A 72089-nucleotide genomic window follows, 5' to 3' on the forward strand; every position below is an offset into this window, starting at 1 on the left:
TAGACTCTCATCCTAAGCTACAAACCTCAGGTGGAAAGGGATTAATTAGAGGTAAGTAGAGTTATTTTTCACAACATGAATCACTCAAAGATAGCAAGTAAATTGAGAGGAACTTGTACATAATATTGTCAATTGTGTTTAGCATTGAAATCGATACCATTATCAAGGAACTGTATCTGCAACATAGGGCAGCCAAAATAATTGAGGTCTAGTCAATTAGGCTACATATGCACTCTTATGAATTGTATAGGCTTGGTGAAGGAATTCATCCAAATAGAGAGAAAAGACAACGTTATAATTTATCCCAACCTTAAACGTAAGCAAGAGCACAAAACCCGACACACACACACACACCTATGATCTAAGGATTGGAGAGCCATAACTTTGCTTATCATGAATATCACGAGTGGTCTTAAAGGCCGAGGGTCTAAAGGTGAGATGGTGGTAGCCAACATGTTCTCTTCCATGTCGAGTCCCACTAATAGGTTGAGATGGTGGTGGTCAACATATTCTTTTCCTTGTAAAGTCCCACTAATGGGTCTAGATGTTGATAGTCGACATGCTTTCTTTCTATGTCGAGTCTCACTTATGAGATGAGATAGTGGTTGTCGGCATGTTCTAGTCTTTGTCTAGTCTCACTAATGGGTTGAAGTTTTGTCCACCTATTTGAGGTCCTCCCAAAAGAAGAGGGGACGGGTGAGAATGGTAAAATGACTCTTTGAGATCTTAACCTTCGTACTTTTCTGGCCCTCGATTGAACAGGCACATATGGCCAAGCATATAATTGTCATGCCTTTGGAGTGAGTTGGTGTCAAGTGGAGGAGAGGAATCAAGTTGAGAATATAAATGTTTGGACTCGATGAAGAAACAATCCTCAACTCGATCAAGTGAGGGCATGTGTGTCACCCTCAAGGGAAAAGATGGGGTTCCGTCCTAACCAAGAAATCTCTATTTAGAACAAAGATTAAGAGCAAGTGGGAAAATCAATCACTTTTTTGAAGGAATGGCCATCGGCAGATTTCAAATCACATGAACGGCTCATTCATTAGTTAAATATGGTATCAACCATCTTGACTTTTTGCATGGCGCATAAAATATATTGTATAGTTGAGCACAAGAATTCATTATCTCCACTTAGAATTCAATGACCACCAAACCTAAATCCAAGACCAATGACATAGTTCGAGCATAAAAAGTTTTGTGAATACAAATACAAGAGGCTCAGAAATGGAAATAATACTTGTTGGGGAAGAAATTGCCATCCATAGCAATCTAAAATATCTAAAGACATGAATGAATCACAACAATCCAGGCACTTTAATGGATTTTTTTTCTCATCAACTTGGCACTGAAATCAAGGTTTAGATAGGCCTGCCAAGCAAGTTGGCATGAATGGTCTGTTGAAATCGAGACAACAATGAGCATGGACCCATTCACACATGAGCTGTATTGATAAGTTGTGTCAAAGATATGTTAGGGAAAGGCATCAATATTGGTGTGGGGTTTAATAATCATATAATTTTTTGTTCTATGGACAATTAGATACTATATCAAAATTTTCAAATAAATATCTGTTTGATTCTTAATACATGTTTATTGGTGAAGTATAATTGATTTTTAAAATAATTATTATTAGTATTAGTATAAAATAAAGTTAATTAAGCATTCTTGTTAATTAGGTATTCTTATAATAAAATAATGATACATGGTATTATATCATTTTTCGAAGAACTAAAATTTGTTGATTACAAATGAGTTTTGAATAAGAATATTAGTTTATATGAAGGCATGGGAAAGTATGAAGCAAGGTTGGCTATGAAAGACTACTCAAGTTGAGAGTTGATTATGGTATGATATTTTCATCTGTTACAAAAATGACATCTATTAGAATTTTTCTTTCTACTATTGTTTCTTATAATTTAGGTATTGAGAAAATGTATGTAAAAATTGATCTCCTTTATAGCTTTTTGAAGGAGGATATGTAAATGGCAAAGACATAACACTACATGGAAAAAGCTAAAATTAATTTGGCTTGCAAATTGTAAAAATATTTGTATGGCCTCAAGAAGATTCCTAGGATTTGATACAATAAATTTGATACATATATTTAGAGTTTGGAATTTGAACATTCTAAATTAGATCATTGTGTTTATTATAAATCTAATGGTAGTCATTTCCTATAAATTATATTATATGTTGATGGTATGTTATTCATTAGAAAAGAGAAAGGTATTATTGTAGAGCTAAAGTCCCATCTTGTGACAAAATTTGAAATGAAATATCTTGGTGCAACTAAACATATTCTTAGGATGTAAATTAGAAGAGGTAAGGGGGACAAAAGGTTTTAGGAACTGCTCTTGACTATTTGGGGTAAAGTCCAAACCTGAGGGTTGTAGGGGGTTCCACCGTATCAACCTCGATCCCATGAATGGGCTTTTTTTGTTTGTTTGTTTTTATTATTTTTTATTTGGGGTGGTGTGGGGGCAAGGTCTCTAAACCAAACTTCAAATGAAATTTTTAATTGTGAATCCTAATAATTTATCACTAGGTTAGATGTCCAACATTAAATTTATTTTTGGGTAATAATGTAGACCAAAGAAATAATCAATATTAAATATAATATACAATAAGAGAGGCTAAAATTAAACAATAAAATAACATAAAGATTTAACGAGGTTCACCCAATGTAGGTTGCATCCACTAGAGAAATAGTCATCCACTTCTTTCTATTATCCAACAAAGAGAAAATCGCAATATAAAATGACATATATTCCACAACCACTTATTTGTGGGTCTTTAAGGTTGTTTACAAATTTTGGTTTTACCAAAGCCCTAGTTGACTCCTTTATTAAGTAATAGGCACTATAGGAGGAACTCTACCCTATGCACTCCTTGGTAAAATGATTTGGGTAGAACATGCATTTGACAAAGTCATCAAATTTATTTTGCCTATCAATATACATTGTATTATTCTCCCACCACTTTCACAATTCATCCATTAACCTTTGTAACCAAATCATCTCTTTACTAGACTTGGTAGTAGCAACATACTCTACTTTTGTGGTAGATAGGTTAATGTAACCTTGTAATATCCCCTCTAACAACAAAATATAATGTCAAACCATAATTAATATTCTTAATTTTAATTGAGATCAAAAATATTACATTAACTAAAAAATAATTTGCACATTGAACAATATAATGTAATATCAAAAAATAAGCCTAATATAAAATATCAGCAAAGGAATATTGTATAATTTATATAAGTAATCATTAATTAATAAAAGATCCATCAAAAAATTAGTAATAATAACAAGAGCTTCGTAGAGCTATAGTCTCGCCTTATGTAACAACAGAGAGGAATGATACGTTACAATAATTGTTTGAAGTAAAGAAAATCTGATTAAAAAAGAAGTGAAAATCACAATTTCATTTACAACTATGATTGACAAGGTTGAAAATATGTAACCACATAGCAACAGTACATAAACTATAATATCCAAGACTATTCTCTTGTAATTTTGGCATGAGATCATTATACATGTAGTAGAATAAATTATATGATTTATTGTTGGAAAAGCATAACTACTAAACATTTGTAAGTTCACTATGTTGTAGCCGATGAGAACATTTGGAAAATAATTAGTAACACATTATTAGCATATGAGTATATGCTGCCATTATAAACACAAAAGACTCTAGATAACAATTCTAGGTCCACCCACTACTATTATTTGATGTTTTAGGATTAAATGACACACCAACTCTTTAAGGGCTATGATTCAAATATATTGTTAGTTACTAAACAATCTTATGGGATATGATTCAAATATATTGTTAATTACTAAACAATCTTATGGGCTACGATTCAAATATATTGTAATTACTAAACAATGCTGAGATTTTGTACTAAGATTAAGCAAAAGAACTGTTGGAGTGTACAAACTACTGAGCAACAAAATGCTCAATACCAAAATGATATCACTCACACAACCTAAGGATTAGCCAATTCCTATTAACAATTATATGTGCAAACCTTTTGGATCCAACTTCAATAAAACCAAGAATGGTTTTCTTCTCTCTAGGCTCTGCAAAACCAAGGTGGATGTACCTAAGGGATGACTCAATCTAACTTTTGTTGTATGAAAACTATCTTAGTTTCATTCTTATTCTCATCCTCAATCCATAAACACATAGCTAATTGTGACATTTTAAACAGCATATATCCCATTTAACAAATTTGGTCATAAACTCTTCTGTAGATTTGCAAGTATTCTTTGCAACAGTGGCTACCTATGGCTAGAATATTTCATGCAAACAAGTATTGACCAACTTTGAAGATCTTCAGGAAATAAAAGTAAAATTGATTGAAATTTTACATTTGATACCCATCTATGATCTATTTCTCTTCCACCTGAATTAATTTGATCAGTGCCTAATCCATTGGGGTTCAAAGTCTACTACAAATCTCTAGATCTGATTTGTTGCCTTACAACAAATATCATCAGCAATTCTTCCTGGAATCCATCATTCACAACATCCTTCTCATTACTTCAGCAACCTTATCAAATTCATCAAAGCATTTACTCAATTCATTGAACTAATAGCAGTGATGAAAAGATATACAACCTAAAGGATTGCATTCAACTGCACAAGTTTTACTCATACAACATCAAGATGACTAAGTAAACAAAAGGAGAAAAAAATTAGAAAGAATTGGTATGGGGATAGTTCATAATTTGTATTCATTTTCCTTGAAAATTGTATACACTTTGTAGTAAACTCATAATGACTTTTGGAAAAAACACAGATATCATTCTGTATTAATGTATTCCCATAAACTTATAGAGAAAATACATCATAAAGCTTGTTCAAATTACTTGGACCGAAAACTGACTAAGTATGACTAAAAGCATTAGAAATCAGACCATCACATTGCCTTGAAAACTCATTTATATAGGCATGAGTTGCAACAAGCAAAGGGCAAATGTGATTGACAGGTGTCCTTCAAAAATATTCTTACATACACCTATCACAAGAAGACAAAATTGTGAATAACAGAAAGACTGGTACATTGAAAATCCTTTTGTGGGTCTACTTCTGTTATTCCTCTTGGAAAGACAAAAACAATATGATAGGATTATTTTATCATTCTGGTTCCTCAGGGTAGGTGGCCATCAAATGTGAAAGTGCTGAGTCATCTCCTGCTACTTGAGGATTCTCTTTGTCTTTATCATCAACGGCAGAGGTGCCTTCTATTTTTGTACCTTCTTCTTCCTCATCATCCTCCATCGTCTACTCTATAGACATAAATTTTTCTTTGCACTCATTGTAGGCAATGTCATCCGGCCAATCAAAACTCAGGACCTCTCTTTGTACAGTTATTAAGGAATTTACAATTGCCTCCATATCCACAAGATATTTTCTGATAGTGTTGTAGAACAATTGCACCTTTACGAGCTCTTCATTTGTCATTTCCCATAATAGATGGCCTGGTTCATTTATAAATTTATTCATTCTTTCACAAAACATTTCATCCATCTCCTTCCATTCTTCCTTTTCCTTCACTTTCTCAACTGTCTTTAGAGCACAAGGGAATAAATCAAATTTCTCTATAAAATACTTGGAAAAACAAATAGTTAATCTTTTTTGGAAGGAAACTTTTTTATCATCAAAACCTTGTAATTTATTTAATAGATCAAAAATCTTTTCTATTTGATGAAAAGTTAGCTGGATAACAGATATACACATAGTAGTGATAGCTTCATTTCTTTTTGTCCATTTTTGTATAATGGGTTTGAATGCAGCTTTATTTCCTTTTAACTCATCCCTGATAGCTACAATCCTTGCTACTAAATCAAAAAATTATGGCCATTCAATTCTATCCATTAAATACATGATAACCTACCTCAATTTTTCTTCATATTGATTATTAAGTTCTACATGCAATGCATATAACTTATTTTTCTCTTCTTCAAAATCCTCTGCAGTATAGAACTGAGGCCTTTCTGGAGTATCTGGTATCTCAATAATTGGTGTTGATTAAAAGGATCAATAAGTGGCCATGGGGGTATGAAATCTTGGGTTTACTAGACTCTCCTAATTTTCTTTTCCTAAGAATCTTCTCCATTTGAGTCACTTTATTTTGTAATGATTGTATTTGCACACCCCCCTCCTCATATGCTTTCAGAACTTCTTCAAACCTAGCATTGAGTTGGGAAAATCTATCTTCCTCTTGGCAAAACACCATGCTACCAAATTTTAGCATTTATGATGCCATTCCCATTATTTGTTTACTACCTACTTCACCAGCCCTGAAAACTGTCAATGCACCAGTATGCTCTGCAGTGGAAATTTCCTACATCCTAGTCTTATCCCTTTTTTGAATAGACCAAATGACAAGGACCTGATGATCGTCACTAAATTTGACTCCTCTATGAGCCTATAATACCTCTTCTTCAATTTTAAATTGGACATCCTTTTGCTTCCTTACTGAATCAAAAACCATGGCATTCACTATATCCCATTCTGGCAAAATGAGGACTCCTGACTGTCTAATTATTTGCCTTCTGGCCTCAGGGGTAAATTGAGCAAAATCATTCAAAAATTTAGACTTTACTTCCTCCTTAATAGAAAAATCTGATTTATCAAGTTGTTCTGCTTTTATTTTTTCACAAGTTTTCTCAAAATTTCTTGTGTTTAGCCTCCAAAAAAAAATTTCAAATGCCCTAGACTTCAAAAAAATTTAATTATTAATAAACCTCTCAAAGGCTTGGGCAACTATTGGATCAATTTCCTTACCTTGGTAATCAGCAAAAGTTAAGTCCAAGGAAGGTATCGGAAGTTCTTGTGGTTCTCCAATCTCTAAATTTGTGGAGGTAACAATTACATCCCCTTCTCCACCAATTTGTCTAAGTTGCTCCCTTAAAGATACTTCATCATCTATCTAGATTGGGGACGGGCTTGGGGAGTATTGTTCTACTTGAGAAGAAGAAGACCCCTGCTCTAATTTTTTTCCTTTTTGGAGTGTTGGCTGCAGATGACTTTCTAGCCTTGGCCTCTGATGAAGGGGTGTCTGTTGCACACTTTGAACTATCACATAACCTGCCCTTCTCTACAAGGTATATTGGCCAAGAGCCACTATAATTTTGCTGCTTATCTTCCTTTGCATTTCTGCAACCTTGTCTAGATATGTCTCAACATATGTGGCTTTCTTCTCATTCATAGTTTGGATTATTACAAAAAAATTATTCATTAATGCTTGCATCTTGGCTCCCCAATATTTCTTATCTTTGAATGGGTCATAACTGGAGTCAAAAGCATTAATGAATTCTAAAGTCTTACTGAATACTATTCATTTTTCTTTTCTCAATTCCTGCTCTTGTAAAGAAAAAACATTCCTAATGACATCCTCAAGATAGTATACCTGGTGCACCATACGAGTAGCCTTTGTCCTCTCTCTTAAGAGATCATAGAAACCCTCAAGATCAATAAATCTAGCATGAGGCTCAGCCATGTTGTATCTATCCAGGAACAAGTTGAGATGTTTCCATCCTTTCTTCACAAAAAAGAAAGCATGCACTACAGTAACAATTGGGAAGAATGTACCCTTCTTTGTTAAATCTCTTTCATCAATAGTGTTTATCTGCCATAACAATTCTGCTATCCCTATTTTCAGAGGCACATGGAAAGGTAGCACATGTGGCTTCCCCAAAAAACCTTATACTGTTATTACAGTTGAAACATTATAAGGGATTATATCCCCCCAATTATGACTAACTACTAGCCCTTTTGCATGGTCCTTGGGTCTGACCAATTCTAGTAGTGCTTGTGGAATCCTAGGGTTGCTTCCTCTCAAGAGAAACCTAAGCTTTGATGCAAAATATCTGTCAAACCTCAGATAACTGGCATCTATAGCTTCTGAGGTCATATCCACACTCCATAATTGAACTAGATTCCTCTCTCCACCCCTATTTGTTTCCAGCTCCATGCCCTTGGAGAAAAAGGTAAATCCCTTGTAGAAACATATATTCATAAGCAATGAATACCAACAAAATGGTTTTTCCACTTTTCCCCATGCTATCCCCACCAAACCATTGTGAATTTCTTTCGTGAGGAAAGTAGAAAAATCCAAAATAGTGCTCATCCCAAATTGAAGAGTTTGAGCCATAACAAGGACAATTGAGCCTGGGATTTGATCAGCTTCATCCATCCCAAAAATCTTGCAAAGAGAAAAATATAATGCTTGAGCCCTAAAATTAAAATGCCTTCTTAATAATGGCTCGGGGGTGCTGGTTGTAATCACAGGCAAAGTACCAATTTTAGCAGCATGCTCCTCCAGTGGCCCTATTCTTAGGTAAATCCTTTGTGCATTGTACCTTTCTTGAAAGTCATCCATATCAATAGTTTCATGGACAGCATGGTTAGGATTGAGATTGAAAACCTCTCTAATTAATTCAGGGAAAACACTAAAAAGATTTACTCCAGAATGGTTCTTTACCCACCAAGTAATTGGATCATGTTTCTTGGCCAAATCCATCAAAAAATCACTATCAAAGAAAACTGTGCCGACTGTTAATTTACCAATGTCAAACTCCCATACATTGCTCATAGGAGTGTCCAATTTTTGCTCTGAAAACCATTTTCTAAATAACTCTAGACCTCCCGTAGAAACTTGGGCATCTCGTACCTAGTTAGCCTTGTCATAGAAACCCTCTGCTACGGCTACCCTAGGGTATTTAGGAATCAACTCCCTCCCCTTAGTTATTTCATGTACAGATAAAGGAAATTGTTCCAAAAAGTCATCATGCACAGAGCGCTTCAGATAATCAGTCTATCTAGTAAACTCTTTTCATGGAGGCATTTTGAGATTTTAAAATTTTAAAATTTCTATCTAACCAAATTCTTACTACTCAAAAGTTTGACAGCACTTACCAGCAAAACTCTGCTACACTCTATGAAATTCTTCGTTGCAACTCGCTGGATTTCTCTGTGAAATTTTGTGCCCTAGCTCCGAATTTTTTTTGTGTTTTGATAACCTTTTGCAATTCTGTGGTTTAATAAATGGCAAGATTATGAATTATATTCGAGCATTGAAATCACACGAATGAGCTCTAAACCATTTTAACTTCCAATAGCCATTTTTTCTTAAGTTGCATCATAATTTCAAATCTTATCCGTCGATTTCACCGGATCAAACAACTTTAATTCAAAAAAGTAACAAGCTTTATATCCTTAAGAGTAGGGCCAAGTGTCGCATTACCACTTACCTATATTCCTTAAATTTCTTGCATTATAAAATTACGGGTAAGCACCAACCATTGATCAAGACAAGATCAACGACTACACAAATTTACAGTTGAATAAGGCTGAGTCATCCATTTTAACCAATAGAATTTCTCCATATGAGTATGTGCCTTCTGACAACCTCCATGCAAGTGGGTCCCATATCACCTTCTGAGCGAATGAATACTTGACCTCATTCTTTCCACGTGTCAAGCTGGCGCATTCTCGCTTTCCTTATTGTGGGCTTACACTAGCCGTTGATCTTGGAAAATCAATGGTGACACTGATTATATCTTGTAGACCTTCTAAGTTAAGAATTTAGACATCACCATGGACACGTGTCCACATCGCACATTCCCACTTTCCTTAAACTTCACTCAAGTTCTTAATGTGAGCAAGTGCCTTTCGTTGATCAAGACAAGATCAACAGTGTAAGAAAAACTTTGCACTTTATGGTTGCTTCATCTACTTGGGCCAATGAAATATTGACTACTTTCAACCCTCATGCTCTGACCAATCTGACTACTACATTAATTTCTGAAACTTTATGTGCCCATAACATAAGTACTTCCAGCCAAGCAGATGTGGCATATAGCATGGCACGACTCAGTTCTCTCTCCTTAGTTGGCCCCCACTATGACACGTGGCATAAAGGTGCATACCCGCATTCCTTATTTATCGAGCAGTTCCTTAATGCAGGCCTGCGCCAGTCGTTGATCTCTGAAGAATCTAGGGTAGACAAAACTTTGACCATAACTAGCAGACAAACCTCTTCAATGGCACAACTGGCAACACATGTCAGCAATTGCTTTACAGCTTGGCATATTGCAACACACACTAAGTATTCCCGACCCCACCTTGCTACGTGTCCAAAAACCACTTTCTTTCTTTATTTAAAAACCTTGCATCTCAACATTGTAGGAATGCAATACTCATTGATCTGAACAAGACCAACAGTCACACAAAATTCATAGCACATTGGGCATTTCTCAATAAAATAATCAAGTCAAACAAAACATTGTCAACAAGTTTTTAACGAGCTTTTAATAAAATCATGCTCGCGTAAGCCCAACCTTAGGATAAACCGATATGCCTTAAAAATCATTTTTCTGAAAATTTATTTTCGAAGGTTTTCAAAACTAGGGTAAAATAAAACAGGGCACTAGGGTTTCTAAAGATTTCTATGAAGACAAACCTTGAAATTTAATAGAATTTCAATGACACAAAGACCAGTCTATGAACTAGGGTGATTTAAGGATTTGAAAAATACAAGGAACAAAACCCTAATTTGCAAGATACAAAGACTCAAATGATTTTTCACTAAATTTTTCCAAAATTTATGCATTGTGAAAAATCAGACCAACAAGAACAATCATGAATTTTAAATTTAAACATCATATTGTATATATAAAATATAAATGACACAATTTAAATATTTTTTATTTTTATAAGCTTTCATTTTAAACGTAATATAATTCCAAAGACATGTAAGACACCTTTTTACATGTTTTATTTATGGTACATAAAACATCTAATCATAACCTACTATGATTCAAATATATTGTTAGTTACTAACAATGCTGAAATTTTGTACTAAGATTAAGCAAAAGAACAATCATGAATTTTAAATTTAAACGTCAATATATTATATATAAAAAAATATAAATGACACATTTTAAATATAAGGCATGTAAGACACCTTTTTACATGTTTTGTTTATAGTACATAAAACATCTAATTATAACCTACTATAATATTATATATTAATGAAAGTAAATGATATATATATTTCAATATTAATTAAGTAAGAAATATATTTAATGTATAAAAGGATTAATAATTTTTAAAAGAGCACTCAGTGAAAAAGTTATATGAAACAAAGACAACAACCAATAAATTAATAAACATAGAACTACTAAAGAGAATATTAAAATTCCTAGAAGCATGCATAGGATGCACATTTGGAGCTAAATGAGAAGGTTGTCAAATGCTTAAGTTACTTTAAAGTAGGCAACAAAAATAATATCTATATGTAAAGTGTTGATATTATGTTGTATTTGTCATTAGTAACAACACTTTCAATTCTGAATGGTTACCGAGCTCATCACTCAGTCTATAGTTTATACCGAGCATTCAGTGGTTGCCAAGTAAGTTCATCACTTAAATAGTTCACACTGAGTATTCCTAAAGCTACTGAGTGAGTGTGTAGTGCATTAGTGTTTACCGAGCTTATAGTTTTCATCGAATAGATAATGGTCATCGAGCTTCACAGTGTCTACCAAGTTATCAATTTGTGTGATGTGAAGCCAGTGTCTACCCAGTGATGGATGTGTAGTGTTTACCGAATGATAGCAAGGTAAACAAAGGATTCTATATCTACTGAGTGACACTATATCTACTGAGTCTCCAATGGTTACTAAGTTCGAAGCTACATTGTATGATTAGCATGGACCAAGCTTCTACTTCTACCAAGTGCATGACGATGCTGAGTAATGTAGTGGACGCCGAGTATCAGAAGTTCACCGAGTTAGTTTCAGAACTTGAGTTCTCTACTGTTTGGCCGACTTCATAATATTTTGTTTACTTTTGTTTTAGCTAACCTTGTAATTGTAATTATTAGAATGGTATATATGTAATGTATTGTATCATTTGCAAAGTATCATGAGAATGTCAATGGAATAGACATGTAATGTTTTGAGAAGAGTGAATGTGAATCAGCAGCAGAGCAAAGTATTCAACAAGGTCATTAAGGAGTAGCAAAGACATATCAATCACAAGAGGTGATCTGTACTTCAAAGATCTATTCAACAATCAAGTTGTAAGTCAGATCTACTATTTCATCCTAACAGGTGAATTAGTTTTCCAAATCCTTTAATAGGGTAGATCATCAGAAGTGGTCAATGTAAGCCCTAACAGGCCAAATTTATACTGCAGTAGTGAAGTTTTGTGGGTATCATCCCCACCCCAATTTTACTTTCTATTTGGAAGGTTTCTGGATCACCAAAATACTGTGTTCATGTGTTATGAATGTTTATCCTTTTTATGCTTGCAGTAGATTAGATGAATGAATGGTGAATGACTTATATTGTTAAGTGATGAATTGATTTAAAGTTTTGAGGTTACTGATTCACCTCTCCCCTCTCAGTAACCTAGCTAGTCTTGATTATTTCCAACAATGGGTATCAAAGCTTTGTGGTTCTCAAGATAAAGTTTGATAGTTTGAGCAAAGATCAAGGGCAATAGAGATATTTAGAATTGATGAAGCTATTGAGAATGAGAAGCTAGATCTGGAAATGGCCATAGCTCAACTCAAGGAAGAAAAAGAGCATCTTTCACAATCCTTGAAAAGAAGGAAGGATCTTGCAAGACAGATGAATGACCATCAGTATGTTGAAGAAAATATTGAAGAGTTTTTTCCTTCAAGCAGTTCAGATGAAGCTAATGAGGCAATCAAAGAACTCCTAGAAAAGAATGGCTCTTTGCAAGAAGAGGTAAGAAAATTGAAAAGAGAACAGGAAATTCAATCAATAAGAATGTGTGAAATTTTGGAAAAAAGGAATAAGGCAAGTGAAGAGTTGGAGACAATAAACAATCAATCCATTTAGCAAAAAGTCTTACCAATCAGCTGTGTAATGCAATTGAAGAAATCATGAATCTAAGATCTGAAAATGAAAGTTTAAGGAATGATTTAATCACTGAAAGACAAATCAATGAAAGATTGAAAGCTGATCTAATTTCTAAAAAGAAACTCAATGAAAGGATGATGAAATCTCAAACATACATGGATCAATTGAATCAGTAAAGTGAGAAAAATCTTCATAGGCAAAAATGTAAAGCAGGACTTGGATACAAAGAAGAAGGTGAATCTTCCAAACAAGGTGCCTAAAGGAATCAAAGACCTACTTGCAATCACTGTGGTAAGTTAGGTCATACATCAAATAAATGTTGGAGCAATGGAAAGGCAAAATTCAATGGAAAATGCTACAATTGCAATAGACATGGTCATAAAGCTAATGAATGCAATGAGAACCCAAAATTTGAAGGTAAATATCACAAATGTAAGAAACAAGGTCACAAGGCATCTGAATGCAGATCCAAATCATTCAATCCAGCTAAACAAATTGTCAAAGCAATATTTGGATGGGACTACAACACTTGGTGTAGGTGTCACTATTGTGGAGAATACGAACACATTGGCATAGACTGTACAAGGCATCATTTAAGAAATAGAGATTCAACAATAAGATGTTATACATGCACTGAAATTGGTCATATAGCCAAAACTTGCATGAATATAGGAAGAGTTGAAGATGAGAAGAAAGCTAAAGTTGATAACATCAGGAAGCAGATGAGACAACAGTGGATTCCCAAATCTACCGAGCAGAATAGTTCAAATGATGGCCATGTCACTCAAGAAGTGGGTGACTCCACCATTTTCAATTAGATTCATGAAGGAGGAACTGGAACTATATCTTCAAGTCAAATCTCAAGCAGTTCCAAATGAATAAAAGAAGAAGATCCAAATTAGTATTTTAGATGTAGAGGGATCACATGAAATTAGTTCATATCGAGTAAGGTTGGTCACAGACTCAAACTGAGCTAGGTCGGGAGAAGTAAAGTTTTGTTTGATCACCGAGTCACAAGTTTCTACCGAGGTAGTGAGTGCATGACAATTTGTCATGCACTATGTCATTATGGTACCTAGCATTAATGGTGAATTTTCCTCAAAAAGGGTAGAATTTGACTTCATTTTTCACCGTGACTTCAGAATACACAGAGCTAAGTGATTCCAAGTGCATCTAGGCAATTTCAAGTGAATTTCTAGCAAAGAATTTGTTTGAAAAATTTATATCATTCATCGAGCAGCCATGGCATACGGGAGTAGTAGTAGTAGCAAGGTGAAAAGAGGATCTGAAATCTTGGTTAAAGGTGTAGAGTGGAAAGTGACAAATTTCAAGCTAGTTCTAGCAGTTACGAAGTCACTGGACCCTAATGGTGCACAATCTCAAAATTTCACCCAAAGTAATTCTAATTAATGAAATTTGTACTCATTTTATGTGTTCTATTTAGGAAATTGGAACCCTAGAGATGGATAGAACCTTAGAAGAAATGCGTGTTGATGGTTCATTAAAACCCAAGCATAAGCACCAAGAAACAAAAGGGTTGACCCATATCACACACATGCCAAGAAGCTTTCAGATTAAGTGGATTAGGTACATTCTTAGTCATGTACATAATGGACAGCTATGGTTAGAGCAGCCAGTGTTAATCACCAATAAGATGATACATAAAATTACGAGTATGCCCATGCTAAACAAAGAAAAATCTACCAAAACCCTAGGTTGGGATGAACTCCAAAAGAAAATCCTAGCCAAGTGGGACGGTAGAGGTTCGAAAATTAGCACTATTTCTAATGTGGAATTAAGATTTGGTATTCATGTAATTTCTCATAAAATTTATAGCTCTAGTCATTTGAACAACGTGCCATGTGAGGCAGTGGATTTAGCATTTAAGGTTGTGAAGAAAAATATGGAATTTGACTTGTCAGAATTACTGTTGAAGCAATTGAAGAAGAATATGGATAGTATTAGGACATCAAAGAACAACCCTTGCAAATTTGGTTCTTTGTTGACATGTCTTTTCTTTTATGTGCAAAAGTTTTTCCCGTCAAAAGGTTATGTTGTATGGAGAAAAGATGTTCCTATCTTATATCAGATAAATGAATTTATTGCAGAAATGGGTATAAATTAGCATTATGGACAATTACTTTGAAGATTTCAAGGAAAGGATGAACAACGGGTTTAGGATTCCTCCCAAACTTGTTGAGGATTACAAAGATGATGTGTGTTTCATGGTTGAGTGTGATAGAGTGTATATTCAGGAAATCAGGCCTCGAGTTGCATGGGTAAAACCTCTCCCATATGAGGTAAACATTGATGAAACCAAAAATATTATTGAAGCATTGGTGAATGAACCTATAGACCCTAAGCTACCATTTTTTGGTACCTATGATGAAGCCAAAGCCATAATTGAGCTTGAAATCAAGCTACCCCAAGCAATCAGCAAAGGAAAGAGGAAAATAGTTGAGATGAAAACTGCCACTGGCCCTCTTATGCTTATTGAGGGTAAAGGAGAGGATGAAGAAGAAGAAGAAGGAGAAGGAGAAGGAGAAGAACAGGAAGCAAAGAAGGAGGCAGAGCCAGCAAAGAAGAAAGGAAGGGTAATCATTATCAAACCTCCAAAGGCCTCCACAACTGTTTTCACTAGAAGATCAAAAGGAAAAGGAAAAGGAGATAGTGAAGTTGTGCTTGTAAAGCCCCCACTTACCTTCTAGGAAAGGTTAAAATAGATGCAAGAAGGAGCAGGCATCAAAAAGTTCAAGGCCCTAAAGTTTGAAACTAGAACTGATGCTGAGAAGATGCAGATTGAGGAGTTGGTACTCACCAAAATGAGAAAATGGAAATATTCCCCAGATCAAATTGCTCCTCAGATGTCAAAAGAATTGTTGGCAAGATTGCAACCAAGGTGGGAATCAGTTGTACAAACAACTAAAGATATATATGAACAATCTTTGACAAAGTTATTGCCCAATCTTACAGATGCAGAAGTGAAGGCAGCAATGAAGGAAAATGATGATTAGATTCCATACATGTTTGATTTTAATCAAAGATATTGAGCATGTTGTTAGAGATGCAACAAACATGTGGAAGAACATCTATCATCTACACAAGCCCAGTGATGACCTAGTGGAAATTAAGGATGATGATGGTGACAGTGATGATGAAGAAGAAGATAACACTCCATGTGTTACTTTTGATGTTGAAGACTATCAGGCATTAAAGGTTGATGATGAAGAGAAAGAGGAAGAAGCTAAAGAGGAAGACAAGGAAGAAGATGAAGAAGATGATCCAATGAAAATAGCAGCAGAAGTCATTGCTTCCCTTCCTCATTCTCCACCTAAAACTACTACATCATCAGGGTTGGAGATAGCTTCAGCAAGTATGATTGCAACCACCTCAGATATATCATCTATACAATCATTAGTTGCTACCTCACAGCTCCAGGTATCTACAATGGAAGTTTCTACCACTTCATCTACTGATCTACAGCCCTCTTGATCAGCTCCTGAGCAATCTACTTCAGCAGTATGCACAGCTGCCAGTTCTTCAATTGTGTCAACTTCTACAGTAGCATGTATAGTAAGTTTTCCATCATGTTCTATAGTTTTTTCCACTACAGCTTTAATTGCACCAGCTTTTGTTCCTGTCAGTTCTTCAGCTGTAAGTACTCTAGTTTGTGCTCCACCTATTGGTACTTCATTTTTGGGAAGCACATCAATTTTGGATATAGTTAGTACTTCTTTCAGTTTTCCTTTAGTTGGACCAATTCAAGTTTTCACTGTAAGTCTAGCTACTTCTACTATTGTTTCATTTCTGAGTCCAAAGAAGTAAGCTTAGAAGTAAAACCAAAGACTCCTCTAAAACTTCTACTTACTGGCAAAGAAATTGATGAAGACATTGATTTGGACAAAGAACTTGTCATTTCTAAGTTGGATCAGGACACTGCCACAACTGATGAAATGATACTAGTCAGTTAGCTTTTGGAGCAAAAGGCAAGGCAGAAGCATCTTAGAGATGAAAGAGATAGAGAGTTTACTATAATTGAGAATGCTAAAAATATAATAACTGAGGCTATAGGTGTTGATGTGGACTCATCTCAACACATTTTGTTACAATTGGAAGAAGCTATAAATAAGTTCAATGAGGATACCTCTGGCCAAGAAAAGTTAATTAAGAAGGCAAAAAAGAAGTTTGATAATAAGGTACTTGAGCACATTGCCATTAACCAGGTAGAGCTATCTACAATTTTGAGCAATCTTGAACAATTCTTAACCAATGTAACATCACTTTTTGGCAAGCTTTGTGATGTTACCAAGTTCACCAAGGATATAAAGGAGAAATTGAGTAAGATTGATGTTGATATGAAGTCAAGCACTCAAAGGCTACAACTTGACCCTAGTTCAAGCTCAGCGCATCACATCAAGATGAAATTTTTGTCAAAAATGTAGGCAGAATTGCTAAGAGAGGAAGCCAGGATCAAGTCTAGACTGATTGATATACAAAATATGATCTTTCCAGTTATGGACTCAATGCAAAAACATATTGCATATTCAAAGTCATTAATCTAGGATAACAATTCTTCCATAGTAGATCATATGATTGAACTCTCTGCAAAAGTTCAAGTGGCACTCTCCACCTGCAAAATTTTGCAAGACAACTGGGATAAGACATTGGCTCTTATTCTCAAGGTACACTCTAAATTTCTCTCACATTTTGGTTTCTCTATTTGAATATTTTGCATATCTCTTTGGCATTATTGTCAAAAAGGGGGAGTAAGAGATAGTAAGAGACATGGGAGTAAGAAATGATAAGAGAGTTGTGAGAAAATAAGGGAGAAAATAGATTGATATATGTACAAATAAAGGCTATGTATAAATATTATGCCATATGTATGGGGGAGATATGTGAAAATGTATATACAACAACTTTACAAAGATCAATTTTGAAAAAACAAAATTTTATATCTTAGTGTACATAAGTTTTGGCTCATAAGTGTTTTTGTCACTAATGCCAAAGGGGGAGATTGTTGGCATTATGTTGTATATGTCATTAGTAACAACACTTATTCAATTCTGAATGGTTACCAAGCTCATCACTCAGTCTATAATTTATATCGAGCATTTAGTGGTTGCCAAGTAAGTTCATCACTTAAATAGTTTACATTGAGTATTCTTGAAGCTACCGAGTGAGTGTGTAGTTCAGCAATGTTTACCGAGCTTACAATGTTCACCAAATAGATAGTGGTCACTGTGCTTCACAGTGTCTACCGAGTTATCAGTTTGTGTGATGTGAAGCGAGTCTCTACCAAGTGATGGATGTGTAGTGTTTACCAAGTGACAGCAAGGTAAATGAAGGATTATGTATCTACCGAGTGACACTATATCTACTAAGTCTCCAATGGTTACTGAGTTAGAAGCTACATTGTGTGATTAGTATGGACCAAGCTTCTACTTCTACTAAGTGCATGACGATGTCGAGTAATGCAGTGGAGACCGAGTATCAGAAGTTCACCGAGTCAATTTCAGAACTTGAGTTCTCTACTGTTTGGCCGACTTGGTAATATTTTGTTTACTTGTGTTTTAGCCGACCTTGTAATTGAAATTATTAGAATGGTATATATGTGATGTATTGTATCATTTGCAAAGTATCATGAGAATGTCAATGGAATAGACATGTAATGTTTTGAGAAGAGTGAATGTGAATTAGCAACAGAGCAGAGTATTCAGCAAGGTCATTAAGGAGTAGCAAAGACATATCAATCACAAGAGGTGATATGTACTTCAAAGATCTATTCAAAAATCAACTTGTAAGTCAAATCTATTGTTTCATCCTAATAGGTGAATCAATGTTCCAAATCCTTTAACAGGGTAGACTTAACAGTCTTTGTAAAACCTCTAACAAGGTGGATCTAGTAGTCCAAATTGCTCTTAACAGGGCAGATCATCATAAGTGGTCAATGTAAGCCCTAACAGGTCAACTTTATACTACAGTAGTGAAGTTTTGTGGGTATCATCCCTACCCCAATTTTACTTTCTATTTGGAAGGTTTTTAGGTCACCAAAATATTGTGTTCATGTGTTATGAATGTTTATCCTTTTTATGCATGCAGTAGATTAGATGAATGAATGGTGAATGATTTATATTGTTAAGTGCTAAATTGATTTAAAGTTTTGAGGTTATTGATTTACCCCTCCCCTCTCAGTAACCTAGCTAGTCTTGATTATCTCCAACAATAAAGACCCAGAAAAGGGTTGTCCAACGCTTAAGTTGCTTTAAAGTGGGTAAAAAATAATAATATGTATATGTAAAGACCCAAAAAAATTGGACAAAGAACTAAACGAAGATATACAAATACCATAGACAAGTGAAATGAATAAAAAGGAAATGTAATATAAAATATGAAAGGCCTCAAAGGCAATTTCTCATAGGGTGATTATTAATCCACTGCTTTTTACAATTACTATCACTAATCTCTACCTACTATGGGACAAAACAAAGTTTTATTACATGGGAAGGAGGCAGAGATTTAGTGGAGCGGGAGCTCTTGTTTTAAAAGAAAAAAAGAAAAATTTTGATGAGAATAATCTATCGTGGCCTAAAGGAATGATTATCCGTGTAATGGCATATATAGTTTCTTGAGATTTAAACTTCACAGTACAGTAAAATAAATTCTCAAGTGCTAATTTATATCTGTTACTTTATTCAAAGGATTTTTCAGCCATATGTTTCATTGCTATAATTCTCATTGTAATGTAGTAAGAAAGAATGAATATAAAATGAAAGACATGATTAAATTAACAAAGGATCACTTGATCAAAAATAGAAAACGCATTACCAAACTATTAAGCATTGATGAAATTGTTTTCTAAGGTTGGTAGTGATATTTTAAAGTGAAGGATAAGACAGTTAGGAAACTTATATTATGAGGCTAAAAGACAGTGGTAAAATCATACCTTACTACAATATTGCAAAATAGTATGACCTTACAATTATTCTTCAATTCCATAAATTGTACATTTTGTTGAGATCTCTGAAAAATATTTATTTGAGTATGGATTTAATTTTGCCACTGCTCTCCACAATGTTGTTGGTAGATATTGATTTATTGGAAGGCTGGTATAAAGTCCATTTGGCACTGAATTCATTTGAGTATGCAACAATTATATAATGTCTCGATATCCACATTACTTATGTGAAAATGTTATATGCTGACAACCATAATATAGTATGGAATTGTAGAGAAGGTTTTGTTGATTTAAATTCTAATGTGGCACTGTAATAGACACTTAAGTTTGTCTTGGCACTAAATATTGAGGTTATAGTTCCATATTCTATTTGATCCAGTTCAAACAAATTGACATTAAGTGAGATTGTAGAGTCCATAATATGAAAGAAAGAGAGTTGTTTCGAAACATTTATGGATAGTTTTCTTACGAAATGAGTTTAGTCATACAACAAAATAACCCCATAAATAAGCATATATGATAGTTGATTGATATGATTTTGTTATAGTGCTCAAAACATAAGAAAGCAATTTTATAAGGTATGAAATTATTATTATTTGTTGAATATGTTAAGTGATATAATCCCTTACCCTTATCTAGTTATATGATGTAAGTCAAATACAGTTATACAATAAATTATTTATTTTTGAATGTATGATGAATATGATCTAGCTTAGTGGTGAATTATGTACAGTTTAAAGTAAGGATATCTTGGAAATCTTAGAGAAAGTTAGATGTATTGAAGTAATCTTATTTAATGTTTCATGTTTCATCATGATCTTAGGAAGTTATAATTTATGTCTTTTGTGCATACATGTTATACTAAATTTGTCTAATGGTTTAAAAATTAAAAAATTAAAAAATTGGATTTTTGTCAAGAGTATTACATCGAGCATATTCAAGTTTAGAACTAAAAATTCAATGATTATTTTTATCTATGTAATGTCTCTCCTTAAGCAAGGTCTAGTTTCATATATATACCTTTAGTTTCTTGTGATAAGATATTTTATTTTTGGTTTGTAGAGGATGCTTTTTATTTTTATTTTTAATGTCGATAGGCGTTCTACAATGGCAGAAAGGGTGGAGTGGGATGGTGTGAGTGTGTTAATGTTAACTTTTATCTTTCTAAGTAAATTTGACAACCATCTACATGTCAAAATTTTAAATTTTAATTTTAATTTTAATTATAAACATAGTACATTTTAAAATATTTGTTAAAATCATAATGTTTGGAGACATATATCATCAGTTTATTTTAGAAATTAAAATAAAAAGTTAAGTTAGTGAAAAAGATAATAGTTTTGAGCATAGTAAATTAAATTTTAATCATTTTGTAGTGGATATCTATCGGCATTTATTTAGATAGATTTATTTAAGATATCTATACTAGTTTATTTATTGAGGTAGCAAAAATGTTGAACTATTAAAAAAAACATTATAATTAATTAGAATGGTATATATACATTTACATATACTAGCTACTACATTTACAAATTAGTATATGTATAATTGTTTTGGTTGTTACCAAGTGCATGATCATATGATAATCTAATCATTGCATAGTAACCATTTTATAGGAAATATGCATTTCAACATATTTATGTATTGTTACGAAGAGCATATGGTAATGTAATCAATCTTTTTAATGTTTCTTTAGAAAGTTGAAGCATTTCCATACTAAAAATATGGAATGAAGAAATTGCATTCCTTCTTTGAAACAAAGACACTAGTGCAAAGGAAAACAACAAAAATATTTAAAGAATGGATTTTGTTTTGGATGCAAGGGGCTTCATTTTTGTGTTCCTACCTCCTTTTTGGATAGCTAGTAACATTTATGTTATATTTTGGCAAACTTATCTCTCTGTATTCTCAAAAATTTAATTGTCCATCCTGATCATATTTGAGGAATCATATACTATGTTTATTGTCTAAGTTTTGATCCACCTTGGATTTTCTTCAATCTATGGTAATTCCTAACAATCTTGCTAAATCTCTTCATTGTGTTTGTGGTCATTTCTTTTTGGTATTGTTGAGTCTTTTGTATCGAATTGATAGACAAGGGAGTATTTATTGTGTTTTTCATACGGGAATGTCTTGTGAATCGAATTGATAGATAAGGGAGTATTGATTGTGTTTTTCATATGGGACCCTGGAAGAATTTTAATTAAAACTTTCTCTTACAATCATAATCCTTATGCAATTTTTCTTTTGTTAAAGCTTCTAGTATAAATGCCAATATACTCCATCCTATGGTCATGAATTCGGTGTTGCTCAATCCTATTCTAATCATATTTTCTCTTCAAGATAATCATAGTAGTTGAAAATACCTTTCAAAGGAATATCTTCTCTAATCGTCTCTTTAAAGGGTCCTACTTCCTTCTCATTAATGGGTGCATTTGTTGATTTTTCTGATTGAACATTGGAAGACTTAATTTTTACATTCATTTTATTGCAACCTATTGTGTATCCTTTGTCCTTAATCTACAATAGGCATCCCATATATTATGTCTCTTATTTAGCATCACATCTTGTTGGTACAATCAAGAGTTCATGTGTTTGGGATTGGGTTTTAACCTCAATCTTCTTTGGGTTGTTCGTTATCTTAATAAGTGAGGCTTTAGATCTCTCTTATTTATGTATTTTAGAGATCATGGTTTGATTTAGAAATGTGAGTTTCCTATGCATAAATTGACATTCAAAGCTAGTTGGAAATTGTGATTCGTGTATGCTACTTCCATGTTCATGCTTTGTTCTTCTTTCCATTAGAGTGGATTCTCCCATTCATTGTGTATCATATCTCTACAATTTATTTTCAGCTCTTGTTATAGCAGCAATGTTGATTAGCTATATTATTTTAGGAAACATGGGGCTCTAGTTTTCAATTAAACTATAAATATTTCTGATATGACACTAATAACTAACTGATCTGAAAAGTGGAGATGAGAATTTAGTACAATCGCATTAATAAATATAAATCTTTGACATAGAAAGATAGAAGATAAAAAGAGGGAAAGGATATCATGCACATTAATGAAAACGCTTGGAGATCAAACAATCTACTTTTATCCTTGGCAATAAACTTTTAATTCTCTCCAATATATGTTATCCTTAGCAATAAACTTTTATTTCTCATGCAAAGAGGAAGAGATTACATAAATTTTCAATAACAGTAACATTGACAATGGTGTTGATAAGTATAATGACCATGTTGTGTCGATACATCTAGGGCCTTGGCTCCCACTTCATCATTTTCTCTCTTTGCATCTTTCATTCTTTGTTTTACTCTACACTATCCATGCACCTATGGAGATTGAGATATTAGATCATTTTTAAATTTCCATTGATCTGTCTTGATATCATAATTTCTTAATGTTATTTATGAGTCTTTTTTTTTTACTGTAATGATAAAAAAAAATACCTTTATTATAAATGAAAATATATCTTACAACTTTTAATGCTATTTGACTTGGTATATTCTTAGAGGTCAATGTCCTATAAAAACAAAGCGAGTTATAAAGGAAAGAACAATAAATATAAGACAAGAATAATGTCTTCCAAATAGTTCAAGGATCTTTAAGGGAAATATAGTAGGAGATATAAAATGCATAGTTCTATTTGTGAAAGCTAGAGAAATGAACGGTTTGGTTGAGTTATGACAGCAGATTGAAGAAATAATAGTGAAATGATCATTATAGATAATATAAATCTAAGAATGTGTTTAGTCTATGAGAAATAGAAAAAGAATGGTTTGAAGAAATATGTCCTCTATACATGACATGCACTATCCCCATTATCTACTTGGAAATGTCAAAATGTTGAAGTAGATGATTACACCAGCCACCATTATTGTTTGGGAGCACATAGTGAGAAGGACACAAGTTGGTGGCATTTGCAATAGAATATATTATTCCACACTGATGTTATCCCACTTTGAAAATGCAAATACTCGATGTTTCATATTGCTTAATGTTCTAGGTAGCCATGTCTCCCAGTCTTACACAACTCTCATTGTATGGCAGAAGAAAAATAGTATACTAAAATCAAAAATAGAAATAGAGAAAAATAAAAAAATATCACTCCATAGTCTTTAAGAAAGAGTCTAAGAATTTGTTTGAAACAAAACAACAATTCTATCCTCAAATTTACAGACAAGAATTGCGAAAAGGAGGTAGATTTTCTGACATTTTTGGACAAATAACAAAACAACGTGAAATGTAAAATGCAACTATAACTTTATAAACAAGGTTGTAAATTAGATGTTTATCATCAGTGACAAAGAGCAACCCCTAAAACACTAGTCTTAGTATTAGAGAAGCAAACAAAATCCACTCAAAGCACCCAAATGCATTCTTTTTATCATGTCAAAACTAAATCCCCTCTTATTTACTTATCGATTGCAAAAGTCCTAGGGAAACCAAGATGGGGAAAACAAAAACAAAAATATGATAAATTTTCAATTAAGGATGAATATGCTAAATTTATGATAGATGACACCACAAAAAAAAATTAGATTCTAAAATCTTGATAGATGTAGAAGAGAGAATTGACTTGAATATCAATGTGGAGGCAAGTTGTAAGAAACAAACCTAATCATTAGCAAGAGTACTAACTAAAATTTGAGAATGGCCATTGATAATCTAAAAGCTAAAAAACCACTTCAAATCTCTTGTCAGTTCCAAATAAACTTACTCTAAAAACTAATCAATTATTAGTTAACCATTTGCACATTCATTGTTCATCCCTAAAACGTTTTTTGTCTTATAAGAAATGAGACATAATTAGATAGAAACGATATCAAGGAAATAAGAAAATTCATTGAGGCTTTAATTGACACTCTCAATAGAAAACTATACAAAGAAAAGAAGTGTTTTCCATAATTGAGAGCTAGCAAAGGTAATGTACATAAAGAAGATTTGAAGGGGCATATTTTGATGGAAAGAAAAGAAATGTTAGCAATAGGAATAAACTATATAAACATCTAAAACCACCAAAAACTAGGAAAACCCTAAATATCAAAGCATGGATGCTAGTTAAGTTAAACATTCCTACACAAGGTAAGTTAAACAATATCTCCAAATGACGCAAACCCTTTGCACAAATTCCATCGTGAAGTAAGATGATGATGAAGAGGAAAATGGGTGTAGTTTGCAAGTAAAAATTACAAAACTCAACCACGGTAATGAAACCATTTGATCTTGCATATTTTTCTTAGCAAAAAGGGGGGAAATTGTGAGGGAAGGAGGAGAATGTTGACTAAATACTGGAACTAGAATAGGTATGCAGTTGCAATATGGAAACACATTTCTCTGAGAGAGAGGTTAGGGAAAATAATGACTTCCAACTATTGCAGATAGAGGAAAGAAAATGAAATCAAGTTGTGTTAAAAGATAATAAGCCAGTAGGCCATATCTGTTGATCTGAAGCTGAAAATCAAACTAATGAAAGTGGAGAGCCTACTGGGTTTTGTCACAAATCTGAAATATAGCATAAGCTTCAAAGAAAAAAATGGTTTTCCCTACAATATTTATGTGTCTAGTAACATCTCATTATGATCTCTACTTTAGGCAGCAACATTGAAATGTCAATTTACATGTACTAAAGTGTCTTGCATGTAGAATGACAGATGTGACTAGAAAGGTCGCCTATGTAATTACCATAATAGTTGAAAGTGGAAAATAATAAAATTGCCAAAAAATCCCAAACAACCAATTAGGGAAAAGATATAAATGTGAAAAAATAAAGTTTAATAGAAAAAATTTCATTGAGCATAGGATAAAAGAGTTGTGGGCAAATTTCAAGGAGTGAATAAATAGGAGAATTTTGATTGAAAATTATAGGCAAGTGAGACTAATAACCAAATATTACTAATTTAGTAATTAATTATGCTAATGTGGGGTTCATGTGTATTACACCCTCACGTATTTAGTTTGCAACTTTCCAAATAGGTGTGTGGGGTGGTATATAACTTATGCCACCCCAACTAGGAAAAGCACTGAAAAAGTTGAAAAGGAAGTATAAGAAAGAGTAAGGGGGAGGGTAGAAAAACAATATATTTCTAATTTAAAAATATATCTCACCACTCACTTCAAGCAAGGTTTAATTGCAAAACAAGACAAAGCCACTATTTATAAGGAGTGACTAAAATATTGTGGACCAAAATGCATAAGCTAAGAAAGGAATTCATTTAATAGTTAAAGTCCATAAATATTAATATTGCAGCAAAATGAATAGTTCCAACAAAAAAACATCTTGGAATTGAAAAAATAAAGGTAAAGACAATTCAATTAGAAAATTAAAAGGCAAGAAATTTGGCAAGTATTGTTCTCATTACTATTAAAGGTATATATATATATATATATATATATATATATATATATATATATATATATATATATATAAAAGTTATGTTGTAATGTTTCCTTATTGAATTCTTTTTATGTAAAGAAATTTGAAATAAAATATTAGAATTGTATAATACATGTGATTAAAATATTGAATATTATGTTTAAGGAAGGTATGAATACTATATTTAAGATATGAATGTTTTCATAAGGAAGGTATGAAGGATATTTTATAAGGAACATATGGATATTTATTTTGTGAATGACCTTTACTTATATGCAAAGTAAATGTATAAAAATGGTGTACTAGGAAATGATTAATTGTCAAGATCAAGAGGGTCCTTTTGGGAAGAGAGTGGTCTTAATAACTTAAGTTCAAGAGTCACATTAGGAAGAAGTGATCTTAATATGGTTTTATGACCAGAATATTCTATAGATGTTAACATGTGCATATGTGACAAGGGCCCTGGATGGAGAATCTCTCTTCTAGGAAGGAACTTAGAGGGAGCACTTCATATAAGACAGAGAAGTAATCGGGGACCTAAGTGCCCTCAAGAGGGTTATCAATCCTGATATGAAAATTTCTTTAAGGTTGAGGTTAAATTAGAGAGTAGAATAGTATAGTTAGTTTGATTATTGTTTAATTTATAACATTTATTTTGCTGGAGTTCTTTGTCCCCAAACTAACCCTAATAGCATGGGGACATTACAAACCTTTTACAACCATGAAATCCAACTAATTGTAGTTCTTCCTATGATAAACACATACCTTGTTGTACTCATCATACTATTATTAACTCTTTCTATATTTGAATCAACTCATCATTGAATAGTGGAATGAAAACCTCCAAAATATAATGATTTTGTAATAGTATTTCTCAAATACCTGAGAAACCACTTTATTTCATTCCAATGCTCTTTTCCATTATTTTTTATATACCTTCTCACAAGTCCCAATGCACATGCAATGTTTCTAGCTTTGTACATGCCATGAAATAAATCAAATCGATAATTACTAAAAATTATAGAACCTTGGACATGTAGTACATATCCTCTTTTATCTTGGGACACATCTCTTAGTCAAATTAAAATGACTATACAAAGGTGTACTAACTATGTATTATCTCATACTAATATAATTTTCATGAGACAATATTGATGTGTGATTTTACCCGTCTCGAGTTATTTGCATACCAGGATTTTTTTGGTTGCACCCAGATCCTCCATCTTTTTCAATTTATGCTTAAGGTCATTTATATGTTCCATTTTACATCCAACAACAAGCATGTCATCAACATATGATAACAAGATAATATAGATATCATTGTGTAGTCTTGTAAAAATAAACACAATGACATATGTTGTAACCTTGTTCAGCCACAAAATTCTCAAATTTTGAATACCATTTCCAAGGTGCTTGTTTTAGGCCATACAAGTGTTTATTTAACCAACACATTAATGTTTCCTTAACTTTGAACTTGTATCCCAATGGTTTCTACATATAAATATCTCTTCTTCCAAATATCCATGGAAGCAAGTATGTTGTAGTCACAATGCTAAAGTAGTTTGAATTGAAGTCATCTTAATTAGAAGATAATATATTTCAACAAAATCAATACATTTTCTTTGTCTAAATTTTTTTACCACAAGTTGGGTCTTATATCATATATTGCCTTCATGTTCTTCCTTGAACTTGTAAATTGACTTGTACAGTGGTTCTCTTTTACCATCAAGAGATTCAACTAAGTGTTAACTTTGATCTTGTATCTAGATATTCCATTCCATCTTTTAATACTTTCTCCCTCTTCTTTCAAGTTTCAACATGCATTGCTTATGCATAAGTTTCTAGTATACCAAAATTAATTAATAATACATAATATAATGAGGGATAAAACTTTCAAGGAATTTACTTATCCCAGTAGATCTTCTTCCAACAGTTTGAGGTATATGTATTTATTTTAGTTGCTCAATATTTTGTGATGTTGATTGTAGTATATTTTCAAGTATCTCATGAAGCAATGTGTATTCTCTACTTTTTCTTTCCAATTTCTTTTCTTGCAACTAGATTTTGTGTGTGACCTTATAATTGAGTGTGACATCTCTAGTCCTAATGATTTTGTGATTTTCATAATTCCATAAACAATAACCAAAATCACCAACTCCATAACCAATAAAAGTACACTTCTTATATCTTTACTCAATCAAGGATGCATTATATCCCTGCATGGCTAATCAGGGATGTAGTATGCCTCTACTTGGGTCACCTTCTCAGGCTCTGTTCTAGGGTCAATATGAGGTGTTAATTTTGATGCCCAATCAGTTGGTGGGAGAAAGTTAATTACAAACCCTATATAAACACCCTTAATTGCTTCATTTCCAATGATAAGATGACAAGAAAGATCAAGAAAACACTCACATATTTCATGTGGACATTGCAATTTTTCATAGTACATTTGCAAGGTGGAAATAAAGAGGCTTGGAGACATCCTTTGAAGAAAAAGAGTTCTTCATCTGTCCTTCTATTCTATCATTCAAGTAGTCAAGATTTAATTATGGAGTAGCAACATGGATTATGAGTATGGCTTAAGAGTACTTTAGCCTTGGGGGCTTGGCATGTTTTCTCGGTTATCCTTAAATCTATGCATAGTTGCTTCATCATCATTCCATATCAATCTTCATGTTAGCATTTGGATCTAGATCTTGGCATTGCACACTTGAATCTCATACATGTGCATCACGCACTTTACTATTGATTTGACAACTATCTGTGGAGGTGGGAATCACCAAAATGGGGATTTAACTAATGCAAACCCCTACATAGAAACCCAAAACACCCCATTTTTTAATATCAATAGATCTCAGAAGATGGAACCAATTGCAGATTAAAATACCCTTTTCATAGATCTTTCAAGGCTCATGAATAGTTTTGTGTTTGGACATTATTGAGTAGGGATGCACTATGTCCCTGTCCAAGTCAACTATGTTTCCTTAAGTCGACCCTACAGCCTTAGGTTGACCATGCTCGAAGATGATGAGACTTCTATGTTTTATAGATTTTACAGTTTTAGGCCTATATCTAGAGTTCATCGATTGGAGTAGCACAATTAGTAGAAATTCTAATGCACTCCTTGATCATCCTTTTGAGGTAAGTACCTTATTTGCTTTTGTCAATTTAGTAATTTATATTTCATATTAATTATTTATCCTTTCTAATAGCTTTAGAGGTAATTTTCTTTCATACTTATTAGGATCTCAAGGGCTTGGACATTCTTTCGTCTATCTTAGCTTGTGTTAGTGCTCTTCTATCACTTGAGTTGCATTAACCTACTAAAATCTAATAACCATGGGAATTGTCTAAAAGGAGTCATTTTCCTTGACCTAATCCTCTTCAGGTGTAGAGATATGTAATATACTTAGGTTTAATCTTCACATTTCACCTGACACACCTAGATCTTGAGTGAATATATGCTTGAATCTTGAATGGAGAAGATGAATGGTTGTGGTTCTTCTTGCTTTCTTGTGAATTCCTTTACTTGACGAGTATGGGAGAGAGACAGTTGCATCGATGAGAGAGTATTAATTTAGGAGACTTGGAGATCTTGAATGGGATGTTTGCCTTAAAAACTTGAGCCCAAATCCTAAGTTAGCTTGATTGCACTTTCTCTTGAAATTGTCCATAATTTCTTGCACATAGATGGATAAAAAACATATCATTATGGATAACATGGATATCAAAATGAGATAAGTTGATCCTTTTTTATACTTTCGAGATTCAATATTGTTGGGTTGACCACAAATAATATTGAAAATGAAAAACCTTTGCATTGGGCCTAAAGCCACTTAAAATCAATCCGCAAGGGAAAGACTGATCTAGTTGCCCTTATCCAAGACAAGATCGATAGAAGTTGCCCTTCTCCCAACAAGATTAGTTTTTAAGAAGATCCAAGGCTTGGGAAGTGTGAAAAGCCTTGGGGAGAGAAAGTGAAAGATGCGAGAAATCAAGCATAAATACACTTAGATCTTGAAACGTCTAAAGTGAGGTCAAATAGGTTCTAGAGCTTCCAATTAAATGGGTACTAACTTTTTAGGATAGTACAAAATATGATGTAGAATAAGAGGTAAAACAATTTAAAAGAAAAACATAATAACACAAAGATTTGACATGGTTCACCCAATGTAGGCTACATCCACCAAAGAAAACTTTGTTCACTTATTTATATTATCCGATCAAGAGAATTTTATAATATGATATGATTTAAATTTACACAACTACTTATTTGTAAGTGTTTGAGATAGTTTACACAGGTCAATTTATACACCAAAACCCTAGCCAATTCTTTTACCAAATAGTTGGTACTATCGAAGGGTGTCTACCTCCTGCACTCCCCCATTAATTAATTTGTGGGGAAATCATGGCTAACAAAGTCACCAAAATTGAAGCTCAACAACATGATCAGTCACAACATCTCGACATATTGTGTCATTTATGAGTGGCTTTGACCTAGGCTATCTAATATTATTTCATATTTTTAATCTCTTATATATTAGGGACATGAGAGACATTGTAATATATTATAAGAGTCGAAATAGTTTTTGAGCTATCTTTGGATCTTTATTGGCAATACTCTTGTGAAAAACTTTCTCTACAAGGATATTGTAATTTGTTACTAATTTTTGAATAATATTTTGGATGGCTTTTGAGGTGTGGTTTTTTTTTCTTCGAAAGTTTTTTCCTTATGTAAATTATAGTGTTATGGTATGCATCTTATTGATGTTTATTGTGTTAAGCTTCTATAACTGTTGTTAAGATCTATAAAAAAAAACATTATTTTCCTTCAAAGATTAGCGGAGAAATTGTTTTGCTACCTAATTTCCTTACACAAACCACTACTTATTAGTAATCACCTCCAATGTCATCAACAAAATATGAGCAATGGCAATGGCAATTTCAAGGATTCAACTCATTGGAAATTGATTTCTCTCCACAACTACACATTCAACTTTTTCATCTTTTGATAATACTTGTTGAAAGGAAAGAATGAAAATAGAGAAGGAATACATCAAAATAATTAAACTCTATAGTTTGAGTTAGTTTTACTTTTTCTATTGAAAAATGTTACTTAAGGAATATTATTTCATATCAATGTGTTTGTATTATTATTTTGAAATTGATATACCAAGTACAACAAGATCAAATTGGCATTGAAATGCAAAATATGGAATCAGATCCAACCAATGTTGAATTTGTTAAGATTATTTTAATCCAAAACCATAGATGGAACCTAACTATTTAGTTTGTCTACTCGTAAGTATTTTTTCTCAAACTATCAATGTGTTGATAAATGGAAAGCAATATGATATCCATATTGATGTTGTAGCCTTCTATCATTTTCCAAAGAATCTATTTTAGAAAATGGGGAATAGTTGACTCAAAAACCTACATTATAACCTATGTTGCCCAAAATAATAAATATGTGTGACAAGCATAGCCATCATCAACTGATTAAAGTGGAAGAACAAAGATTCAAGTGTGAATTCTTTGCTATGAAGAAAATGTATGTTATTGTACTACTTGAAGGCAATTATGGGTGTACCAAAAAAATTATTATGTTTACTCTTAATGGTGAAAATATTAGTATTCCAATATTAGTATATCTTTCTAAAAGGTATCCAATTAGACTCTTCCCCGACTTAAAGAAACATTAATCCAAACGATATGTTTAGATGATCCTCAAAAATCTTGGGGAAGATTTTACCAAATATTGAGATTAGGAAATATTAAATGTGCAAAAATGATTCCTAGCGGCCCAAGCCATTCAAATATGGAATTAGATCCAACCAATGTTGAATTTGTTAAGATTATTTTAATCCAAAACCATAGATGGAACCTAACTATTTAGTTTGTCTACTCGTAAGTATTTTTTCCCAAACTATCAATGTGTTGATAAATGGAAAGCAATATGACATCCATATTGATGTTGTAGCCTTCTATCATTTTCCAAAGAATCTATTTTAGAAAATGGGGAATAGTTGACTCAAAAACCTACTTTATAACCTATGTTGCCCAAAATAATATATCTATGTGACAAGCATAGCCATCGTCAACCGATTAAAGTGGAAGACCAAAGATTCAAATGTGAATTCTTTGCTATGAAGAAAATATATGTTATTGTACTACTTGGAGACAACTATGGGTGTACCCAAAAAAAATTATGTTTACTCTTAATGGTGAAAAGATTAGTATTCCAATATCAGTCTATCTTTCCAAAAAGTATCCAAATAGACTCTTCCGCAACTTAAAGAAATACTAATCCAAACGATATGTTTAGATGATCATCAAAATATTGGGGAAAGATTTACCAAATATTGAGATTAGGAAATATTAAATGTGTCAAAAATGATTCCTAGCAGCCCAAGCCATTCAATGATATTTATTTTTATTTTAAATTTGCATTTCTTTTTATTCAATAAAAAATAAAATAAAAGATCTGAAGAAAGGGAAGTACATTAAACATTTCCAATTAATTTTAATTGTTACACTATCACAGTAAATAAAGAATCTTAGAAAAGAAAAAGAAAAAGGAGAACATGGTCATAAACTATAGAACATTAAATGTAATTACACTTCTTTTTCTATATTTAATTTTAGAAAAATCATAGTTTTAAAAAAAATGTCATTAACACAAAGCTATTTTGTCAATTTAATTTATTAGGACTCTACCAAATCAAATTCAATGAAGCAAATCAATACAATTCAATGCTACATTTGGTTAATTGTAATGAATTGGAATGTCTTTCAAACTAATAAATGTTCAATCATATTTGCAAGAGAGGATTGACAAGATATTTTATGGTTGTAGAGACTTTCCATGTGTTACAAAGTTGATATTTTAGTTTTCAAAATGAATATGATGAGCATAAGTCTCATTTTTTACTATTGCTAGGTTGACAATAAGTTCTAATATTGTTTTTAACCTTTTCTAAAATGTTGATTCATGTCTACACTCTTGTAAAAAAAATTAAATGATTTTTAATGGTTCAAAACTTGAAGTTCATCCTTTGCACCAAAGAAAAAATCCTTCAATTTTAGCGTCCTTTGAATATAAAGTAGTTGTGCACATTCTTGATAATAGTAAACTATGTATATAGTTTTTATTCAAGTATGTGTTTTGACCAAAATAATAATTGTAACTATTTACCTTCAAAGCTTGAAGCTCATCCTTTGCACTAAAGAAAAAATCCTTCAATTTTAGCATCCTCTCAATATAAAGTAGTTGTGCACATTCTTGATAATAGTAAACTATGCATATAATTTTTATTCAAGTGAGCATTTTGACCAAAATAATAATCGTAACTATTTACAAAGAATAAACCCCAATGAACTGATGTTCAAAGTACTGAGGTCAAACCTTTTCATTGAAAGGTACAAACTCTCCCTATTGTACATGTTACTTCTGATAAATCATTCTACTTACATATGCTTTTATCTATACATGGGTAGTACACTTGTTTTGGAGGGGCCAAAATACACTTGTTTTAATTTACTTTTATTTTGGCTATGGAGGGGCCAAAATACACTTGTTTTAATATGCTTTTACCTGGATAACAATGAATTTATTATACAATATGTCACTGTAGTCTTTCCAAAAGAAATCGGAAAGTGGATTTTTTTGGAAAGAAATCTATGGATTAAATCAAGTTGCCTCAATTTGCACATGTGCTGCATAAATAAGGTAGGGAAGAAAACGGTAATGAGTAAATACGGAAACTTGCAGAAAGGGTCACGTCCTTAAAATAATAAACTCTTTAGGTTAAATAATAAAGGTTATGAAAAAAAATTACAATTGTATGAATTGTAAGTTAAATAATATTAAAATTATTATAAGCACTTGCAATGGAGCATAATCAAGTACGTACATTTTGAACAAACACATGCTATCTATTGAATAGCATACAACATATAAAGTATTGTGATTATAAAAGTACTCATGCAAAGTAGTTTTTGAATTTGATTGTAGAAAAATAATTAACATCAATGTTTCAAATTACATTTTGTAATCTATTATTATAAATTTTTTAACATTAATGTTTCAAATCACAATCTGCGTACTGTAAAAAAATTACATAAACAAATCAAAAAACTATTTTGCATTACTCCTATGAACAATAGAAATCTTATAACTTAAAGAAAACACATTATGCTTTAATTACATAAGTCTTCTTTATGGATTTCCCAATGCCATTTTCCTGTAAGTTCGTAGCTTATTAAAATAATTATATACAAAAAATTAGAGAAAAGAAGACCAAGAACACATCAAATTTATAGCTTATTATTTATCATTCATTGAAGATTACAAATATATAGATTTCAACTGATCTAAATAAGATCTTATAAATAAGTTAATAGAAATGACAGCAAACTATACATCATGAAAACTAACTAAAACTAATTGACACTCAACTAAGGACTCTTAACAGTTCAACTGATTCCTATCGAGACTCTGTTAAACATCAAATTAAAACATATCATAATATACATGTGGTTATTATAACTAGCTATATATATAGCAGTTCACCCCACACTAGCACACAAATATCTACCATACAGTTGGGATGGAACGCTTTTCAAAGTACACATGATTTAAGCTACTGCAAAGCACTAACTTGAATATTGTTTCCATCCTCCTTCCATGAGAGGAAACAGAGGAGAAGTCCACTTATATTCTACCGGCAACTTGTTCTCCCACCACAGCATAAAGCTGCTGTTTTCCAAGAAAACCTCCGAAGAGAGTTCTTGAGCACCAATCAGGCTATTCACCCGATTCTCAAACTCTTTCAGCTTCGCCATGGATTCTGATGTGTAGTTCTCAAGGGGGTGATTCACCTCTTCGAAATACGCCCAAAAGCAAGAATCCTGCGTCAAGCTGGCTGGTCGAGTGCGAGGCTTCTTATCTTCCTTCTCACTCTGCATCTTGTCTTCAAACCATTTTTGAAGAACTTTGTAGCGACGCGGCCTTCCTGCAGAGAGATAATGTCCAGAGGCCCCAAGCCTATCATGGCTGTAATGATAGGCAATATCTAGTGGCTCAACGAGCTGTCTGTATGCAGTCGCAGAGTATATCCACTTACTTCTGCATTGGAAGTCCGGAGGTAACTCGTTGTTTTCCACCATTTGTATGAATTCATCCCAGAAGGTAGCGAGCTTGCCTCTGTTAATGTTGGCCCTGAAGTCCTTGCGGTCTTTCTGTTGTTTAAAAGCATCATAGTAACCAATGCCATCATCCGTGCAACGCCTTTTATACCACTCTAACTCTGCCATGGCTTTCTGTGCCTTGCTCAGTTCCACAATTTGTTTGTTGCTATTAATGCTCAGTCGCATGCTATCTTCCCCTACTTCGTGCAATGCCAGTTGTGCTCTGACGTTCTGAAAAATATTCCACAAAGACAATCGATAACTTGAAATATATCCAACCTAATCAGTTAATCATAACGAACTTTGTCTCAGAAGCTGACCAGTCCATGAGGTAAATTATGACAAGATAATCTATGATTATAAAAATTATGATATATTTGTCGGGACATATTTCAAAGTAATTCTTGAACTGAAAAGAGGGCAAATGCAACATGAACAGAAGCTTTCATGCAGGTAGAGAAGAGCTTTAACAATTGGGCATTATTAAGGAAAATTTGATGTGAGAGTTTTTGTTGGAACTGGAGCAACCGTCATTACCTCTAGTTTCCTCTTACAAATATGTTAATTCAATTACTAAAGACAGCATTAAAAAGGCAATAACGGTTTGTTTCGGCTGCCATAAAAAATTCCGAAGTCTATTTGTTTTTTCAACTGTACAAGCCTATGCACACTCCTTGTTCTGTATTTGTTAAGATGTTCAAACCCCAATGTTAAAGGGATGTATAAGAAGACGCAGGAAAAGAAATGTTTCCAGAAATTTATAGAAAGTGTTGCAGATCACCACATTTTTTATAGATATGCATTGACAATGTGAATAGGTTTAATTTCTGAATGTAGGGATTTTAGAAGAGGTATTTGGATTCTAGTTTTTGTGGAAGGGTGAAAAAGAAGTGGAGAATGGAAATAGCACTATAAGATTAGGGGAGAGGACCCAGTACCTAAGCGCGTTCCAATGGTTGTGATAGGAGTTGTTAACACCCACACTTGCTAATTTAATATCCACCATTTTTTACAAGACTGTACCAATAGTTGCAACTTTAAAGTTGTTCTTGCTAATGATGACTATCCATAAATTGAATGAAATGTGTCCCTTTTTCCAAAAAATAATCAATAGTGCGATGCCACATCAGCTGCACAAGTATGGGGGTCTCTAATGCACTATGATTGGTCTCACTTTTTTTTGGGCTGCTTTGGATACTTTGGCAAAAAGCATGCTGATGTTGCACCATATTTGAGACTTTCTAAATAAGCTACTGTCAAAAAATGGGAGTAATTTGAAATTTCTACAAAGAATTTTGAGAAGCGTTATGTTAGAGTTCTCAACTACTGGTTCCTCTCCCCTAGGAAAGAATCCTAATTTGTCAACAACCTACTCTTCACTTTCCCACCCAAATGAAATAATTTTACCAAACAAATTTATGAATTATAACTTTTATTTTTTCAAATCATAAGCCAACCAGCTTACTTGAATTTAGGAGTCAATAGGCTGCAAGCTACCAGCCCGCAAAGTTATGAACCCCACTCTGACCCACTGGTGATTTAGGAGCCAATTTTTAAAAACAGATTCACATATTAAATTCATACTTCCCTTTAAATATTCTAAAAAGGAAGCTTAAGTCATACATTTTTAAATTGAAGATCTATGCTTAAATCTTTGAAGTCTTTCCATGAAATTTAAAATACTAGCTCTTAGATTTTTGTAATGCCTTCTAAATTAAATAAAGTTAATTAATTAAATTAAATATATTGACAAAATGTCTTATAATTTGGTTCCAAATAAAATCATTTTTAGATAACATTCATTGCATCTAGGTGATGTTAGTTAATTGATCTTTTATTGAATAATAGATGCCAATTTATACAATAGTTTGACTCAACAACATTCCTAAATGACTGCTAATTAGATTGACAACAAACTACTTAATGATTGACAACACACAAACTTAACAGCTAACTGAAACTTATGGACACCTAATTCAAACACATCTACAATAAGAACTTGATTCATACTAGAACTTTTTGACTCACACCTAAACTAAACTTGTGTTGCCAGCAATTCAACAAGATTTGCACATGTGCAAAATTATTATTGACTACTGTTAGAATATTAACTCCAAAAATATTTTCTATAAATAATTAAATTGTATTATAAAAATCAAGTTTAAATTATGTCAAACTTCTACTTCATGACCTATCAGATTTTAAGTTGTTCCGATTCTTAAACTATTATTAGTCCACATTGATAGGTGCCTCCCTGCTCATTTTTTGCCTTGTATTTTTCAGATGTGAAATCGAGTAGTGTGTTCATACCTATCTATGTAAAGGAGCTAACCTGCCGGCCTCTCAATCTCTCATTTGGCTCTCCACAGGGCCCTATACTACGTCTTTCTTCATGCTCGGCTACCCTGCTACGGAATCCCTCTACTTATTTCATGCGCAGTGGGTTCGGCTACGTTTGAAGCTGGTTGCTGGATGATCTGGAGGTTAGAGTTTGGTCTAAATTGTAGAACATGCACGGTGAGGCGCCGAAATGAGAGTTTTGTCTTCTCAAGGTCTTGTTTGCTTTCTTATCTGGCACATTAATGAATTTTTCATTGATCAATTAAGATTTGAATTTTAGATCTTTTATTTGTTCACGGACTACTTAGAAGTCAAATCTAGAACCTTCCTTTCCTGCTGGAATGCTCGACCAACTGAACTATTGATGTGTATAAGACCACTCATTTTTAATCCAAATCTAACTTATCACCAAAATCGCTCTGCTAACTATAGCAAAGGCAATAACCACCAGTTCGGAGTTCATTTAGAAAACTCTGTTAATTAATGCGAAAGGCAACAAGCCAACGATATGATTTTCAAGATTTGTGATCCAACTCACTCCACGACCTATAGTTACTTCTTCAATATGCCTAAATTAGCTCTTGTCGATCCCACAATCTATAGTTCTTTGGTGGGAAAGTCACTCTCATCTAACTCGTACACATATGACCTAGCACTTCCTTTCCTGCAAGTGTAGCGTGAAGGTTTGAGTAGATAACTTATGCTTAACCTTCAAGAACCAAACATATTTTGATACATTAAGGATAAACTTCGATCTCTGCGATGCCACTCTGTCAGAGATCTTGATCTGACTTCCTCCTCCACCGCATCTGCAGTTAATTTTTTCTACATAACAAAGGAGTAATTGCTAGTAGCTATATATAAGTTTGAATTTTAAATGAGGAAGATGAATTCGATAATAAAAAATGTTTATGCAACAGCTAAGTTGTCAAATCGGGGATGGGAACCGGCACACGGGTACAAAATGCTGGTAGGACAGATTTTGTTTAAGGCAATGAATGCATTTTAGCTATATTCAATTTTTTATAATTTAAGATAATTGTCAATGGGTCTCTGGTCTACTGGTGAAGTTGAATGGTTCACAAAGAGTCCACCAGAATCAAATTTTCTTAGTGCAAGGCTCCGACATCATAGGGGATGAGACTCCAGAGCCTACTTATGTCAAATTAATTTAAAAAGTTTCTAATTTCTATTTTGAATTGGTTAAAGGAGTTTCTAAATTTCTTATATTCTACTTTAAAAATATTCAATCTCTCCTGTGTATTCACAGTAGATCCATCTCAAAATCTGATTCTGATAAGTTTCATAAGCAAAATCACCCCAAAAAAATTAAAAATAAAGAAAACAATAGTTCTGTGGATTTTCAGCATGTTTCTTCTATGATGCAGCGCATCAACATCTTCATGAAGGCTCTTCTTATGAATTCTTACAGCTTTGTGTTTGTGTAGTAACTGTCCTTAGTTTACATTTTTTCTATTATTGCCGAACTCTTTTAGGCCAATTTTATGATTGATTATTAGTAGCATTGTTTAGAGATTATCAGATATTATTTCAGATTCAGTTGTTATATGATGAGAAGTACTTGGTACTCTATACTTTATGTATGCATGATGATTATTACAGTGTTTTCAGTTATTGATGATAATTAGTTAGATGGATTATCATATGTGTTTTCTTATGGATACTTACCCCATTTTGCATGTATATGGTGTGTGTGTATGTTTTCTTTACGTATGGCATTTCTGATGTGCTTAAGAAAATCGTAGTCACCTACTAGTTAGGATCTACACGATGCACCACTTCCTGCCATTGCTTATTTAGCTTTGAATACTGTGTTTGTACATGCACGAATTTTATGCAGATTGCAGATACCGAATATCGACTTTCTTGAATTGTCAAGATGAGTGTACCTTATCGCATTATCTCAATAGTAAGAGAGGGGAGATAAATTCTTAAGTCCAAATCCTAAACCTTTAAACCATTTGTTCTAGAAAATTAGGACAAGTGTCTAAGTTTGACTACCCTTTGAATGCATCAAATGACATTAATTCGTGATTATGACCCTTTAGTTTGATTTTGTATGTGTTTTGCTATGATGAGTTTTCGTATTTTATTTTATAAGTCTTTGGTGAAATTTTCTATTAATTAAGTCTAATTAAAAAATTAAATTAATAATTTAATTTAATGAAAAATTATTATGGTATTTTAATATTTAATTAGTTGTAAGATTAATTAAATAAAAAGAATTAAATTTGAAGATAAAAGTTACAAGAATAATTTTAGAACGTGATGATATTTATTTAATTTAATAATAATATATTTAAAGTTTATTTTCAAATAAATGCTAAATAATATTATTATTTAAGTTAATAAATAGTTTATCAAATTAAATGTTCGAAAATAAATTGAGAAGTGGAAAAAGAAATTAATTTATTAAAAGTTCTATGATTGAATGATGTGTGCATGAGATTTAAATTTAATAAACTAATTAAAAGATAAGTCAAATGAAAATTAAATAAAGTTATTTGATAATTCAATAGACGTGCATGGGAATAAAAAGAGAAAAATAAAGAAAAGTTAATAAAGAGTTGAAGTTTGGTGAGCGGAGAGTTCTCTCGGGTGATTGCATAATTAGTGCCCTAATTTTAGGAGAGAACTCTATATCACAATTTGGGAGTTCATTTTTCAAGGATGGTGAATTTTGGAGAAGGAAAGAATTTTCGAAAGGAGAAAGCTCTGAGAGGAGGGAGTTTTCTACAATTTTCTTGGGCGTAACGATTAGCATCAGTGTCTATGTCGACGCTTGTGATTATTCGCTAAAATTTATTACGCTCTTTCTTTCCTGTCTTCATCCTCTCTGTTGAATGTTTTTTGAAAAATTCTTGTAACGAATATTTCAATATGGTGAATCTCTGGTATGCATGTTGATTTTTCTGTGTGTGTAGAGATCAAAAAACTCAATTAGTAAGATGGTAGAAATTAAAATTTAATATAGGAAGGGTTTGAATTTGAAAATGAAAATTTTAGATTTGGAAATTCAATTGGTTGTTTGTGTTTCTCCTATTAGACTAAAATTATAAATGTTTATGAAAAATATATATATTTAAAAGATTATTGTTGGGGGGGACGGGGACGGGGGCGGGGAGGATATTGTTGTATGCATTTGAATATATATAATTTTAAAATATATATTTAAGGGAGGGGGCGGGGCTATTAAACCCCACTCCCCAACCCCTGCCTGGCAGTGATAGGCCGACGAACCTCTAAAAACGCATAATGATATTTTTTATTAATTTTTATTAAAATTAAAATATTATTTATTAAGAAGTTTATTAATAATTATTTAATAAGTTTTAATATAATTTGTTTAATGATAATTATTAATTTTATTAATGAAATTTAATTACTAATGGTAATATAATTAGTTTTGCAATAATTATTAATTTATTTTATTTTATTTTATTTATTTTATTTTATTTAATAATGGAGGTTTTGTAATAAAGTTGTAAAATTCATTTAATTATTATTAATAACTTTGATTCTAATAAAATTATGAGTTATTTTATTTTAATTAGTAAGTATATTTTAATAATTTAAACAAATAATTATCCTAGAAATATTTTAGAAAATTATTTTAAAATCAAATAGGGGTAATTTTTGTATTCTATTCGAACATAAGAATGAGTAAATAGTAAGAGTTAAAATGTTAATATTATGTACTCGAAAACTTATACTGAAATGAAATTGAAACCTTACTGTAAACTAAAACTATGTGTTTTCAAGACTAAACCGAACTACGACCAACAATGTTGTTTGTTTAATGTTGTGCTTTGGGTTTGGGTTGATCTAGCTTCGACCAGTCTTAGTACGTTATCAGAGGCTTGGGGGTTCTGTGATTGTGATGATATGATGATTTGTTCTGGATCTTCTTAAACCAAACCATGGTACTGTGTTTAGCATGCTCTATGATGGGATGTATTTACTGTTTGTTATTGCTTTCCAGTCTTCTTATGTGAGGCTGAGGTGTATGTTAATGAGATACTTAGCCATTTTTAAGTCTTCGATCAGTTATTTTGGAATGCTTTCCAGTTGCTCGTAGAATTGATGTGTTGTTGTGAATTATCTTTTGATGCTTTCCAGTCACTTGTATAGGATTGAGGTGATTTTAATATGTATCTTTGATCTGTGATTTCATGAACCTAGGGTAGGTTATCTATATGTAATATCGAGAAGTGGCTTGCAATGGGATCGAGGCCCTAAGTGGCTGACAGGGTAACCCATTGTAACTTGTTTAATAAGTGAAAACACTACACTAACTGGGAATAAAATAAACCTAATAAGAGTCTTGTATGTTCTTGCCCATGCCTTGAGCGCTAGTACAGACTAGGATGAGAGTAGAGAGAACGCTTGGTTGCAACCTTGCATTCGTAGTATGCCTTGTCAATACGAGAGGATACTAGTGGCCGCATAGGGATCACTAAGGGGCCGAGGTCCTGAGAGACTGCCAGGGTAACTCTAGCGTGATTTGTACGATGACACTTGCCCGCTTACATAGTAGGTTTCTTACGTGTCTTGTGTGCCTCTGAGATTAGATGTGGATTTATATTGGAACCCTTGAGATAAAATACTTTTAAGATTTCTTGGACTTAGAGAGTATTTTTTATGTTTGGATTGATATCCTGTTTGGGACTTGAGACTATCTCCTCAACGTAGTGGGAGTGGGCCATTTAGGTTCCATGCGATCGGGTGGTAGTGTTTTTTACTCTTACCATTGAGATCTATCCATTGCTACCGTGGCTAGAGTTTCCTTGTCTACATTTCCTTTCTTTCTATATCTGTGTTTTATGATGGATAGTTATATCTTTATGATGGATGGTTTCATTTATTGTATTGTACTTTGTATCATGGATCCGATAGGGATGATGTAAATTCTATTTTTATAAATGTATATTCTTTTAGCCTCTCATACCTTGTGACATGTACAGTGGATGACTAAGCATTCCGAATTTTATTGCCAAGTGGCATTCGGAACAAATGTATATTATTTAAATGGACTTTGGACTTTTATTTATTCTTTCATGTGGATGTGGTATTTGTTAGACTTAGTATTAATTAAATATAAATGTCACTCAACGTCTTGGGATCCTTAAAGAATGTACCCTGTTATGTATGCTTATAGATGATTATATGTTATTGCTTCCGCTACTTTATGTTTGATGTGTATGTTATTCTTTCTTTTAAAAAAAATGTTTGGCAAACTTAGTAAAACTTTAGGTTATTTCTTTTGGACCCCTTGGCGAGGCATTATAGTTTGGACATCAAAGATTGCTTCCAAGAGGAGAGGTATGATGTAGATTAAGATGATAGCAGGCTGACATTGGCTTTAAGTGGGGACGTTTCCGTATATATGACTTGGGTTTTTCCTCAAGAGGGACCTCTGCCCATATTCTTTGTATAGGTGTGCGTGACTTGCATACTTATATTGTCTACGCTACATTAGGTCCAACAAAGTCACACCAACGTTTAAAAGTGCCTAGATATGGGTCAATTGGTATTAATGGTATTAATGATGTCAATGTTAATTGTTGTCTTGGAATGTGTCGGAAGTCATGATAATTAACGTATCGAGATGGACTACATTAAGTTGATGTCACAGAATATGCAGGAGATTGTGATACTTGTGATGTATGAGTTTACTTTGTTGTCCCTGAGATCAAGGTTGTTATTTGATAGACTACACTCATTTTTTTGTCCCGGAATGTGCCGGAAATTAGATATTCTTCTAGCATATGATTTAGTGCGATATTCTTGTTGGTAGATATCTTGTGATACTAGCACTCATGTCACAAGAATATGAGTATCATGAATATCATATGATTGATATTTCTTGTTGAATCATACTTCGGATGATATCATATCATAACATCTAAGTTAATGGATATATGTTAATATCCTTTCCAAGAATATCATATTGAGAGTATAATGTGTTCTATTAGACAAACTCACACATATATGTGCATGTATATATATAGTGTTAATACTGTCTAATGATTATTAAGTTAAATTTACCACAGAGACATGTACCCTCTACACATTTATATAGTATTCAATCTGCATTTGGAACACACAGAAAGAAGTGTTATTACATTTGCAAAGATCCTTTCACTTAACAGCATGTGATACCAACTTACCGTACAAAGAAAAAAAGTCCACAAATCACATAAATTACATAATTTTAACCTAATTCAGATTTCAGTTTTCAGTACCTAATGAATCTTACATTCCTTTGTTCTACCACTCAAAAAATATTTCATAGAAGGCATACAAGGCTAGTTAATTTTTAAAACTCTTAACACTGAAGAAAAATGACCTGCCTAATGACTTCAATTTAATTACAACAAAAGGCAGTTCAAAAATGTTTCAAATGTACTCAATAAGTCTTACCTGAACTCCGAGACCCAAAGCTTCGAGTTGGAGTGCTATGCAGATGGCAGAAGCTGCCTCTGGCACTTCATGATGCACACGTACATCTGCTATTCCAGATCTCATTCTACTTCTCAATATTCTTGCAAAACAACAGCCATATTCTGTGTGTTCCGAAAGACTATTCTTGCTTGCCCGATCCAGTGATATATCCGAGCTTTCCAGGACAAAATAGAGCAATTGCAAAACGACTTCATGATTTTCTATGCAAACTGCTCCATTTCTTGAGCAGAAGAGGAAGTAGCCAAACGACCTATATGGGCTGAGGTTTAAGACTGACTTTATTATACTTCTTCCAGTCGTGTTTGTAGATGTTGTGGCGTCACTCGGATTGCTGTATGTAACCAAGGCAGAGATATGCTGAAGTACAACAGAATAGAAGTCTAATGTTTGTTGCTCTGGAAGAGGTATTCCACCCATGACACTGTGGTTCTCATTATTGCTCTCGATCATGGTTCTTGACCAGTAAGGTAGCAGAGCTTCCATAGGCTCGTGAATCAGTTCCCTCGGTGCAAGAAGAAGCCGGGGAACTATGTCATGAACCAAAACTACGTGGCAAAACTTGGAGTCCCATCCCCTTTTACGAATAGCCTGACCAAGTCGGCAATCTCCAATCAAAGGGGACCCAAAAGTCACACAGAAAATGGAGACCTTCCTGCCATGTTTCTCCAAAACGGAGAGTGTAGCCAAACTGGCAGTAGCCCCCGCCAGGGAGTGGCCAGTAAACACAATATTTTTCTTTTGCTCCACTGCTTGTACAACCTGCATTGAGTGCCTGATCAATTAGAGCATTATACCTTCTTAAAGTTCTGTAAACAATGACTAGCATACGAATTAGAACCATGAATCGAGATTTTCAGAAGGTAAAAGCTGCAATGTTTTATAAATTTGCATAAAAATTCTTCTAAGGTTCCTATTTATTTTTTCCTATTTTCAAAAGGTGGCTATCAGATCAATTGCTGACTTTTTTTTTAACATCAGAGGCCTGGTTTTACAACCTTTCACTTTTGAGAAAATATTCTTCACAATTTCGATTAAAAAAATATAGATTTAATTATTCAATCAAACAGATATATAAAAGTTAGAAAGATAGAAATAATAATGATATGAATGATGTTAAAAAATAGATTTAATTATTGAAGAGGCATCTAATTTGGTCAAACAGTCTAATTTTTGCTTCCAACCATGAAGCTGCTCGAAGAGGGGTTGTTATCCTTTTTACACCAAAATGCAATTGTTAATCATGGTTAGGATCCAATGCAGAGTATTAGTTTGGGTTCTCTTGCAAATTGACAATCAAATTTTTGGTGGTCAATAGCTGTCATTACCTTCAGTCACTTGGGTTTTGTGTGGAGATTTCAATATGGTTAAGGTGACTTCTTAAAAAGATGACATATCATCATTTTGGTGGACAGCTGGTGAATGTGAGACTTGGTTCTACACATGCAATAAATTAGACATTTGTTATCCCAACACCAACTACCTCCTTTCTCATGCAGTTTTCCATAATTGGAGTAATTTCTAAGCTGACTCTGACAAAGTCTTTAAACGCCTTGATCTTGTCATTGATGAAGGGTGCTCCCCTTAATACCACAAACACACAACATAAATATAGAAACAACAACAATTTAAGATAACAAAATATGGGCTTCTTATTATCTCCACAAGTGTGGAATTACAAAATTCAGAATTACAATATGCAAATCCTCATTGACACCTTCCTTACAACAATCTACAAGATAGAGCTGCATCTGTCACCCAAAATTGCCCAACACAACCTATGGGTCTTCTTTATATAGACAGTTTTGACTGCTCAGGAAGTTGAACTAGACTCTAAGCCCCAACTCTTGAGGTCGACTAACCTCATATTATATTATTTTATTACATAGGATAGGCTCAAGACAATTTACAAATTACATTTTCGGATGACCCACTTTTGGAGACCATAACTATCAAACCGTTGACCCGATGAGCTATTATAACACTTTTTCAGAAATGACAGCTTCTGTTCGACAAGGTTTGGTTGCGCAAGCGTCTATCAATCAAGGTTTGACCTTGTTTTGGAGCCATTTACGCCTTCATCACAGAGCCTTATGTTTGGATAGCCAAAATTTATACCGAAAATATGCAATAACTATACTAATACATATGATATGACAATAAAACTTATTTAGTAGGCTGATATATTTATAATGAACCTCCATACACGAAATTAGAACAAACTGAGCTCATAATACTAACTTACTAAAATTAACAAACTTCCACAAATAACAACTCTGCACTGGAATAGCCTTTATTGAAAACACAAAACTGGAAATAGAAATATTTTTTAGGTGATTCAAGATTTGCCCTTACACCCATGATGCTCCTGCATCAGTCATGCTCTCCTCTCAATCTTTTCTCAATCTTTTTTCATTTTTGGGATAGATCAGCGTTTGCCAATTTTACCTCTATCTATGCCACTTTGTCAAACCATTTCCCCATTAAATTTATGTTGAATGGTGTGTTACTTTGCCACATTCCTTTCAGTCTCAATTTTTCCTCAATACATCACTGTTGAGTCATCCTCCTACTTCGATCCACATTTAGCAGACCTAGAGTTTGCAACTTAAACCGACTCCACCTTCAGATTGGATTTTATGGTGGAATGATGCAATTCATAGAACAAATCTATTCCTCCGTTTTTATGGGAGACAACTAAGCCCAATTCGGTGACAGCCTTATGTTCATGCTACCGAAGAATCCTGTGTTGCAATCAAAAGTTTGGAAGTTCAGCCTTTTTCAACTGAATTATAGCTAAAGATGGTTAATCTTCATCATCAACAGCTAGTGGCTAACAACTATGCAGCTAGGGGTGCTCAAATTAAGGTATGTATGCACTAGTTATAAGTGGGAGATTGAGCTAGGAAAATGTTTTTTTCCTATCTACACTCCTGACATTCCTCTCTATGTATTAACAGGATTTGAGAGTGCAACTCAATTCTCACTGAAATTCCAGACTTTCTCCAAGCCTTTTGTTAATCATTATCAAAAATGAATTTACTGCTCAAGCTCCTACAGTTTCCAGTCAACAAGCCCATGACAATAGATTTGCAACAGTTCCCAATTATCTATTAGATTCTCAACGGGCATTCTGTGATCATACTTTATCTCTACAAGCCTTAGAGGAAGTTGCATTCTCCATGGCAGATTACAAATCCCTTGGTTGTGATGACTTTCCCTGTGAGTTTTACAAAGTTCTTTGGGATTGTGGTGGTTCAGACCTACATCATGTTTATCTTGAAGCTTTTCAAAATGACTCACTAGGCACAAAAGTAAATAAATTAAATATAAAATTTAATATCTAAATATGGTGACCCAAAGGACATTTGCAACTAGTGTCCAATTACCTTGCTCAATGTATAGAATAAAATTATTGCCAAGGCCCTTGCTCTTAAAATTTGTCATCTTCTTCCTCTGATTGTGTGATCTGAACAAGCTAGTTTCATACAATCCATATTCCTTCTGAATAATACCATATTTGTTTACGAGGGCATGGAATGGGTATGTCGTTCTAATAAAAAAAGTTAGCTTTCTTAAAATTGATTTTGCAAAAGCATATGATCCCATTGAGTGGCCTTTTATTCTAGTTATGTTAAAAACTCTTCATTTTGGACCTTGTCTTGTTCTTTCTATCCAAATGCTCTTTGTAGATGCCTCTACTTGCATTACTATAAATGGTTGCCAGTTTTGTATTTTTGGCTTGCATATAGGTGCATTCGTCAAGGTTTCCATTTAGCCCTTGCCTTTTATGTTCTTGTTGTAGAAAGTTTTGGCTATTTTCTTGCCTCAGTAAACTTTGTTGGACAAGTTTCGGATATTTCCCTGAAAAATTCAACGTCGCAACTTGTGAAAAGTCATTTTGCTAACAATTTTGTCCTTACCATCATTGAGAATAGACAAAATATCCAAAATGCTCTTCATTGCTTAGAAACCTTCTGTTTAGCTTCAAGTTTAGTCATTCAATGACACAAAACCTTCTATTATCGTCAATCATTTCTTTTAGCTCCTTAATGGATTCTTCATGATGATTGGAACTGGATTCAACATGGCCACATTTCCATTTTTTGTTTCCATTTTTTGAGAATCCCTTTGTGTTAGAGTAAATGGCTATTTTCCATTTCGGTCTTCTATTAAGTTTACTTAGGTGAACTCATAAATTAAGAGGAATTATATATTTTGGATATTATTATTAGAAAGATATTGTTGAGTCATCTATTTGACTTCAACTACTCCTGAAATGTCACGTGTTTAATTCCAATTTGAACACCACCCTTCTACATTGTAGATGGATGGTAGGTTGTTGATTCCATCATGACTCTACTTCCTCCAAGTTGAGACACTAGTATCAATCTTGTCCAAGTTTCCTCTCAGCTCAAGCCTATATAAACAGGCTATCTCAGATATATATCAAATATATCATACAATACATTAGGAAATATTGATGATATTATGCCTCTAAGCATTTACATAAGAAATTGGTTTCATATTATTATTATGTCACTTTCATTTCTTGTTATTTAATTTATTCATTCAATAGATTCTGGATTTATATTTGTTTACATAAATTCTAACGTGGCATCAAAGCAGTTATTGAAAGATTGGATTATCTTTAGTGGTATTGGACAATCCCATATGCTGCTCTTGCGTTTCTATACGATCTGAAGAATTAGAAAAGATTTATGAAGACCCATTAATATGCTTTGCATATATATTGAAAGATTCAAATCTTGAGGACAATGTGCATATAGAGCATTTTTCTGCTTGTGGGGCCCACCTACCTACAAGACCCACCTTTAGCGGGGCCCACCTCCAACGAGCCCCACCTCTAGCAAGGCCCACATCAAGCAGGACCCACAAACCACCTCGCCCACATTAAGCGGGGCCGCCTCTAGCAATGTCGATCTTCTTGTGGAGCCCACCTATTATGGGTCCTTACAGTTCTTGATGACAGTCCTTGCACAATCCTAAATTTTACAACTTCAAAGGCATCATTCGTGCTCATACAAACATTGTTTCAAGTGTTTTTTTTTTTTTTTTAAGTACATGAATTCTTGTCTACTTCTCTGATTTGGTATCAATTCTGAGATATTATGGGTAGACATAGTACTTTAAGAATTTGGTCCTAATTGAATGAGTCTCTTATTGCTTCATATTTGAAGTTGTGTTTATCAAAATTAGAAGTCCATTTTGGCAAGTGACAATTGTACATGCACTAAATTATAAAGTGCCAAATTATTGCATCTTGGGGGGGTGATTTCTGATCTAGTAAATTTGGGAGGGTGGTCTTTTCTTGCTTGTAGTACAAATGGGAAAATCACAAGTTGAACTCGTAACTCCATATAATTATGAACCATGGAAAAAATCAATATGGAATTATCTAAGGGAAAAAGGTTGCATGGGACATGTAAATAAAACTATTACCGCACCTACTGATGATAATGCTCATCAAGCATGGGATATCAATCATGAGAAAACTCTTGGCTACGTTTGTTCATTAATCTCTTTTGATTTACAATTTCATTTGGAATCATTCAAGACACCTAAAGAGTCTTGGGATGCTCTTGAAACTTTATTTGGTAAAACTGACAAGATTAAGGGTTATCAAATCATTATTGATTTGATGAATCTTGATCCAAAAAGTTTAAAGTTTCCAACAATATCCAAGACTATGTCTCCAAGATTAAACAATTAAGAACACAGCTAAAGGATTGCAAGATGATTAAGGAAGATATACAATTGATTCTCAATGTGTTATCCAAGCTTGGTCCTAAGTATTCTGCATTTGTTTCTACCTTTCATACCAATCGGGTTTCTATGAAAGCTGCATAAGTTGATCCTACTTTTGATGAATTTTTAAATCTTCTAATCCAAGAGGAAGTAAAGCTAATTCAAATGGGTATCATCAAGACATCCAAGTCACAAGCATTAATTGCTAGTGAGCCTAAGGTACAAAACGAAGTAGGGAATCCTAAACGGAAACAAAAGAATAAATAGAACAAATCACAGAGAAAATTTGATTCTTCTTCCTCAAATAAGGAATCATCTAAAAACGGAAAAAGCCTACTTGTGCATATTGCAAGAAGAATGGACATGAAGAACATCATTGCTACAAGAAGGACATTGATAAACTCAAGAATATTCTTAAGAGAAATCAAATAAATATACCTTCAAGAATGACTACTTCATCCTCTTCTTGTCAATCCAATGTTGCTACAGGAAAAGATAACAAGGGAAAAGGTCAAGACTCAATTGCTACTTCAAGTCATGATTCAAGGAGATTGCTTCTAGGTTCAAAAGCTTCTCATCATATGTCATCTTCACAGTTTTTGTATTCTTCATTTGAGCCTTGTCATGCACCACCTATTTTGATGGGCAATCATACTTACATGAATGTGATTGGGAAAGAAACAATTGATAAGGTAGAGGGAATCTTCAAAGACATGCTATGAGTACCCCACCTAACTCATAATCTCCTTTCCATTTATCAACTCACTAATGGGCCAAGGAGGACTACGGAATTCACTCCTGAATATGTTCTTATTAGAGACTTAGAGATCATTGCTACAAGAGTGGTTGATCATGCATCTCAAATATACTACTTTGCAAAATTTGCTTGTAATGATGATAGTGAGTGATTCTTTAACATATTCAAATCACACTTCTAGTGTTGATTTACATATTGAGGAGAACTTTGGCTACCTGAACTTGGGTATTCTCACATATGATCAAGTTCTTGAGCCATCCATTCCTTCTCCCTCTCCTGATATTGCATCTATTAGTATTCTTGATAATGCTTGTATTCATACAACCATGAGTTCACATGAATCAGTACAAAAATTGGAGGAGATAACTTTATCTGAAGAGAAGACTTCTGATTCTTTACAACATATTCTAAATTCATCCTCAATTGTTCCTAATTTGTCTTTTTCAGTAAAGTGTCCAAGTACACATTCTCATATGGATTAGTTACCATTGGCTCCTTGTTTGTCATCGTCTTCTATTGGGCTCGATCGTAATTGGTTCATGACATCTTCTTTCAGCCTCGACATGGGGACACTGGAGCACATCCCAATGATTCAATACTTTTTGAGGTTTCTTCCTTCAGATTGGGAAGGCTTCATTGATGCACCTTTGGTTTTCTTTCTTCCTAAAGGGAGGAATTTTGTTATTCAGTCATGGTGTAGTTTCTACATCGGGACCTAGAGCATCTACCAGTGGTCACCATTCTACATTGAAGAAGGGCTTTTATGTCTCTCTTCTTCTCATATTTATTGATAGTATATGCATGATGTATCTCATAATGAAGGGGTCTTGATTATTACCTTCCATTCATGCATCTTGTTGTTTTTCAATTCTCTCTTTTTGGGGGGAGGGTTTTTCCCATGTGATTTTCCCTCTTTCTCCTTTTTTCTGAGAGATTGCATGTTTTTAGTTGTACATGGGTACATTACATGGCTTTGTTGCCAAGACCCATTAGCTATATATTGCATTAAATTACTCCCTAAGTTGCACTTAAAGGGGGGTGTTAAGAGTAAACGGGTCTTTTCCATTTCAGTCATCTATTAAGTTTGCTTAAGGTGAACTCATAAATGAGGAAGAATTATATATTTTGGATATTATTATTAGGAGGATATTGTTGAATCATCCATTTGATTCCAACTACTCCTAAAGTGTCACATGTGGTTAATTCCAATTTGGATGCCACCTTTTTAAATTGTAGGTGGATGGTAAGTGGTTGATTCCATCAGGACTCTACTTCCTCCAAGTTAAGACACTTGTCTCAATTTTGTTCAAGTTTCCTCCTAGCTCAAGCCTATATTAGTAAGATAGCTCTTTGTATTTCATATCTGAGATATATATCAAATATATCATACAACACATTAGGAAATATTGATGTTATTATGCCTCTAAGCATTTACATAAGAAATTGGTCTCATATTATTATTATTATGTCAATTTCATTTTGTGTTGTTTACTCTAATTCTTTCAGTAGATTCTAGATTTATATTAGTTTTCACAAATTCTAACAATTTTTCATTTCATGGTTCAGCCACAAAGCTTAAGGAAGTTGTGTTTTCAAAAATTGAGACCAACTCGACCTACTGGTTGGTCAAGTCCCCTCTTCTTTAACAGGAAGTTTCATATATGTTCCAAAGTTCTCGCAACAAAACAAGTTTACTACTCCTCTTGTTGGTTGCCAACCAAATCCTCTTATAATAAGCTACATACAAAGAAACATGGTTTTCACAGAGTAGCCTAGGATTATTGTTGTTTTCCCAAAAACTCTAGCAGTCTTGAACTCATTTCTACCTAGAAATAAGGGCAAGCCTTGTGCGTCAAATGGATTGTTCGATGTGTTCAAGAAATGAAGCTTGAAAGATTATTCTTCAAGCTAATTCATCTCCTTTGGGTTTTCTTTACATCAACCAACTTAGAAAGAGATTGGTTCTTAGACCATTCTATTTATGTGAGAACAAGTGCAAAATTAGGGTTCATTTGTGGCTACAAGCATTTGGTGAGCCTCAAAAGCTGCAAAACCATGACTTTGTTGGGACAGGGCTAACTTTTCAAGTGTGGGGTTGTCGTTGCACCAAAAGACTAATCTATCAATGCCCGATACAACCACTCAACTTAAAATACACAGGAGGCGATTAAGCCCTTGTCACGAATCTCAAGGGGAACACTGAACAAATTTCTAACAATCTCCCCCTCGACGTTACTCGAGTGTCTAAGGATTCGAACCTGTGACCAAGCTCTAATACCACTTGTTAGAGTGGGGTTGTTGTTGCTCCAAAAGACCGATCTATCAATGCCCGATACAACCACTCAACTTATAGTACACAAGAGGCGGTTAAGCCCTTGTCACGAATCCCGAGGGGAGCACTGAACAAATTTCTAACATCAAGATGGGTTATCTTTCAACTAGCACAATCTTCGATTGTCTTCATTAGTGCAAATTCAAGGTTTTTTTCTTGCTTGAGTCTCAAGTTGACATGGTCTTTGCTTTCATAATTGTGGCATTTGTATCCCAAAAAAAAAATTTGCAAGCTAACAATGTCTAGATACATAGTTGGGAGGATTTGCAAGTTTAATTTTGTAGAAGTCACTAGGATCGTCAAACTTTTGAACTACTTGTCTTTGCCTTGCCACTAGAATAGTTGCATAAGATTGGCATTACAAGCACTAGGCCCTCGTGGAAGGATTGGCAATAGTAACCTCGGAAAACTTTCCAAAGATACAAACCTCGACAGGGATATCGGTGGTCGCCTCATTTTTTAATGGTCGAGGATTTAAACTAACTATGACATTTACAATCCCCACATTCTACCTAGATATTGTGGTTTGATACTATCTGGTCTTTTATCACAAAGCCCAAAATAACACATTTCGTTTGGTGTATTCTTCTCTAAGGCTTACCTTTAGGTTCCCGTCTTCACCATTTGGGCTTTCTACATCCATGTTGGCATTTTTGTAGACAATCCAAGTCCTTTCTTCTCGTGTTTTGGTTATGTAGAAGGGCTCAGAATTACTCGGTTCGGATCCATGATTTATTTTCTCCATTCCTCCTTGAATTGTTTTTTATGGCATATATTTCTCCAAGGAGATCACCCTAGATTTCGTCCCCCACTTCTCTACAATTTTGGCATACTTTCAAAATAGAAATCTTACTTGTTGTATGGAAAGTCAAAAATGAAGTGGTTTTTTTCACATGCCACAGTTGATACTAAAGTATCTATTTTTGAATGCTTGCATATGTAATAATGTGATGTTGGAGATAAAGGTTGGAGCTGAAAAGTGGCCCTTGAGGTGGCCCACTTATAGACGCTATTGCAGCACTAGGGTAATTCACCCTCTACATTTGCCAGAATTACCCCAGATGCTTCAGATTCTGGTGGGCATTCTCCTCATGGTCATCGTCGTGGTCTGAATTCCTCTTGTCGGCATTCAAAAAATCATTGTTCCTAGGTTCCTTTACATGCTCACCCTATCATCATATGCCAACTCACAATTTGCTTGGTCCACCACTTTCTCGTGGGTCCCTATCTCAATGGCCCCCGATAGGCAAGGCTAGTTCAACAGCCTCAAGTTGGTCCTCTATTGATGGAGCATCAGGATAGCCCAATAAGATTTAGGATATCCTTCATCTTCCAAAGGGTTTCCCAAATTGGCACTAGCAATTTCTCCACAATTGGAAGAGATATAGGTTAATGAGGGCAATGTCGATCTAGTTGGACACAACCAAATCCTGAGCCTAACTCTATGTCTGGATGGGGAAAGGAAGATGAACCAAATCCTCCTCCTTCCACTATGGCTTTATAGCTGCTTGAGGGTGCTTCCTCTTTCTTTTTAGGTGCCTTTGTTTCAAGGCTTGACCCTTATGTTTTTAAAGATTTTTGGTGTCTGGGCGACTCTCAAAGTATGACTTCTTCCTCCCAAATGTATAATATTTTTTATTAATGAGTGCTTATGTTTTTAAATTAATTTAGATAGCTAGTCTTTTACATTAAAAAAAAATAGTCTTATTATTTTTTATTTATATGTTAAGAAATGTACTCCTTTTTTACGTCAATTTTAAATTAACAACACAAATTGTAATTGCTTAAACTTTAAAATTACAATATAAAAAAAAATTTTAAATTGCAAAATTTTGAATTTGTAAACACCTTGTTATAACATTCAGAAAGATCACGCCATGTTTGACAATAATAACGGCCCTAAAAAATCTGAACAAAACGCCAACACCACACCATGTCCACGTGAACACACAACAATAACACTGCAATAAAAATTTAAACAAACTTCGCAATCTAAACATCACCCTATATCATTACCATCCAAATATGGAACTCTAATAGAGCATCATTACTATACAAATATAAAATTCTAATAGAGTAACATAAAAATCTTGATAACAGTTTTCCACACTGCTTCTTGTCAGGGAATAATTTACTCGAACAAAATGTCGAGTGTTAAGATTCATTGAGGACTCACCCAGCTTGACGAATTTCTGGATTAGTCATGGAGGTCTCACGAGTCTAAGCTATTAAAAAAATTATATATATAAAATTATTAAAAAAATTATAATAGATTTGTGTACATTGCAAATTTGTAATTCAAATTTGCAATCATATACATTTGAAAAAATCATTTTTACTATTAATAATATTATATTGTAGTCTTTTTTAAAATAAAACAGTAAAATTTTGGTAGTGGCACCCCCTCCAAATCTTGAAGTATCCATCTACAAGATCTAACCACCAGCCAATCATTATTTTTGAGTCACATTTATTGATCCATATTTCATTACTAGTGATTCAACACGAATTCTCATGAGAATAAATGGAACATTTAGCACTCATTACATCTAGCTGATGCTCACATTAAACAGTAGTTAAACTCAACCTCATTTGCAATACCTTCACCAAGTGTTGTGCCTTATGAACCATTCATTAGAAAGCTTCTTGAGCTCATCAATTGATAAGTAGAAGATAATTTTGACATCAAGTAAAATTGTGATATTGCTATCAAGTGAGCAATTTTTGACTCCAACTTATTGACCCATATTTCATATTTATTTTTTAATATACATTTTAAATTTAAGATTTAAGTGAAAAAAATTAATTACTAAATAATTAAATAGCTCTTTCAAAAGAATATTATAGTTTTCCTTCAGATTTCAAAAATAAACAATGTTTATCTATTTCTATAAATAGATTAAAGTCATATTGAAAAAGTGATAGTCATTTAAAGAGTAAAATTTATTTTCATTCTTAATTTAAGCTAATTAAAAGAATGCACATAGTTATAGTAAGTTCAACCTAACTCATGGACTTATAAATGAAGAATTAGTATGTAATAATATATATTCTTAACTATCATTAATTTTTAAGATATATTTAACTTTCCTCAATCTTAGATTTTTTTAGACAATTTTAATTATTTTATAGATGAATAGATGTATAAAATATTTAGGTTAGTTATTTTTTGCATTTTTTATTTGTAAAATCAATTTGAATTTTCAATAATCTTATTTTAGACTCAATATAATAGATAAAATTAAAAAATAATTATATGTTAAAAACTGAAAGTGTTTAATATCTACATTATGAATTAGATGGTTATAATATAATAGTTCAAGAAATATAAATATAAATGATAAATTATAAATTATTATCCACTTTTTACCTCACTCTACATCAAAAACATCCACATTATAAATTTGTTTAATAGAATCATATGGAGAGAGATTAGTACTTCAACTATGGCAAAACAGTTAAAAGCCTTCACCGATTTTAAAGCAAAATCAAAGAATATTCTTAAGATCTATGATTCAGTATTGAAAGAAGCAGATGGAAGAACGTAGAAAGGGTGGAAGAAGGCAGAAGGTGTGGAGTACTTTTGAAAATTATATTTTTGTTTTATGGGTAAATAAGGAGTTTTTGAAAACGACCTACGTTTTCCTAAAGATCGGTACAGACATATAGGAATGCTTAATACATCAGAAGGAATGACAGCATGAAACATGCGACATAAAGTCAACATATAATTACAAAACTTGTTCATGAGCACCCCCATCAAATTAGTAAAGACAACACAGACAAAACAAATTGTTCAATAATAAGTGTCATATAATGTCATGTACTTGTCGAGAATGTATTGTAATATAATAGAAATAGTAATTAAATATTATAATAATTAATCAATAGAATAAATGTATTATATAAAGATAGATGTATGATGAAATTATTATTGAAATAAGTATTTCAAATCAACTAATCCAATTTCAATATTAAAAAGTAGTTAAATAAATAACAATTTTATAAATAATCTTATCAATATCTTCAATTTTATTTGTGGAAGTTATAATCAAACAATAGTCTAGCAATAAGTTCAAAATTAGTCAATAGAATTAATAAAGTGGTAGTTCATCTCCCAGCAAACTCCTAGCATCATTGAATTATATCTACGTTCTAATCAATGCTAGTAGAAAGCTAATTTCATTTGATAAAGAAAGTGAACTATGGAATTGCTAATAAATTTGAATTGGTAAAAGATTCTATTAATTTTTAAATACAAAGTAGGCACTCTAAATTTTCCACAATTTCATTTGAGTTCCACTCTTCTCTAAAAAAATTTATTCGAAACAATCTACAAGGCTGGGGTCCCATGGGCACCCGCTTGCTTAAAAATAGAGCGAGTGCCGCTAAGCTTTTTTAAGAACATTTAAAGGGGAGCAGTCCCATGGGCATTACATATAGATCTGCTTTAAAAAAATAGCTCTTAAATTGAAGAAAATATTAAAAATATAAATTGTTGGTCCGCTGAGCTTTTTTAGGAACATTTAAAGAGGAGCAGTCCCATGGGCATTACATATAGATCTGCTTTAAAAAAATAGCTCTTAAATTGAAGGAAATGTTAAAAATATAAATTGTTGGTTTTAAAATTTTTGGCAGGATGATTTCAATTTGGAGGGAAATGAAGTGTAGATTCTTGCCAAGTGGCAGAATTCCTCCCTAAACAGTAGGGGCTATTTCCAGCCCTCCCCCCCTTTTGCATCCACTCAACTAAAAAATAGGGGCTCCTAGTTAATAGGAAAAGATTCCAAATTAAGCTTTAGCCCCCACAAAATATTATCATGGGACCTCCAGCTCCTTAAATATAGAGCCCAAGCCCCCACCATGGGACCTCAAGGTAAGGTTTCTTCAATATATATTATTCTATGTGATTTTTGAACTTGAAAAGTCTAAAAAAACCTATTTTAATATAGAATTGTAAATTTATATGTAAATTAACTTTACATATATTTTCCAATCAAACAACTCTGAAATCTTACTTTTAGATGAAATATATGATTAATTTGACTTTTACTTAAAAAAATAGATTTTCTTCTATCATATAGATATCAATATCTAAAGATTTATTTTAAAAATTACTTCTATAAGATTTCTAAATAATATTTGGATAGCAAAAATATTTTAAATAAATATATAAAATTTAATATAAAAATAATATATAAAAATATTTAAGTAGAAATTCAATTTCTGGATAAATGTTAAATAAACAAATCAAATGTGTCTTAAATGAAAATTAAATTTAAAAAATTATGATTGCATTTGTAAAAACTAAATGAATTTAAAAAAATTTAAATTAAATACTTAATATTTTTGTCAACATAATATAGTTTATTAATTTATTTCTAAAATCATGCGATGAAAATGAGTAATGGAACCAAAATGAAAACAACCAATCACAATGGTGAAAATTAATTTTTAGAATATATAAAATTAACATGTCGGTTACATAAAAATTGGAGCAACTGAATGCAATATATTGCTACAGCAAGTACAACAACAGATTTTAAATTTAAAAAAACAATCTTATATTTATTTATTATAATTTATTTTTAAAATATTTTAATAATATTTAAAATTTTAAAATATTATAAACAAATTATGCACTTAAATATAAAATATTTTATTTTTGACAATTAATAAATATTTAAATTTATTTGATTTTTGAATAATTTATTTTTAATAAGATTAATGTCATTAAATCTCTAACTTTTTGTAGAAAGTTTACAATTAAGATGGTAGTATATCATATGAATAGTTATGTAAAATTCATTTATCAAGATTCAAATCTCAGATACAGCACTTGAACCCTTCTTGATCACATTTATAAAAGAATTATATACTCCCCACTAACTTCCATTTGAAAAAATCCAATATAAAAAATTAAAACAGAAACTTTTCACACTCATTCGTTAAGGATTCATCAGGCCAAATCAACAAACTTGAACCTAATTTATAAACTACGAGTTGACTTGGTCTTGCATCTGAGAAGACCCAGATACCAGAATCATCAGACTTAAGAGGACTAGGTCAAACCTATATGTTCTAATCAAATCATTTCCTCGAGATTCTGGCCCTCTCATCGGGACTCTCCAAGAGTCATAAATGCTCATTCAATCACTTCGGCTGGTTTTGGGCCAATTTAGGGATCCAGATTCCAAACCTCAAAAATTAACTCTTCAAAACAAAAAATCAATCTATGCAACTAAAAATGCTCAAATGATGTGCGAGAACTAGAAGCACAAAATATGTTCTTATAAAGTTGTTAAACAACACAAAAACAGTGGAATCCAACATTTACACTAGGATAACTGTAAGTCTTTAAAAAGTTTGAACACATTCCAACTAACCTGGGTTTCGATCCCTGAATTCCGCCACATATGCAGGAAGCTGGTGAAAAGCCCTTTGTGAACAAAAGCTCCATCCTCCACAAGCCCAAAGAACCCATCATTCTCGGACTTTATCTCGAACTCTCCAAACTGGCCACCTGCTGTGAAGACATCAGAACCCTCCAACGGTCCCTTTAAGGCAATAATCACTGTTTCATCTTCCCCATCCTCAACGATGAAATAAGGGCCATTACTAGCGTTTGCAGCATCACAGGCTTTCCAGGCCTGTGGTAGCAAGTCAGAGGAAGCAAGAAAGGACCCCATATAGTAGCCATGATCAAATCTGCAACCATTTCACAAATTCTAAAATTTTAGAGGAAAAAAAGGGGGGAAATATTCATATAGACAGTACGTGACATTTTCTAATATATTCTTTCCGATCAACTCATTTTTGCTTCTAAAACGAGAAAAAAATCTTACACACAGTATGTGACATTATTTTTAACAGAATCTTTCCAACCAACTCATCTTTGCTTAAATTAGTGCCGGCCATAATCAAACGGAAAATAAAATTTCCGATTTTTTTCCACATAGGGCACTTTTAGGGCTTTCCAGGAATACGATGGATATTCGAGGGTTTTGAGATTTCCTTTCCCAAAATTATATTTTAGTGACATACCTCTAACTGAAATCAATAATCAATGAGAAATTCCTGGAACAATACATGAATACGATGAATGAGAAGTGGACAGAAGGTGATTTTTTCCCCAAACATTTATGGAAGTATGATGTGAATCTTACCTGGGAGCTTCGCCTACATTATCCATCGAATTTCAGCCGTCTTGGAGCCGCAATAGAGCAGTTTAATTGCCGTTCTGGAGCCGCAATTGGGTTTTTGAGGCTCAAAGGGCTGCAACTTCCAAAGGTAACGGAGACAGCAGTCATTTTTGTGGCCCATCTCGTGTAACCTAAACCTTCCATCGTATTGTGGAAAATACGAGGAAAAAATGATCAGTTGAACTTTCCTCGAAGCTGACATAGGCGTTAACGTGGAAGAGTCTTCCAAAAAGGAAGTGTTGTCGGTTGGAAAAAAATAATGGCGGGTCCAATGAGGCGGCGGGGGAGTCAACTTGGCGGAGTAGTACGATAACTCCTTGTTAAGATATTTTACTTGCAAAAATGATTAAATCGTGCATTTATATAATTTATTGCGACTACACTGTATATAAAAGTTTTTAATATAACATTTCTATCTTAGAAACAATCAATTATTTGATCATTATTTTAATTAGTACAATTGAAAAAATCTAGACTAAATTATCATTCTAAAAACATATGCACAACTAAAGTGTGTTATTATAGTCATTTATGTAAACTTTCTAATGAATGAACTAAGAGAATATATCTCCTCACAAATATTTTTGGTTATACAACATATCCCAGTGATCTTGATTCCAGTCTCTCTTTTGAAACATCTTGGTTCTAGTCATTATTTTTTATCATCTCTTTTACAAATGTAGAGCCCTCTTACAATATTTTGGTTCTAGTCTCTCCTTAGAAATTATTGCATTCTTAATATATTAAAATAATTGTTGTATTCAGTTTGATTCAAATATTAAACCCCCACCTAATTTAAATTAAACTAATTAATTTATCTATAACATATAATATAATTGCTTGCTTTTAATAACTTATCTTCATTTGAAACTTCAAAAAAATCATTCCATAAAAAATTTGAATTCAACTTATTCTAAATCTAAATCATGGCTTTTAAGTTATTCTTGAAAGAAATTTATAATATAAAATTAGTCATAAAGTAATTGGAAAGCCCTTGAAGTCAAGAATCATTAAAATAGGCTTACAACCTATTTTGCATCTTGGGCCCCGCCACTCTTGGATTTCATTTAAATATATCTTTAGAATGGTCCAAAATTATATGCCAAAGCCTTTCGGAGCGCTTGTAGAGCCCGTGTCAACACGGCAATGGGAGTCAAAAGAGCACGTGGATTGCAACCAATGGGGAGTTTACGAGTACCACCAAGCACATGGTTTTACCCATAGAAATTGTTTTTGCAGTCGCAGTATTTGCCAACGCAAATGCCATTCTTGCACACGATAGTCCACTGACATTTGGCACGCGGTTATTCTCTACCTAAATCGTAGTACCATCATACACGTGTATATGACAACTTGGTTCTGCATATTAAAATAGATTTTCGTTTGGATTTCATTAGTGGGAAAGCAATATTGATTCTAGTTTTGTTGTGTAATGCTCTTAATTGATTTTTTTCCCCTATATTTTTTTTTATTATTATTATTATTATTAAAGGGTGGTTCCTAGTTTTCCGATTTTTTTAATCAATGTACATGGATTCCATTCTTTGGCTTCCTTCTTTATATCATTGTGTGATTTGGAAGGTCAATGTAAAAAGTATACATGGAACCGAAAAAAACAAGAGCTATGTTATAAGCATGAGTTCAGCCTTATGCAAAAGGTATAATTTACAAATATTGGAAGTATGGTGTCTCACCTCTTAACTAAAATTGTGGTAAAAATGTTAATCATGTTCATAAATAATGAATATTACTATCAAAGTTTAATTTTTGACTCAAACTCATTAACCCATGTTTGATGAAGTATAATATAGTTTATTTTTTTGTGAATGGGATAACAAGCCAAGTGGGCTTACCATGGATAAATTTTCTTGAGTTGGAGTAGTACTGCAATTGTGACCTTTGAAGAAGGCCCAATGCTACACCTCTCCTAGAGTCGTATATATGTAAAATGAGTGCTAATTGTCAATGTTATAATTTGACTATGGAGGGGAATGTTTATGGAGGCATCAAAATGGTGCATGACATGATATTTTACTACATTTAATAATTAAATTAGAATCCAAAAGATAATTAATATTTCAAATTTTAAATATATTTTTTATGCAATCACTCGCAAGGGTAATATTGTAACAAAAAAATATATATATTACATAAATGGTAACCAATTATTATTAATATAAATATAATGTTTCACCATTAAAAAAAACTATTAATTGTGAAGGAAAAAAATTAATTATGTATAATGTGTATCACAATAATACTTTTCTTTGAATATTTAATATAATATAAATATTTAATAAAAAATTTAATGTAAATATATTATCTTTAAATTGTTTAGTGACAATTTTATATATCATATTTACTTTTAAAAATGTAAGTGTCAAGAGTAAGAGCCAATGCTTGATTCACACAATACTATAAAACTAGCAATCACACTCTCATGTGCAATGGAGAAAGTCAATGAAGAATTATTTTTTAGATAATGTAAATATACGCAATTACTTCACTATTAAAAATAAATAAACTAGTTTTTAAATGAATAAAAATATACATAAATTTATTTTCCTTTTTCAAATTATACTGAATTGATTGGAATAAAAGATTGAAATAGTGAACAAATTGCTTGTGTTATCCTAATCAATGAGCATAAAATACATTTCAATTTTTAATGATTCTTTTTTAATCTTTGTAATAATGGAGGAGTTATTTTTATTTTTGATACTCCTTATTTTTATGTTTCAAAATGAATTACCATAATTATTATGTATAAGATTATTGCACATTCCATCATATTAATTATATATTACACTTTGGAAAAAAATAATATCACCATACGAAGAAAGAAAGAAATTAAAATATGAAAATGTTATTAATAACTAGTTAAAATGTAAAGATAATATCTAATGAAACTATTCGTAAAAAAATAAATAGTATATCATGACAAATACTAATAAGTTATAACTTAAATTTAAATTTAAAAAATTAAATATATTATTAATTAGTTAATTTAATTTAAAATATATAATTCTAAATATCAAATAAAATATAACATAACTTTATAATTATGATATTCTTATTTACATTAATATATATTTTTATTATAAATAAAATATTAAATAAATAGAATGTATAATATAAAGTAAATAAATATTTAATCAAAATGTACAAGAGAATTAGTTTATTATATTAGTTTATTTTACTCTTTTCTGTGCTTCACTGGAGAAAATAAGGTCATGATTGGCCATTTCAGAGGCCAAGATCTATTTTTTCCAGATTAAATACCCTCAACATCCATTAGGATCAAAGCAACAAGGTTTTAGAGAGGAAGATGGGTTCATGATGATTCACACCCGCTTTATCCCAATGGAGAATGCACCTGAGCTAGGATTATCTATCTCAGATATTATAATTATAATAAAATTAAATAATGTAAAGATATAAGGTCCATATGCCCATCCCCAAATAGAGTGCATGCATATCTTCCATTTTTTTTATTGCACCAACCCATTTGACATTTGGCGACATCAATGAATTGCAAATGTTAAATGCCACTTGTGCAGAAAATTGTGTTAAACTTGTGGACGAGAAAAGCAAAAGAAGGGTCTTTAAGGCAGTTGCAGGGGTGGATTCTATGATATAATCTGTAAGAGTCCATAGTTAGAACTACACCACTTACTCACATTGCTACTTCCTTTATTCTCGAGTTAGATATGTTATGGAAAAATCATGAATCGGGTATGTTATGGCAAATTTATGAATGGTTTCATAAATATATACTCCATGTTCTCTTTATATACATGTCATTTTTGGGGGAACACATTTTTATTTTCTTTTTCCATCCTTCGTGTGGCGACTTGCAAAAGGTGGTTCCAAAATATGCGAGTGGAAATTATAAAAATTGAGAGGCATTATTACAGAACGCATCGCACTGTATGAAAATGATCAATTTTTAATTGACTGCCTATCTTGTTCCGCGTGGCTTTGTAGTGGAAAGGTGATTATATTGAGCAAGTAAAAAAATGTAGGAGACATGCATGCACTCTGTTTGGGGATGGGCATATGGACATTATATCTTTGTATTGGGGTTATGGCATGGTTTATTAAAAGGATTGATGGGTGGTTTTGCAGAAGTGGCATTAATTTTTCTGGGTAGTGCTTTTTAAATTTTCAGTCTGCTGTGTTTTCTTAAGATGATATAATTTATTTTAAGCCTAGTGAGATTCAATGGTCTTGCAACTGCTAGCTGACTTTCATGATTGGATTTTGATACTAATACTATTTTCAATTTCTTTGTTGAAATTTGTTATTGGCATCCACTATTAGCCACTTTTAACATTTCACTAGCACTACAAGATGAATATGGAGGCTAGCAAATCACTCAACAATCATGATTTTGCAAATTATGCAGAGGTCTGGTTCAATTTATTTGAGGACAAAGTGAAGCACTAGCTTACACTTAATGAACCTAATCTAGAAGTAAGCATAAGATCAAAAGAATTCTCATCAAAATACAGTGCTTTGTAGAACGACCACATTCGCTCAAAGGCTCAAAGTTGAAAACATGAAATAAAACCACACTAAAAGGCAATATTTCAAAGTCTAAGGCCCCTCTCTGCTGAGTGCAGGGGATATGAAAATGTTTAATTACATGCAACAATTAGCATTGTTATTAAAGGTATATTCAAGGATATCGACAAAGGTGCTGACAAATCCCTGTTGGGAATATATTAGATATGTAGCTGAGCAGATTGATATAACAATCTCTGTACTGTTTTTAATTAATACTTAATACTAGTTTTTTTCTTGTTAAAATCTATTGTTAAATGTAACCTGAGCTTTTCAAATTTTAAGATTTTTTTTTAAAATCTTAATTAGAAGTGGGAAAATAATGGAATGCTAATATGATTGTAGGTATGAAATCTATTTCGACGAGCAAAGTGGTTGAATTCGAAGAAAGTTAAGCTTGAGATTAACCCTGAAGATATACACAAGGTATTGGAAATTTGGAGCAATTAGAATCCAAGGTCTTCCCTACAATTGCTTTTCTGGATACCACGACATTGGCCTGAGCATAGTGTGAGTGATCCACTAAAATTGATTTTCAAGGAAAGCACCTCAAAGAGGCACAAACAAAGCGTGGTTCAAACTTCAAAATGTTGGATAAGACCTCTTCCTTAACATGTTTTAGAAGATACTGGTAGGAAGGGTTTCAAGTTTAGGCTCTTGGTTTTATTTTACTTGTATGTTGTTAATTTGTTAGTTTTCTAATCTTTGCAAAGGGTTTGCTGTATAGAACAGAAAGTGGTGATGGTGGCGGGGGCAGTAGCTACATGGCAGAGGTAAAAGCTATGGTTGTGGTGATTGGCAGTACAAGGGTTGTGGCGGTGGACATTGCCAAGACCATGACAATCGTAGAAATACCTTGACGATGCAATAAACATAGGAGCCATATTCAAAACTAGACAGAGAGGTTCTGGAAAAACTATTGATTTCTGAAATGAAAAAATAAATAAAAACCCTGGTAAAATTATGAAGGACCAATTAGAAAAAAGATAATATTCTCAAAAAATCTGAATAAATAAATAAATACACCGTACACTTCAGAAAACTTTGGCTAATATTTCGTAGACACACATTTTGATGCAAACTAATGTGCAAAAGTTCACGTGAAAACAATAGTCTCCACCTTTAAAGGTAGGACTAATAATTTACTTTTCTATAGGTAATAGATCTATTATACTAGCACTTGCACTCAAAAGAGTGAGAAAAGGTGTAAGTCCATATAAGATGGTTGTCACATATTTGTTTTGTTGATATTTAATATAAAATAAAAAGAAACTTATAAACTAAAAAAATTAATTAAACATAATTAATTTGAAATAGTTCAATTCAGATGTTCTTAAATTTTTATACATTTATTATAAAACTAAAAGAAATGTAGAAGAGGTATACAAAAACAAAATGATAATTCAATTGGTATGTGTTTTTCTCACAAACTAAACTAAATTGGAGAAAAATAAGTTGATGCTTGTAAACACTTTTTGGTTTACAATTTTAATATACTGAATGCATTACAATGTAATGGCTAGATTGTTTTAGGAACAAAATGTAGGGCCCATTTGTCGTTGCACCAAAAGCCATGACTGTTAGTGAACATGGAACACCACATAATTAACCACCTGTGGGCAGGGAAGCGCGTCGCATCACCCAACAATCTCCCCCTCGACGCACATACCAGGTGCTTATGCGGGTCGGGAAGGCACTGGGGAGATTTGAACCCATGACCAGGCCAAAATTGCACCAAATCTGAACCAATGTGTAGAGCTCTCTGAGAGCTTTCCGTTGATTACTCAAAGTCCAAAATCTGACTTCGTATGCCCAAGTTATACCCTAATTCGTGCTCAAAATAAATAGCATCTGACTTTAGGGCTCTTAAAACCTGACAAAATCTCAAAATCACAAAACCAAACCTATACCATGTTGTAGCGTTTTGAATTAGCTTTCCAACGCCTATAAGAACTCTAAAATCTGATATTCTGAGAGAAAGTTATGGTCATTTTACTAAGACAGTCTTTTTACCCAGTTTCACTGCGATTTTTCATTTTTTATTTTTTCTATGACGAAAATTTTGATGGGATTAAATTTGACGGCCATCATGGGCTAAAACCAAAAAACTCTTTCATTTCCTCTGAACATGGCCAAACTAGGGCATATTATATATCAAAATTTATGGAAATGTTGACCCGGATCCAATGGTGAGGTCTGTTTTTACCCAGGAGGTCATTTCTACAAGCTAACCCCCAAAACCGTCATTTCAAATGAAACATCCGAAAAAATCTTTTGTCCAACAATTTCACATGCCCAAATCTTTTAACATCTCATCATAACAGCAAACCCAAAACCCTTAGATCTGCAATAAATCATTCATATATCTTGCCATTTTTTTTCTTTTTTTTTAATCCTCTCATGCATTCCCATGGATTCAATCTAGGGTTACAATAAAACCATAGCTCTAATACCACTTGTAGGGCCCATTTGTCCTTGCACCAAAAGCCATGACTGTTAGTGAACATGGAACACCACATAATTAACCACCTATGGGCAGGGGAGCGTGTCGCATCACCCAACACAAAAAGAAATGGATTTCAAAATAATATGACTTGCTTCACGACAAGGGGCATCTTCTCACCATGCCTGTAACAAAAAGGCTTTATTCAGAAGGGAAAGAGGACATCAAAATTTGTAAATGTAGCCAATTAAAAAGTAATGAAGAAACAGTCATAAAGTCATATATAATAAGGGAAAGAATGAAATTTTTGTACCTTTCTATAAAACCACATTGGACTAAATTATATGCAACCATAAATATTTATATTCACTAAATATATAGTTTTTGAAATATATTCATTGCTAGAATCAATAAAGGTGCCACACCAAGGTACTTTTGTTATTGCATGTATATTTGATTCTTCCCAACTGGGAGGTGTGTTCTTCACTAGAATCAAACATACCAAATTTGGTGATTGTTGACTTCAATTGGCCTTAACCCCACTTGAATTGTATGTCTGAGATAATGAAGATGAATTGCTTGAAAAATCCTTGTTTGACTATTGTGTCAACATCAAATTTTGCATCTTGGTTTAGTTGTAGTATATATAATTTGTGATCAAGCATTCCAAGAAGGTAAGTGGATGGCTCATCAAATGCAACAACCCATAGTGTTCTTGTATAATCCTCTAGCTTAAGATGAAGTGTCTATCTATAAAGCCAATCTACAAATGTAGCTTTGTACTTTGGACAAGTCCATGTCTCATCAACATTTTGTTCAACCATGTTTTTTACATGGTTTACCATTTGACTGAAGGGGGACAGATGTCGAGTAAACTAAAATTTATTTTATGAGTGGTACAGTTGTTTTTAAAATTTACTAAGAAGGTCGGGTTGCATTTATAGTTTCTTCTTCAACTTGAACATTTTTTCTTTCCTTGTGATTTGTAGTGGTCCATCTATAGCTTGCGTAGTTGATTATAAAAAAATATTTTAATTCCATTCAAACCAGACTTTTAGGTTCTACTGCCTCCTCTATTTTCAGGTCGATAAAGAGGTGGGTAGCTCACAAAGTGTGTATCACCTTCCCATTGTACTCTTGGCTTTTCCTATTTTAATTGCAAGAGCAACCAAATTTTATAAATGGTTCATGTGCATAATTTGATTAAGAGGTTTGAAAGAAGTCTAATATTTTTTGAATTGTAAGGTCGTCATCTAAGAGAAAAACTTGCAAATCATATTGCAAACAAATTTCAAGTTGGTTATTAAGTATTTTGTACAACCTAGATTTGTTGTCATAGTATTATTAAACCTAATATTGTATATATAGAACCTATCTAACTATTCATGTAGTGGAGATATGTGATTTTTCATGCATCATCAGATTCAATAAAATGTTTATTGTTGAAGTAGAGTATGTGGCAACTATAATCAATTGCTCTAACATTATGTGAATTAAATAACCAAGAGGAAGTGAGTGATCCTATAACAATTTATTGTAACAACACAAGTACTATAAACATTTTAGCAAATATGGTGATGCATGAAAAAATAAAGCATATATCAATCATGTATCATTATTTGAGAGAGAAAGTTCATGAGAAACAAGTGAGGTTGGAGTATGTCAAGTCAAAGGAACAAATTGTTGGTATATTTACTAAGCCTTTACTTAAGGACACATTTGAATGTCTAAGAGGTAAGCTAGGGATCATTTCCCTAGCTAAAGTTCACTAGAGGAAGATGTATGATGTATCAATTAATGCCTTATCAAAACATCTATTTGTGATTTAATGTAGAGTTCACTCTTTAGGAGCTACTTAAAGTTGTGAAGAAAGTGAAAATGATGCAAGGAAACAAAATAAATCGATACAAGCAAGGTACAAGGTACAAATATATGGAAAATAAATATGTATAGATACCATTGGCATTGTTGTCAAAGGAGAATATAATTAGATGGAGAATAGAAAGTGAAGACTAAAATAGGAAGAGAATATGCAGATGTATGAAGAAATAGATAAGTATAATAAAAGGAGGAGAATATTATACTATTGAAGTGTTGTCATCGGATAATGAAATACTAAGATAGAATAAAGAGATTATGCTAAGGAGGAGAACATGAAGCCTGATAATTGTTTAGTGGTAAAATGGAAGCACTTTAAATAAGATGTAGACTTCCACTTTACCGGGTCACTAAGCCATTAAAATGTGTGTGTAAGGGAAAGAGGAGAATTTCCAAGTATGATTCCACTTATGATCCAAATCAGATTAGCTATGACCCAAAGGAAGAAGGTAGATAATACTAAATTCAAATTATAAAGAGGAATGTAATACAAATAAATGTACTCTCTTAGGCCCTTAATAAAATAATTTGAATGTGGAATTGAACTAATTGCTTAAATAATGTAAATCTAGATGCTATATCAAGACAATTAACCTAATTAAGATATAAATATAGGATAAATATATGAAAGGAAATAAAATATATATAACTCACCTTGAAACGCTTAGAGGGAGATGCATTTTTTCTCCAAAATATGCAAATTTGAACTATATCTAAATATCCATTCATGGATCTCGAAATGAAACAATGAAAGGAACAAAACCCATAAATCTCCCCAAAATCTAAAACTGAAGGACTAGGTTGACTTGGGAAGATGTCCTACAACCATGTTAACATAGTCCAATAATCTACAATTGACGACTCTAGAAAGCTTGTAAACTATAGGTTCAAATCTGTAATCCTTTTCGCTCCCAACCTCCAAATCAGTATAGAAAAGAAAGCTTTTAGGGTTAGGGTTTAATGGTGATTTGCCTTGGTCAAGCCCTAGGTTAAGGAATTAATTGTAATTGAGAAATGTAAATTTAAATGATTGAAAGACAAGATAAATGTTAGGATACACCTTGCTTGTATGTATGTAAATATATTGTAGATCTTGAATTAGAAATATAGGATATCTCCATTCTTTGCAATGGATCTATCATAACCCCATCATGGTGCCATGGATATAAAAGTACATTGATGAAGAAGATGATGAATGATTCAATGTAGATATCCTCCCTTGATGGCCAAAATGAAGATATCCTCCCTTGATAGTCAATTGTATGTCATCATTGATGTTACGCAAAATGCCAAGCCTTACCGAGCAGTTAGTGTCAATTGAGCTCACTCGGGCATTGAAGACGATTTCTTGTGCATATCGAGCATTCTAGTTATAACCAAGTTCAGAGTTCACTAGGGCATTGAAGGAAGATCTCGTGTTAACCTAGTTTACTTGGTTACCAGAGGATAGTTAGCATGGATCCCATGTTGACCAAGTTCACTCAGTTACCAAAGGAAAGTCAGTTTAGAATCAATATTGACCAAGTTGGGCTGGTTAACGAAGAGTTTCTCTAAGTTGCTTGAGTACTTAATTCTGACTAACACCATATTGAGTTTGGTTAATGTTAGCCAACTTAAGGGATGATAATTGATTGATTAAAATAGTATTCAAGCCAACTTTACAAGATGAATCATACAAATATAAGGTCAAGTTGAGGATTGAAGGATGAGAAACATGTGGAATTAAAGAAAATGAATTAAGGAAGCCAATTGGAAGGATATCTACAAGAGGACAGAGAACCCAAGTTGACCAAGCTACAAAGAATATTCTAATCAAGGAGGATCAACTAATCAAGCCAGAACAAAGATATGAATCAACAAAGTTAGTTGCATCAGCAATTAGATCAAGTCATATTTACTCTCTAATAGTTGTAGTAGTGAATCAAATCTCCTAATAGAGTTAGCCTAACAATTATTTGCTAAATCCTATAACAAGGTGGCATTTCTATATTGAAGTGTCTAAAGTCCTCTAACAAGGCCACTCCTTATAGGGTGAATTAAATCCTTTAATAGGGTCACACCTAACAATGTGAATTGTAACCTTTAATAGGGTTGGCTCCTAACAAGGCTTACTTCAGAAGAGTGAAAAATAGTAACCAGTTGTAATTGGTAGTTTTTCCAAATTAGGTTTCCATGTTAAATCTTGGTACCTCATGTGTTCATGTTATTTCTTTTATGTTTCTACAACTAAGTTAATTAAGGTTAATCACATCTAATATCTTAATATTATGTGTTAATCGAGTGACAATAGCATATTCAGTGTTAATTGAGTGACAATAATATATTTAGTGCTAACTGAGTTTCAAGAAGGATTCGTTTTAAAATTTTGTTGACATCTTAAGGGATCTTTGATTTGTTTTTGTGGTAATAGATTCACCCCTTCCCTCTCTGTTACTCCTTTACATTTCCAACAATTGGTATCAAACTTGTTGGTGCTTGTAGATAAGGTTTCAAGAATCTAAGCTAAAGATCAAGATGTCTTGTAGAAGGGAATTCCTAAGTTGAATAGAGATAACTTCTAAGCACGGAACGAAATCATGAAGTTGTATTTGGAAACCATTGGAGACTCAGGCCTAAAGTAACTAAAGAACAAATATGTGGCACCTATTGGAACTTTAACTGTGGAACAAATTACAGAAAAGAAAAATCACAACATAATGATGATTGTTATTGCCTCTACTCTCAATTTTGCTAAATTTGATGAAGTCAAAGATTGGCCTACTGCTCATGAAATGTGGATCAAGCTAAAAGATATCTATAGAGGATATGACAATGTGAGGAGAGCTATGGCAGAAAGTCTAAGGGGTCAGTTTAATCAAATGAAGATGAGAGAAGATG

The 72089-nt window shown here is 32.8% G+C and overlaps 1 protein-coding gene across 4 annotated transcripts; it reads right to left on the reverse strand.

Annotated features, from left to right (window-relative positions):
• Nucleotides 1-34550: 34550 nt before the first annotated feature.
• LOC149540674 (lipase-like PAD4) lies at nucleotides 34551-60453 on the reverse strand. 4 transcript variants are annotated; one of them, XM_089801773.1, is made up of 4 exons: nucleotides 60290-60453; nucleotides 59510-59831; nucleotides 44227-45027; nucleotides 34551-35673 (listed from the first exon to the last, which is right to left on the reverse strand). In XM_089801773.1, the coding sequence occupies exons 1-4, from the start codon at nucleotides 60313-60315 to the stop codon at nucleotides 34909-34911; spliced, it is 1914 nt and encodes a 637-aa protein (XP_089657899.1). In that variant the 5' UTR covers nucleotides 60316-60453; the 3' UTR covers nucleotides 34551-34908. The 4 variants fall into 4 exon arrangements, with proteins under 4 accessions (XP_089657899.1, XP_089657897.1, XP_089657900.1 ...); XM_089801771.1 differs by having other exon boundaries at nucleotides 34551-35721; XM_089801774.1 differs by lacking the exon at nucleotides 60290-60453 and adding an exon at nucleotides 60168-60280.
• Between the last annotated feature and the right edge of the window lie 11636 nt (nucleotides 60454-72089).

The sequence above is a fragment of the Cupressus sempervirens genome, chromosome 9 (genome assembly GCF_028749045.1).
Source record: "Cupressus sempervirens isolate cs-2001-9-10 chromosome 9, ASM2874904v1, whole genome shotgun sequence".
Taxonomy (NCBI): domain Eukaryota; kingdom Viridiplantae; phylum Streptophyta; class Pinopsida; order Cupressales; family Cupressaceae; genus Cupressus; species Cupressus sempervirens.

Coding starts and splice junctions, on each gene's coding strand:
- LOC149540674 (XM_089801771.1), bottom strand. CDS start 60,315: ATGGATAATGTAGGCGAAGCTCCCAG. Junction 45,028..59,509: donor ATTCAGGGATCGAAACCCAG/GTTAGTTGGAAT, acceptor CACTCAATGCAG/GTTGTACAAGCAGTGGAGCA. Junction 35,722..44,226: donor CTTTGGGTCTCGGAGTTCAG/GTAAGACTTATT, acceptor TTAACTGATTAG/GTTGGATATATTTCAAGTTA.